At 46.0% G+C, this 72,089-nt stretch overlaps 3 protein-coding genes across 6 annotated transcripts; all 3 read right to left on the bottom strand.

Moving 5' to 3' along the window:
- Positions 1 to 9,450: 9,450 nt before the first annotated feature.
- Positions 9,451 to 13,137, bottom strand: LOC136528630 (transcription factor BHLH089-like). Of its 4 annotated transcripts, none has more exons than XM_066521587.1 (7): positions 12,698 to 13,137; positions 12,505 to 12,570; positions 12,287 to 12,352; positions 11,104 to 11,415; positions 10,924 to 10,993; positions 10,710 to 10,831; positions 9,451 to 9,896 (listed from the first exon to the last, which is right to left on the bottom strand). In XM_066521587.1, exons 1-6 carry the CDS (start codon positions 13,034 to 13,036, stop codon positions 10,749 to 10,751), a joined length of 936 nt encoding a protein of 311 aa, XP_066377684.1. In that variant the 5' UTR covers positions 13,037 to 13,137; the 3' UTR covers positions 9,451 to 9,896; positions 10,710 to 10,748. The 4 variants fall into 4 exon arrangements, with proteins under 4 accessions (XP_066377684.1, XP_066377685.1, XP_066377686.1 ...); XM_066521588.1 differs by having other exon boundaries at positions 9,452 to 9,867; XM_066521589.1 differs by lacking the exon at positions 9,451 to 9,896 and adding an exon at positions 9,913 to 10,415.
- A 23,540-nt stretch (positions 13,138 to 36,677) lies between these two features.
- On the bottom strand, positions 36,678 to 37,394 carry LOC136525625 (uncharacterized). Its single transcript, XM_066518553.1, has one exon. The coding sequence runs from the start codon at positions 37,392 to 37,394 to the stop codon at positions 36,678 to 36,680; it is 717 nt and encodes a 238-aa protein (XP_066374650.1).
- A 1,243-nt stretch (positions 37,395 to 38,637) lies between these two features.
- Positions 38,638 to 39,841, bottom strand: LOC136525624 (uncharacterized). Its single transcript, XM_066518552.1, has 2 exons — positions 39,541 to 39,841; positions 38,638 to 39,107 (listed from the first exon to the last, which is right to left on the bottom strand). Exons 1-2 carry the CDS (start codon positions 39,839 to 39,841, stop codon positions 38,638 to 38,640), a joined length of 771 nt encoding a protein of 256 aa, XP_066374649.1.
- Between the last annotated feature and the right edge of the window lie 32,248 nt (positions 39,842 to 72,089).

Below are 72,089 nucleotides of genomic sequence, written 5' to 3'. Positions count from 1 at the left end.
GGTACATACCTAGATGAAAGGGGCAGGGCCTTGAAGCCCTGACCCGCTGGCAACGAACCCGTAGGGCAAGGGCCGCTCATGGGTCGCGACCCATGCCCCCTCACATAGGCTGGGGGAGGTGCCGACCCGGTCGATTCTTGATCGACCCGCGAGTCACCGCGACCGCCGGCTCATGCCACGACGGCCGGCTCATGGCGCGCCCACCGAAGCAGCTGGTGGGGCATCCCCCCCAATGTGGGTCACGCGCACGCATCAACCCCAAAGACACGGGGGTGCGAGCCCGCTCCTCCGACCACCTGGCCTGCCCAGCCATGCTCGGAGTAGGTGGGGACAAGGCCGACGATGCCTCCGAAGGGCGCGGCGACCGTGTCCGCTTCGCCTCCTACTCGATGGCGGCGTCCGAGCTTACGGCATGCTTCCTCGACGTGGGAACGTCACCACACCTCTGTGTCCCGCCCACCACTAACAGATGCGGCTGTAGGCTTGCGACGCTCCACCAAGGTCGTGATGACCTCCTAGCGTCCCTCATCCTCGGAAGAGCTCGTGTCGTCACCCATCTCCGTGGGTTCCTCTGACTAGAGCTCCGCCTCTACGTCGCTCCTATTTTCACCGGCCTTCACTCATCAGGCGATCTCCTTCTCCTTCTGGTGCCGACACCGAGCCTTCTCAGCTCTCTTCTTCTTCTTGCTGTGCGCCGCCTCCTTCTGGGTAGCTTGCCGAGCCGCGCCCTCCAAACCCTTCGAAAGATGCGGCCGGGATTTATAATCGGTGAGTCCCTATGAAGCGGACGACTTGAAGTCAAATTACAGGAGAGCAAGATCAAAAGGGACATGGAATAATGAGAGGAGAACGTACCAGAGTTGACAACTTCGCGGCATGAAGGGGTCCGGGCATTCCGTCGAGGGTCTCTTGGGCCTTCAGTTGCAACACCTAGTCGAGCCGACTCTAGACCTCGTCCTTCGCCAACTCCTCCGGCGACGCGCGGTCGGGATCAGTTGGACCCAAGTAGTTCCACATCGGCCGCCTCTTCTCCTCCAGCAGGGTGACCCGATGGCGGAAGAAGGTGTGGAACACCCGTAGCCCATCGAGGCCATGCTGCACCTACTTTTGGAGCTCTGCCTTGATGATCCCTAGCTTGTTCTGCTGGCTAGAGGGGCCCCACGACCAACTCTCCTGCATCTCTAGCCTTCTACTGGTGAACGGCGGAAATGGTGCCTCCACTGGGTTCCTAATGTAGAACCACTCCCTATGCCACCCCCGATTGGAGTCACAGGGGGTGTACGCAGGGTAGGAGCCCAACAAACTCGGCTTCTTCTGCAGAGCGAAGCCCCCAACCGGCGTGGTCCTGAGCGGCTTCCCCTCCGACATAGCTCACCTAGTGAAGATCCACCAGAAGAAGTCCACATGCGACTCCATCCTGAGGAAGGCCTTACAGACAGTGACGAAGCCGGTGACGTGCACCACCCCAGTCGGATTGAGGTGTTGTAGCTCTAGGCCCCACTCATTAAGGAGCCCACGTAGGAACCAGCGCACAGGATATCCTAGCCCGCGCTCATGGAAGGTGAGTAAGGAGACAACCTCGCCGGCCCGAGGTCGTGAAAAAGCCTCCCCCGTAGGAGCCCTCCAATGTGCCATCTCCTTCGGCGGAAGCAGCCCCTTCTTGGCGAAGGCGGCCAGCACTGTCTCATCTATGTTGGATGGCCTCCAGCTCGACATTGTGCTCTGGATTCATGAACGGGTCTATGAGTCCTTCTCTTCCTCGCTTTACCCTCTCTCACTTAGGAACCATCATGACACACGAACGCACTTGGCGAGAAGAAAGAAGGAGGAGAGCCAGCAGTTAGAGAATAGGCGAAGGAATGGGACAAAAACCCTCTCCCTTCTATTTAAGGAGGAGACGCAGCAGTTGGAGAAAGGTGAAGGATTGGGGCGAAAAACCCTCTCCCTTCCCCTATTCAATGCAGATGGGAATGCGGTGGGACGCGTCCTGACTGATGGGATGCGCCCTGCCCGATGAGACGATGCCTGGTTAGACGGGACATGGGCTGGGCATGGCCCACCACTACCGCATGCTAGGCATGGGAAACAAGGCACAACCGCACGCAGGCGGCCCTCCTCCTTCCCAGGCAGGACTTGGAAGGGCCCAACAACGGGATCTCCACCAAGGAGAGACCAACGGGCTTCCTAAGTTGATCAAATAGCTCAGGTGAATGCTGAGAGATAGGTAAGGAGCAGAGGGATGCCCCATATGGACCATGCCGACTCCATCACGAACGACGAACACGGATCCCATTCGAACATATCTGATAAAAACTCCTCAAGCCTATCACTGGAGTCATCAAGGTAACTCTACCAATCCCTCTTACTTTATTTTTCTGATGCATGATCATTCATTCATCCATTCTCATACACGCATTCACACATTCATTCATACAGTCATTCATTCATCCCATACATCCGAAGCATCGCATATGCAATTAATGCATCACAACGCTGCGTGTTGCGTCACGAAGCGGTAGTTGCCTCATTCAACATGAGCAACGACTGACCGGGGTTCAAAGATAGGCCCACAAAGGGCTCGAGGCCGCCTCACGTCAAACAGGGCTAGGGGAGAAAACGTAGATGAGCCCGAGCGGCCCTCGCCCAATCTACTCCAAAGCAGACAGGGTCATCTCAACCTTCTTGTTCGATCCTAACCTCGAGCCATGCCCATAGAATCTCTATCGAGGGGAGGCCAGCGGGCCACCTGAGTCGGTCTCCAGAATGACCCAGGCATCTGCCAGGACGCATGTTAAGGAGCAGTGGAATGTCACATGAGGGCTATGCCGACCCCATCATGAATGATGGACCCGAATTCTGCTCGAACATGCCCATTAGCGAGCTCACCGAGCGTGTCACTCGAGCCATCGAGGCAAGCGATGTTAGCTCAGCCCCTCTGGTTACAGAAATCGCGGATGGGGTAATGCACAGAACTAAACCAACCCCTACCAAGCCCAACAGGGCTCAGGTCGCCCGACACCGACTTAGGAAATCAACCGACCGCGCAGGTCGCGGGCGGGACAAACACGGGCGAACACCCCGAACAGCCGTCTGCGGCCCTAGGAAAGAGTACCAAGGTGCTCAGCCTCCAACCGACTCACTAGTCGAACGCAGGCTCGGGGGCTACACCCACCGGGTGCGCTCGCGCGCACCCGTTGTCCAAACGAAAAATTCCCCACTGGCAAAACGAAAACCCCCCAGACGATTCTACCTGAATCGCCCGGGGGCTACACCCATGGGTGCGCTCGCGCGCACCAGCTGTCAAAACGAAAAACTCTCTAGGCGATTCTACCCAAATCACCCGGGGCTCGGGGGCTACACCCGCGGGTGCGCTCGCGCGCACCCGCTGTTAAAATGAAAATTCCCCCAGACAATTCAACTCGAATCACCTAGGGGCTCGGATGCTCCTGTCGGGTTCATAAACCAGGTTCCCTAATAGACCTGCTTTCCAGCAAAAGCTCGGCCCAGCAGACGATGTTGCGAATGACGCGCAAATCCTAGGCCGGCCCAGATACCTAACGACAGGCCGGAAGAGCGATCCAGTCTCCGACTGGAAGACCTGGCCAAGGAGGGCCGACGCTCGCTTTCGACTCTAGCCCGCCTGTCCGACTGGAAGGCCTGGCTAAGGAGGGATGACACTCGCCTCTAACTCTGGCCCGCCTCTCCGACCGGAAGGCCTGGCCAAGGAGGGTCGACGCTCGCTTCCGACTCTGGCCTGCCTCTCCGACCGGAAGGCCTGGCCAAGAAAGGACGACTCTCGCCTTCGACTCTGGCCTGCCTCTCCAACCGGAAGGCCTGGCCAAGGAGGGACGACGCTCGCTTCCGACTCCAGCCCGCCTCTCCGACCGGAAGGCCTGGCCAAGGAGGGACGACGCCCGCTTCCGACTCTAACTCGCTTCTCCGACTAGGAGTACACCGAACCTCTGCTTACAACTCTTCTTCGACCGGCGCGGTCAGAGCCGACTGGGAAACGACCAAACGGGGACGCCCGCTCGGTAAGGACCCAAAGAATCAGGCAGAGCAAGTAATATAGGGAGTTGAAGTCAATCCATAATACCGAGGACGTACCCTGCACACCTGCAAGACAGTACTGACGGGTCATGTTAGAAGGGTACTTTATAACCTTCCAGACATGTCAGAACACAAACAGTGTTGTGGGCGTCGACATTTGACCTACAGTATGGTAGGCGCCGACATTTGCCATACCAGAAGAACACGGTGGAACCAACCACATGCATCCAACAATCAACAGTATTGTGGGTGCCGACAAACCACCTTGTACCCGACGGCGTGGGTAACAAGACTAGGTAGCACACACACTCTCTTTCTCTCACACTCTTTCTTGTAAAGCCATCCCCTTCATCTATAAAAGGGGATGCGCTCTTTCCAAAAGAAGGACGATTGAGACAGTTGATTCCGATTCTCTCTGCTTGGCTCTAGAACTCTAAAGCCAGACAGAGCATACGTTTGAACACTTAGTGCACGTTGGAGCTCCCGTCACTCTTGACCCTTCGGTCCGGAGTCCGACCGGACCTCTGATACCCCCCATCTTACTTCCTCTCGTTTGTAACCCCACAATAAACTTCGAGCACTTGGGCTCAGGAATAAAGTTACTGACCGACTCAAACCGGACGTAGGGCACGTTGCATGAACCAGTATAAATCATGTGTCATTGAGTGCTAGGCCACATCCGATCACAACGTACGGCAAAATGACAAATATTTACTAGTTGGTCACTTTTCGCACCGACACAAAGCCATGTAGAAATTTTGATGATATAGAGAGATAGCAAGGTGAGAGAAAGAGATCGTTGTTTCACAAAGCAATCACCTAATAAGCTAAAATTTAGGATTATGTGATAAGTGACACCATAGTATGAGTTATGATTGTCGCCTACTACGTGATAACTCACAATGCTCCTTATATTCTATGAACAAATTAAGGAATGTGAGCTATTACGAGACAACTCACTATGATAAGTTGTCTATTAACTCGACTCGTGATTATGTGGGATTAACAGTGGTGTCGGGCTCCTAGCGGATGGCTCCACATCTTGAAAAGTATTGTGATGCATAAAATTGTACTATAGAAAAAAGAAACTATAGATCAAGAGAGCTAAGGAACTAGATAAAAACTTCGAAAGTGGCTTTATCACGGATAGAGCTCACCAAGATGAGACTGAAGGTTAATTGATTTGGCCTCAGCTAAAATTGTGCAGTCACAAGATAATAATAATAAAAAGAAGAGACTTTTCCCTGTGTGCCCTTATAAAAGATCGTAATCCCCTATGTGCCCCTGAAAAAATTCAGCGGTCTTCAGCGCCACTACTCCAACTTTTTCGTGTCATCCATGCCACTTTCGTCAGTTTGGACTCTAACGCCGTTAAACTGCAGGTGTGAAAAGACGAAAATGCCCTTAAGTTCAAATATGTTATTAATTTTTTTTGAGCATCTTAACGACTTCAAATGAAAAAACTCAAAACTAGAAAGTTGTAGATCTCGTCGAGATCTATAATTTTCATATAATTTTTTTTTTCATTTAATTTCGCAAAAAAAATAATATGATTTTTCTAAGATATATTAATCATATCAAATCATATTTTTTTTGCGAAATTAAATGAAAAAAAAAATTATATGAAAATTATAGATCTCGACGAGATCTACAACTTTCTAGTTTTGAGTTTTTTCATTTGAAGTCGTTAAGATGCTCAAAAAAAATTAATAACATATTTGAACTTAAGGGCATTTTCGTCTTTTCACACCTGCAGTTTAACGGCGTTAGAGTCCAAACTGACGGAAGTGGCATGGATGACACGAAAAAGTTGGAGTAGTGGCGCTGAAGACCGCTGAATTTTTTCAGGGACACACAGGGGATTACGATCTTTTATAAGGGCACACAGGGAAAAGTCTCTAAAAAGAAAGAAAAAGAGTAGAAAGATATCAATAGGTCTTAGTCAAAGTTAAAATTCATGCCAATAAATATAGTAAAGGTACATCAGAGAAAACAATTGTAATCAAATAAATAAAACTATTTGCAAAAAATGACATTAAAATAAATAAAAACTAAATATTATAATAAGCAAACTAGCTCTCCACTTTATTTGCGCGGACTAACTTCTAGTTACTAATATTTGTGGTGTATAATAAGTATCATTAAACTAATTATTGATTATATTTTTATAATATGTTTATTTGAGATACAAATATTACTAATACTGTTTATAAATGTTGTCAGTTTTTTTGTTAAAAATGACTACCATAAAAACTTAGATCACACATGAAAGGGACGGAGGGAGAGGAGTAGTTCTTGTTGAGTTCGCAGCAGTAGGAGCAGCAGGCGCATTCGCCAGCTGGACTGGATTGGTCTGGCGGTCGTATCTGGGCCCAGCAGTTGTCCTACATGTCAGTGGAAGGAGGCCGAGTGCAACCGACCCGAGTCCAGGGCTCCAGAAGACCAGAAGCCTGAAGTTGAAATACCCCGCCTCCGCCCTTGGCTTGGAACGCCCAAAAACGTAACCGTCCCGTTCCAAGTTCCAACGAACACCTGCTCTGCTCTCGCCTCTCCCTCCCCTTCCCCTCCACGAAACAGCCCGCCGATCATCTGCTCGCCGCACCGCCGCCACCACCACCACAACCCCACCACCCGGTGCCATGCCGCCGCCGCGATGGACCTCTTTCCCGACGGGGGCTTCGTGCGGATGTGGAACCGCGCGCGTGATAAGTAGGCCCACGCCGACGAGGACGTGAGCGGGGTCTCCCTGCGCCCACTCGGCGCCGTACCCTTCGGAAACGTGGTGTGGAAGGCGATGGTATGGCCCGTCGAAGGGGTCAACTACCTCCTCCTCGAGGGTGCCGCCTACTGTCGGTGCCTCGCGGCCCCGAACGAGGATGAGCATGCGCCGTCCGGCCACCGCGCCGTCCAGCTCGACTTCAACTCAAGCTCAACCTGAAGGATTCCTTCATGTGGTTGGACATCAGGGCGGAAGCCGGCTAGAACTACGTCCGCTTGCGCAACAACGACCAGCGCTACCTCCGCGCCCAGGGGACTGTCCGCGCCAACGGCAGGCACCGCTACTAGAACAACCTCGTCACCGTCGATGTCAGGAACGGCAACGAGACCACGATGATGCAATGGAGGGTCGAGGCCATCCCGTCGACCCCGGAGCTGCTGCCCCTTCCGCTTCCACCTCAACCTCCCGTGAGTTCCCCATCCTTTCTCCTTTCAACTCCTCTGCTCCTTGCGTCCATCCCGTGAACGGGTTACTCAGAACACCTTCCAAGCGTGGATGTTTCTTCTTCGCGTCGATTTTCGCAATAACTGCCTAATCTGGTTATTGCATTCTCCTGGCCATAATCCTGGTGTTTGTTCTTGCTAAAGCCTGAACTCACTGAAACGTGAAACTCTTCGCTTCTTCTGAAAGAAGACTGAACCTGTTAATTCTTGCTATGACAAGTTTACTGTGATCAGTCTCTCAAAAGTTATTCATCCTAGTTAGCAATAGTTACGGTTTCTTGCATTCATGCGCCTCTGCATTTGGTGTTCTTTAGGATGCAGTTCTTGATCACAATAATGTTTAGCTTCCACATACAGAAATTGTTGTCTGTTCTGGATTGTGGTGACTTGATGAACATAAACTCCTCGCGTCCATCCTGTGAGCGGAATACTTTGAACACCTTCCAAGTGCATGTTTATTCTTTGCGTCAATTTTCGCAACAACTGTGCAATCCTTGCGTTTATTCTTGCTAACGTCTGAACTTAACGGAACTCTTCAGTCTTCACTTCTTCCGAAAGAAGGCTGAACCTGTTAATTCTTCCCGAAGACATTTGGTTTCACGGTGATCAGACCCTCAAAAGTTATTGATACTAGTTAGCACTAGTTACAGTTTCTTGTATTCTTGCGCCTCTGCATTTGGTGTTCTTTAGGATGCACATATTGATCACATTATTACCTTCCCATTTCATACCATATACAGAAATTGTGGTCTGTTCTAGATTATGGTGACTTTAAAGAACAGATCCCTTCGTTGCTGTTCTTTATGAATTGTGGTCTGTTCTTTATGTATCACATTAATCATGTCGATTTTTGTTTGAATTGTGGTCTGTTCTTTATGAATTGCTCTGTCATAAACTCATGATGTGTAAAGCCTTAGTTGAAGTTCTTTGTCATGATGTGTACTTGAGGGATTTGGTCTTGGTCATTTCTTATCGGATCACAATGGTATTTTTTCTGACATTTCTGAGAAATCCGTAAAGAATTTTATCTCTAAACATTTCTTTCTCAGTGCAAGGAGGCCTACTGCTGTGCTTGCGGATGTGAGGGTTCCACACCCCTCTGTCGTCGTTGCGCTAGGCGCCTCAAGACCAAACTTCGAGATGTTGCGAAGACAAGACTGGATGTTGAGTGCACTCAGAGGCACTGTTACTGTCTGGAATGCAAAGAGATTTTCACAGGAACCCACTCAGAGCATGGGGATAAGACCATACCACTTGTTGCTACAAGAAACAACACGTAGCTTGGGTTACCGGCGAGGAGACGTGGAGAGGTATCTTTGAAAGAATTGAGAGCCAGGACCGCGCCATCAAGCCGTATCTGCTGTACAAGTCTGAAGACCCTCGATGCAAAGCGTGTGACGACATTGTCTCAGAGAAAAATCTCAATGGAATACTAGTCACTTTCTGTAGCTTGAGTTGTTTTGTACGTCTCGGTCTTGTTTCATCACTTCTACAACACTCTTATCATATAAGCTACTGAGTAAGTTAACTATTCATAACGTTGGCAGGTGGCCGGGGGCGGGGCCCAGGATACGACCGTGGAGAAGGCAATCGTCGGCATGGACGACTCCAGTGGCCCGATTGGATTCTGCCTCACATGCGCGACTGTCGTCATCCGCTATGGAGGAGGGAAGGAACACAGTCGCCATGATTGGCTTCATATCCACACAAACTCGGCAGGGCTCAGCCCCCGAGTGATCATACCCGTTGGACACCCAAAGGAGCAAACTTGGGCTGAGCAAGCAGTAGACTATGTCGTTCGTTAAACATGTTGTTGTTGTTGTGGGTTCCACAACAACAACAACATGTTTAACGAACGACAGAGTCTACTGCTTGCTCATATTACCTCCTTCTTGATGCAAGCCCAAGTTTGCTCCTTTGGGTGTCCAGCGGGTATGATCACCCGGGGGCTGAGCCCTGCCGAGTTTGTGTGGATATGAAGCCAATCATGGCGACCGTGTTCCTTCCCTCCTCCATAGCGGATGACGACAGTCGCGCATGTGAGGCAAAATCCAATCGGGCCACTAGAGTCGTCCATGCCGACGATTGCCTTCTCCACGGCCGTATCCTGGGCCCCGCCCCTAGCCACCTGACAACGTTACGAATAGTTAACTTACTCAATAGCTTATATGATAAGAGTGTTGTAGAAGTGATGAAACAAGACCGAGACGTACAGAACAACTCAAGCTACAGAAAGTGACCAGTATTCCATAGAGATTTTCGTCTGAGACAATGTCATCACATGCTTTGCATCGAGGGTCTTCATACTTGTACAGCAGATACGGCTTGATGGCGCGGTCCTGGCTCTCAATTCTTTCAAAGATTCTCCACGTCTCCTCACCGGTAACCCAAGCTACGTGCTGTTTCTTGTAGCAACCAAGTGGTATGGTCTTGTCCCCATGCTCTGGGTGGGTTCCTGTGAAAATCTCTTTGCATTCTAGACAGTAACAGTGCCTCTGAGCGCACTCAATATCCAGTCTCGTCTTCGCAACATCTAGAAGTTTGGTCTTGAGGCGCCTAGCGCAACGACAGTAGAGGGGTGTGGAACCCTCACATCTGCAAGCACAGCAGTAGGCCTCCTTGCACTGAGAAAGAAATGTTCAGAAAATTCTTTACGGATTTCTCAGAAATGTTAGAAAAAAATACCATTGTGATCCGATAAGAAATGACAAAGACCAAATCCCTCAAGTACACATCATGACAAAGAACTCCAACGGTTACTTCAACTAAGGCTTTACACATCATGAGTTTATGACAGAGCAATTCATAAAGAACAGACCACAATTCAAACAAAAATCGACATGATTAATGTGATACATAAAGAACAGACCACAATTCATAAAGAACAGCAACGAAGGGATCTGTTCTTTAAAGTCACCACAATCTAAAACATACCACAATTTCTGTATATGGTATGAAATGGGAAGGTAATAATGTGATCAATATGTGCATCCTAAAGAACACCAAATGCAGAGGCGCAAGAATACAAGAAACTGTAACTAGTGCTAACTAGTATCAATAACTTTTGAGGGACTGATCACCGTGAAACCAAATGTCTTCGGGAAGAATTAACAGGTTCAGCCTTCTTTCGGAAGAAGTGAAGACTGAAGAGTTCCATTAAGTTCAGACGTTAGCAAGAATAAACGCAAGGATTGCACAGTTGTTGCGAAAATCGACGCAAAGAATAAACATGCACTTGGAAGGTGTTCAAAGTATTCCGCTCACAGGCTTGAAATATCACCATTTTTCATATTTTTAACAAAACAAGACCAATAGTCTAACTTCTTAGTTCAGAAAGGTCAAGTTATCAGAGTAATATTATACTACGACCACCAATTTTAAACCTGACCATGGTAGGGTTCACACGTCGCTTCCCGCGCATGAAATGAGAAGTTTACCTAAACTTGTCCTGCATTTTTTGGCACCATATCTTGTAGTCACTCTTTGCTATGTGAGCAACCATCGAAATGATCAGCGTTTACAATGGATGATTCTTGCCTAATGGGGTTCATATCAATTCCTATAAGGGGTCAAAGGGAAATGTCAGCAAAATGTCAAGGATGAGAAGAGAAAAGTGTGGTGTGCGATGAATAAAAGTAAATTGTCACAAACCTGGCAGACTAACTCTTTCTTGAGTTGAAGTTACCTGATGCTTTGCCACTACCTCGCCCAGAAGCATCATCTTGCAAAGAAAAATCTAAGTTAGGAAAGCTCCTGTGAAACAGCAAAGCGATACTTAAGATGGTAAGGCTTTGGCTCAATATTTTTACCTACTCCCAATAAAATGATTACCTCAGAAGATTCCGGCATTCGAAATGTTCGAAGGTGAGACTGCGATGATTCCAAGTGAAATGGAGCTTCTTGAATGGTTTTGTCTACATTTGGTAATACAAATGACAGTGGTTGGTTTCGTGGAGGATTTAATGGGTCAAATGCCTGATGAACTCCTGAACTTTGGTTTACAGGTGGCATCACTGCCCCAGAGCTTGACGCTGTGATGTTGCCCCCGCCAAATGCAGCAAACATTTGTGATGCTTGTGCAGGCTCAATTGCACCAGACAAATATGGAGGGTTCAAGTAAACACCATTTCTCATAGACAGCATCTATAACAAAACAATAGGTAAAAGTTACACTCTATAGTTGCAGTTCAGCAATTAACGCTACCCATTAAAATATAACTTAGCATAGTATGTAACTGACGTGTGCTATGAAAATGCATTCACTGAACAAAGCAATATTTGGTTCCTAACTAGGCCCTCACTGTCACAAACAGCCTAGCATTTCTGTGAAGTAAGGAAATGGGCAGTATTTTTGGGTTAACACTAACCACATACACAGTCAGCCTATCACTAGACACTACATTGCGATTCCAGAACTTCTTGTGTGTCTCCATTATTTAGCACCTTAGGCTACTGCAAACCATCTTTGCCACCACCTTTCCTGTACATGTATCGCAGCATATAAGGGTTTGCACATAACGTTGCAGTTCTACCAGTTCACTAGCCATATCGTTTATCTTGAGGTCACACAGCTTGATGAGATTATGTTTTAATATACATCTTGATAAGTACTTAGTGCCCAAATTGCCATCCAACATATAAACAGGAAAACAGGGACGTGCTTTTACTTAACAAAACAACATGCAAGCTTGGCATTGATCAATAGTTTAGCCACAGTGGGGTAACAGTCCAAACCTAAATTGTAAACAAATGAAAATGGAAGGTATCGGCAAATTAATGAAGCTCTCTCTATCTCTTCATCAAAAATAATAAAATGAAGCACCCATCACACATAATGCAAACGGCCCCTGCTGGTTATAATAAGGCGACTGGTGTCAAGAGTCATGCAAGTCTGCCGTCACGGATTTGATGAAGAATCAATGAGGCCGGGTACTCTCTATTGTACCAATTCTATGTCAATGTTTTGTACCAGAAAGATGCATCGACACCATGTGGACGTGTCCTATTTGCTCACCTGCACTTGGAGCTGCAGTTGCTTCAGATACTCAATGGTCTCGTCAAGCATGGATGCCTTGTCGGTCTGCACTCCCAAAAAACATCACAACAGAAACACACATTACGGTCAAGTCCAGAACTAACAACTGAATAACCTTTGCAAGCGAGCGAGAGAGTCAGACAGAGAGAGAGAGAGAGAGAGAGAGAGAGAGAGAGCTCTTGTCAGTTTCCACTGACCTTGTTGGAATTGGGTATCAGGCTCTGCAGCGCCTTCATCTTCTCGTTGATCTTGCTCCTCCTCCTCTGCGCCCAAAAGCCAACAAAACCAAGCAACGATCTTTACTCTTTAGCACTCGCGCTGAGAAGAAAGCAGACCACGGAGAGAGAGAAAAAAACTCTCTGAGATTTCAAGAAATGGCAGCGGCACCACCTTCTCGGAGAGATTGTGCACCTCGGCAGCGCGGCTCCGCTTGCTGCCGGACCCCCCGCCACCGCGCGTCCGCTCCGGCGGCGGCTCGGGCTCCGACCCGCCCGCGTCGCTGTCCCCGAGCCCGCCGGCGTCCTCCCCGTAGTCCACCTGCTGGCCGTGGCCCAGCGTCGCCGGGAACGCCGCCACCCCGGCGAACATCTGGCGCCGCACCTCCTCCTCCTCCTCCTCCAGCTGCCGCCGCCGCTGGTGGTGCTGCAGGAGCGCCATCGCCTCCCGCCCGTGGCCCAGCTGCACGGCCCCGCGGCCCCCGCCGAAGCCACCGAGCCCCTGCTCGTTCATCTCGTCCGCGCCTCACCACGCAGCCTCGCGGGAGGCGAGAGAGCTCCCGGCCGGCTCCGTTGGGGCTTGGGAGAGGAGGCGAAGGGGGGGGGGGGGGGGGGGGGGGGAGAGAAGGCGAGGTGGGTTTGGGCTGGAGGCGCGGCCGCTTCTAGGGGCCGTTTGGTTAGCCGGCTGACCTCTAGCCAGGTTCCGGTAGGCCAGCTAAGCGATTTTTGTTGTCTGGTTTGGGCAGATACAGGTTTAGCTAGGGCCTCCTTTAGATGCCATCCAAATTTCAAAAGTTTTTTCATTCTCTCTATCACATCAATTTTTAGTCGCTTGCATGGAGTATTAAATATAGGTAAAAAAATAACTAATTATACAGTTTAGTTGAAAATCACGAGATGAATCTTTTGAGCCTAGTTGGTCCACGATTGTACAATATTTGCCAAATAAGACGAAAGTGGTACTATTCATCGGGTTCAAAAAAATTTTTTTGCAAAGTGAATAAGGCCTAAGTTAAGGAGGACACTTAACCAGGCTATCTGAAAACAGATCACCAAGTCATTTCTCACTAGCCACTTTGGCTAGCGCATTCCGTCCTCTGCTCACCTCCCTCCTCGCTCTCGCGCCTCCCCACGCCTCCGTCGAATTCGGCTGGGCCCGCGCCTTCGCTACATCCCGTCGGCCCCGCCTCTGTTGGATCCCGCGGGCCCTGCCTTCGCCGCACTTGTGTGCGAGCTTCTCCCGTAGGCCCTAGAGCCGGTCGATGAGCGCCGCCGGGTCGGCGAGGACGCGCACCTCGCACTCTCGCTCGGCACGTGCCATGGAGGCGGCGACGTAAACAACCCGGACCAACGATGAGGGCAAAGGCGGGGTGCGCAGCGGAGGCGCTCGAGGGGGCGGTCCGCGGGTGCTTCGCGAGGGCATAGGGACGGCGGCCGGCGCGGCCCCCGGTGCCCGGGCGAGGAGGGGTGGGTTGGAATCGTGAAGCTTGATGATGTGAGGCCCGCGCCGGACGGCCATCGGAGGCGACTGGCGTGGCCGCGGTGGGGATTGTGTGGATTCGTCGCTCGCCGGACATGGTGCTGCTACTAGTGGATGGTGGTAAGTCCACCTCCATTCTTATGCAAGGTGATTCTATTATCATAGCCAAGACCAACCAAATAATCTAAGGTTGCATCGTGAAAGCCTGTCTTAGACTTGCTCTGGCTCAAAATGTAAATCAGCTAGCTTTAGAAGACCAAACAGACCTTAGTGCTTGCGCCCATGCCGTGCTGCTGCCGCTGAGCGGAGCCGAGCTCGGTGGGTGGCCGGTTGCTTGCCCGAGCCCGCGCACCCCGCCCGTTTTGGGCTTGTTTTTTCCTGGACTTTTTACGGGGTTTTGGCCGCTTTTCCCCGGGCGCGGCCGTGCGGCAGCGGACGGATTCCGTCCCGGCTCCGCGGTGTCAGCTAGCCAGCCAGCGCCTTGCTCCTCTGAGTCCGTGTGCAAAGCGGGTGTGCATTTATGTTGCCTTTCAGTTGTGTGTCGGTTTAGGTTTCTCGGTTCAGCGATCAGCGATTCAGCGCTGTGGGTTTCTGCGTCTGGGTCTCTGTGGTGTAGCGTGTTGTTGCTTTCGTTAGTGATGTTTCTTCTTTGTTTTTATATATACAAGGAAATATTTACCCCGTGTATTTTCTTTTTTTTTGAGAATTATACAGTACAACGTAGATGCTCACAACACGCACACACACTTACTCCCTATGAACACACATACGCAAATCCTACCCCTATGAGCAAATTACGTCGACAGATCTTGAGATTCACGAAGTCATTGTATCTTAAAAATCTTACTTATATCATCCTAGTAAATATACACATGTGACACCCATATATCTATAAAAACTATTTTAAATACAATGAAAATATTAACTGATACGTCATCAATAATTTCTTGAAATACAAAAATAGGATACTGAATTATTTATTGGATCTATAAAATGTTAAAGAAATTTATAAAATTTAGCTTATGCTGATACTTATGCTGAAATATTGTGAAAAAAAAACACTATTATATAGTTGAAAAGTAGTCTAAATAAACTCAAACCGAACAGGGCGAATTATATGAATGAGAGGCATCAGCCTAGTGGAGCTGTTGTCGCTTGTTCACGGATGCAAAAGAAAAAAAAATCTGAATTAGGGATCGCGGACCAAGCTGTGCTTTATATGATGATTTCATATATATTTTTCCTAGCCCTAAAAGAATCCATGAGTAGACGGTGTTGTAAACATTACATAACATGACTTCAATGATATAAGATTATACACGTACAAGCAACATAGTGGATTAGGACTTTATTAATGATGTATAAGATTATACGGTAAATCGGCATATGTAAAATAACGTGACTTAAATAAATAATAATTCAAAGAGGGATGTTTTCCGGGGATTGGCCTGGTCATCGCCACCCCTGTCCGGTGACCAGCAACTATTTTTTTAGCCTGTTGGAAGTGACCGTTGGGGCACTGTCCGAGGCTTGTCCGGTGCCCTCGCAAAAAACGCTCCAAGGGGTATAACGGCTAGTTTTGAGTGTGGGCTTATAAATAGAGGTGGTGGCCAGTCATGGCCACTCTCTTGGCACTTCCTACACCTGCATACACCCTTTGCGAGCTGAACAAACACAATCCACTCACTTGCATACTTGATTTCATTATTTGAGTGAGATTGGAGAGTCTTTAGTGCATTGCATAGTGGTCTTGCATCTTGTGGCACTAGTTGGGCGATTTGGGCTAGTGGAGATCTTGTTACTCTTGGTGTTTGCCGACACCTAGACGCCCTGGTGATTGGAGGATTGTGGAGCGGTTATTGGTGATTGTTGCCGGCTTCGATCGAAGTGATTAGTGAGGGGTTCTTGAGCCTTTCCCATGGGAGATCATGAAAGGCATCTTTAGTGGATTACTCGTGGCTTGTGGATCCCCAACTTATGTTGGTTGTGCGGACACTCGGTTGCGGGTTAGGCGTGTGAGGCTTATTAGTGTGTGAACCTCCAGGTGGGTGAATCACCACAACAAGGACGTAGCTTGCCGGCAAGCAAGTGAACCTCGGTAAAAATCTTGGTGTCATCTCTTGGTATTCATTGTGATTGATCATTGTCTCTTGCCACTGACAGTATAACCATCTTGCCTATCTTTTGTCTTTACATTCTAGTGTAGCTAAGCTCTATAGTGTAACTAGTTTGAGAGCTAGCTTGTTTGTTGAGTAGTTTGGTTAGTGATGCTCTTTAGTCTAGTCTTTGAGAGCTCACTAACTTAGCTTTTAGTGACATAGCCATTGCTTGATATTTAGAGATCATAGATAACTAGAATTGTGGTTAGGTAGCTTGGAACACTAGTAGAGCTAGCGCAACATTTGCTTCGCCATTTAGTTATCTAATCACTTGGCTTAAGTGTTGTTGTAGAATTTTTTTATAGGCTATTCATCCCCTCTTTAGCCATTTAGGTGTGGCAGAACCACCTAATCTAATGCCTTCCCAGGAGTACTTGTCTCCCATTAGATACTAAGTTCCCAAGAGAGGACACTAAACTACACAGTTCCGTCGAGCACACCCAAGGGAGAACTCGAAAATCCACATTTTTGCAACAGGGGAATAAAACCTCTGAATACTCGATTGTATTCAGCAAGACTTATCCGATAGGAGAAAAATAAAAGACTTTAAGGATATGCAAGGCTATCTGGCTTGTGGGTTATTGCATCTACAGAAGCATTACTAAACGTGCGTCCTTATATTCACTTTTATTAGTAGTCATCACTAGTTTATTAACTAACCATTCTTTGTAAGCACCTATGCTACTTTCAAGTAGGTGGTAAGCAATCAGAACTATTTTATCACCTTTCAAGTTTTAGTTCTTACTATGGTGCTAGACCATAGCCAAGTCGTACCGTATCACACGGTGATTCGTGAACCAATGTATCCCAGCTGGGTACCCCAAAATACACGCCCCGCTTGTACCCCAGGCACAAGCAAGACCAACCCACCACTCTTCTATCAAGGGGTCCAGGTTCCCATCCAAACTTGGACTCCAAGCCCCCACTCCTAAGTCCCAAACTCAGTGTGGTGCTTAGACCTCCACCATCCCTGCCTCCAATCAGTCGATCTAGAAAGAGCCGGAACCCACGACAAGAGAGCAATGAGCCTTCCCGCTCCCATAAGCAAGTATGTGCTTAGGATAATAAGTCTATGACCTGACTACCATCCACAGCAACGGACGGTCCTTAACCGATATAGGAGGAACAAGTGCAATTCGAGCCTTGCTCAAATGCCTAACCAAGTCCAGATCCAAGTACCAATCCGTCCGGTCTCCAATTATCCTCCATATATATTCCATGTGATAGTAATATAATAACAACAATAATATCTTTTCTATCTCTCGCGAGTGACAGGTAATCACTCGACTTCTACCAGATCCTATAGCATAGCAATCTACACGATCCTGACATACTAGTAGGACTCATAGGAAAAAGATATATATATGCAAATGGGTTTTCATTCAACTCTTTAAAACTTAATGCACAAGCTTAAAATAAAGTGCAGAATAATAGGGGTTATGCATCGGGGCTTACCTGGGTAAGATATAACAAAAAGTTCGTATTCCATCGTAGTGACATGATCATCAAGGCATCATCTTTTCTGCTACTTTAGTCGACTCCATGGTCCATCACTGTTCCTATTATGATATATGTGGATATAACACAGAGACGCAATTAATCAACGGTAACCGCAACTCTTAAAATACAATTACGCCTCTCAAGCTGTGAGCTAGCCCTAACGACTAACGTACTAGGCTGCGTTCCATGTTGTCAAGTAAGGCTTTGTTTCCCAACAAGTGTTTTAGTCCTAAACTCTTAAGGTGTTTCGACATTTTATTGATTAAATATATATTTTTGAACGGGCTCATTTAGCTACCTTAGCAAACTAATTATTATGGAGCTAAAAAATTATAGTGAGCACCTAATAATATTAGAGATTTACTATAAAAGTTTCAGAGCCAACAGTATCAACAAAAGTTCCTGCAAGTTTATATCTTATAATATTAAGCATCTTAAATTAATTATATAACTCCTGGAAATATTACAAAACTATGTGAACAAAATATACTAGCAGATATATCACAATTTTAGGAACCTAACAAAATTTGTTGGGAAAATGGTGTTCTTGCCCCTTACACAGATGTGTAATTGTGATTTTGCCCTCATTTTTTTAACTTTGTGATTTTGCCCTTAACTGTAGCAAAGTCAACGCGAATTTGCCCCTGGTCAACGCGAATTTGCCCCTGTTTTTACCGTTGACCAGGGGCAAAATCGCGTTGACTTTGCTACAGTTAAGGGCAAAATCACAAAGTTAGAAAAATAAGGGCAAAATCACAATTGCACATCAAAGTAGGGACAAGAACACAAGAGCCCCAAATTTGTTTCATAATTTTTGGACACCTATATCATTTTATATTAATTATCAAAGTTCAGCTCAGAAATAAAAATGAAAAGTTATTTCTATTTTCCACAAAAAAGATAACCGAATCCGGCCCAACGCGGCCCACAGCGAGGAGCCGCGTGCACCGGCGTTTTAGCGTAAACGTCCCCGAGCTTCCTACTATTCTCGCAGCCACTATTTGTCCTATTTACTCGGTCAATACTTATGCACAAAAGACCCCGAGAGAAGCTATCGTCGCATCGGGGAGGTCCCCGTGACCCCCGCGCTTGTCGGCGCGGTGTGGACCGATATGGCCCTGTTACGTTGGCCAACCAGGACCCTTGTAGACCTAGCTATGGGACCGATGCTCACCTATGGGCCGACGCGTGACGATGGGCGCTGGTTGGACGAACGGAGGTGAAGCAGAGCGGGCTCTCCCCGACGGCGGGCGACCTACGGTGGCGGCAACCGCGTTTTGGTGAGCCACTACATGCAACAAATAATAGAAGTGACGGGTAAGCATCAGTTACGCACCACGATCCTACCCATGGCAGTGGCCTGGCCAGAGACGCCCTAAGCAAGTCTGGCCACGTGCGCGCGGCGAGCTCGACGGCGAACCGCAGCGACACGACCGTGTCGGCGGTGTGGAGGCGGCTATAGGGTTGTGACTTGGGTGCGCACGATGAAGAGGGGTTCTAGGTGGGGCTAGTGGTGTGGTCAATTTGACGTGAGATGGCGAGGTTGGAGCTGGCTACGGTGAGGCGGGCTGGGCCTTAATGGCGTGGTGGCGGGAGCAAAGCTCCAAAATTGGAGCTCGGCCTGGCCGTAATCAAGGCAGGATGGGGGCGGTTGATGAGAGGCTGTGAGGACGGAGCTGTGGGTGCATGGAATTGATGGGAGAGGACCCCTCGCAGGTAGGCGCGTTGGCGCGGCTCGGCGACAGAGAGAAGGAAAGAGAGAGAGAGAGAGACGGGGTGCGGCTGGTGACTCGACGAGGCGAGCCTTGGTGGGACGCGGTTGACGCGACCAGCGCGGCCCATGGCCAAACGCTAACCGACAGGCGCGCATGCTCACGACCTACGTGGCCCGCACGCCGCAGTGGCATAAATGGCATGGCGATGGTGGTCCAGCCTCGTGTGCACGGCATCAAAGCAGGCCAGTGATGCAGCGCTGTGCAGCGGCAGGCGACGCAGTGCGTTGCAGCGGGCAGGCGCGAGCGTGATGTGACGCGATAGCAGTAGCAGCGGCTACGTCACGGCGTAAGGTGGGTCGGCAGCGCGGCAGTGTGTGGGGTAGGGGCAGCGCCGCCCAGCCGGGCAAGCCACAGCAACGGCGGCTCCTCGTGGTCGGGTCAGGGCGACCAGGCCGGCCAACTACGGCAGCGCGTGTCCGCACGCAGAGCGCGCCAACACCGCGACTACCACTAAACCATTGCTGCTAAACCGAAACCGACTTCACCATGATCAAACTGATACATGAGGCTGCTCAGCCGAGCTAAAACACCGCATCACCCTCTAACGCAATCTCTCTATATAAATTGCTAAATTTAGCAATGTCTAGCTATACACAAGCTTAAAATTTTCTAAGTTTTTTGAGTTGAACTATATTTCAAATTGCATTTCTAAGCTATTAAAAATATTACTAAGGAATATTATTTTTCAATAGCAAGTATTTCATTGTCATCTACAAAGTTTGCACTTCCAACTTTATTTAAGTATCACACACATGTTCTATAGTATTTTTGCTTAATAAAAATTGGTTTTAAACCCTACTTGATATACACGAGCTATTGCATCAACATTGATTTAACATTTTTATTGATTATTTAAGGCTACAAGAAATTTATCAACACCTTTTATCACATGCATTATTACACAAACACGATGCTCGTGACATGATTTAGTAGTTGGTTTAGGGCGTAACACCGAGGGTGTTACAGCTCTACCCCCTTAAACAAAATCTCGTCTCGAGATTTGAAACATGAATCAGAAGGGAAAAAATATGATTACACCTCACAGATCTGAAATTACACGAAAGATCACACTACGTCGAACACTAAACCATATAGGGATTTAGAGATACATAGTTAAGAGCAACCTAATACAACCAAGGCTTAATCCAGAAGTCGAGATAGACGAGGACAATGGAGGACCAATAAGAAAATGATTATCCAAAACATGGCCTATGTATTATAGAGGTAAAAATTGGGTTCTCATTTTTATTCTAACCTACACTTTGCCCTCTTAGCATTATTGCTTAGTTAGCTTCTCTTCCCAGTAGTGAAATATATATCTTCACGCCCTCCTGTAGTGCTATGCAAGTATGCATCTCAGGGTTACATCTGTGTTATCCATTGCTATCTGCACCAAGAGCACAATGTTGTATGTGTATGAAGTGCAACCCATCAAGTATGTGCCATCAGTCTGAAAAATCAATCTGAACTTTGAAGAGCAACCAGGAAAAAAGGGGGAAATGACATGGAGACAATTTACTTTCATGGCCCTTTTCATATTGTTCTGCATGGAACCGCATAGCAATTCTAACACTTCTCCTAATGTCTGCTTTCAAATCAGACACCTCGTATAACACCATGCATGGCAGCAAGAAAACAGGACCGTCCAATAATATTGCAGCCAGGAAACAATCACTATTGGATTTAGGTTCTTTGCCGAGTGCTTGAGACACTCGCAAAGACCAAATTGCACTAGGCAAAGAACACACGGCAAAAAATTGATCGGCAAAGCCCTCTTTGCCGAGTGTCTTTTATCGGGCACTCGACAAAGAAAAGCGACCGTCACGGCGTCGGCCCCGTTGACGGTCGCTTTGCCGAGTGCCAATCCTGCAGGCACTCGGCAAAGATTTTTTATTTTTTTAAAAAAAATTTCTTTGCCGAGTGCCCTCTATCCGGCCCTTGACAAAGATGTTTTATTTTTTTCTAAAAATTCTTTGCCGAGTGCCTCCTGGCCGACGCTCGGCAAAGTTTGAATTTTTTTTTAAAAAAAATCTTTGCCGAGTGCCCTCTGGCCGGCACTCGGCTAAGTTTGAATTTTTTTTAAAAAAAAATCTTTGCCCATGGTCATGGCACTCGGCAAAGCTGGAAAAATGGTTTTTCGAGCGCCCATTTTTCTAGCTTCGCCGAGTGCTGTGACCATGGCACTCGGCAACGGGGTCCTTTGCCGAGTGCAACACTCGGCAAAGTGACCCAAAATGGTAATTTTTAATTTTTTTTACATTCCATCATGACAAATAAATTCATACAAACATATATCACATATATATCTCATCCATCACATATATATCTCATTCATCACATATATATCTCATCCATCACATATATATCTCATCCATCCACACATCCATCCGCACATATCACATCCATCACAATATATATCACATATATAATAATAAGTGCTCAAGTCCATCTAAATAAATCCACAAGTCCATCATAAGTCCATCAAAGTCCACAAGTGCATCACAAGTATATCACAAGTCCATCACCAAGTGAACAACAAATGAAAAAAATACAACGTGTACTCATCTCGACCACTGCGACTGTGGTGAAGGCACAGCTCCATCATTCGGAGGTGCATGAGGTGGATTATTCGAACCACCATCAGATGGAGACTGCACAAAGAAGAAAAAATTGCATGTAAGACCAGATTATTTGGATAGCTAATCTAGGAAGGTAGAGGCCATACAAGCAAAGCACAACCGAAAGTAAAAAAACTTTCATACTCACAGGAGTAGCTACAGCTGCAGGACGCGGAGGCGGAGGTGGAACCAACAGCCCAGCTAGCAGAGAGAAGCCCACATGTTGCCCAAGCCCTTGTAGGAAGTCCGTAATGTCCGTCAGCCTCTGCGCCTGGGCCTGCCGCTCGGCCTCTAGCTCCTGACGTTGCCTCATTTCTTGTTCCTGCCAGGCCTGCAATATTTTACTCCAATGTTTCAGTAATACAAAGCCATGTAGTTTGGATATCAATCCACGCAGAAGAATATATCCAAGTAGTACCACCACTTCTACTACTACTTCCACTATTGCTACTACTACTACCACTAGTTCTACTACTACTATCACTATTGCTACTACTACTACCACTAGTTCTACTACTACTACTACCACTACTTCTACTACTACTACCACTAGTTCTACTACTACTACTACTATCACTAGTTCTACTACTACTACTACCACTACTTCTAATACTACTACTACCACTAGCACTACTACTACAGCTAATACTACTACAACTATCACTACCACGACAACAACAAGAGAGAGGGCATACCTGACGGGCGCCGGGGGTAGGGGCGGGCGGCGTCGGGGTCAGGGTCGGGGTCGTCGGAGTCGGGAACAGGGTCGAGCATGGGCGGTGTCGGGGCGGGCGGTCCACGGGGCACGGCCGGGGGCAGGGCTGGCTCCTACTCCTCCTCCTCCTCCCCTCCTCCACCCGCCGATGTTGGCAGGCCAGCGTGGGCGAGCTGGCCATGCTCGGCCACACGTGGGTGCGGGCACGGGGGCTGGCGGGGGCGAGGGCAGGCGCCGACGCGCGGCGTGGGGAGGGGCTACGGTGGGTGGCGCGCTGCGCGGGGAAGGGTGGCAGCGCGCGGCGTCGGCGGTGACCCGGTGGCTGTCGGGCGTGGGGGCGGCCGCGGGCGTGGCGCACGGGGAGGGGAGGGCGGCGCGCGGCGTGGGGGCAGGGCAGTGTTGGCGGGCGGCGCGGCGTTGGCCAGGAGCAGTGGCGCGGGGCGGCGTTGGCCGAGAGCAGCGCGCGGGGGCTGTCTGTCTGTGTGGCTTGGACTACTCGGCCGAATTCGCCAAAGTGCCCCCACCCGCCCCTTTGCCGAGCGCCGAATCAGGGAGGCACTTGGCAAAGGAGTCAACTTTGCCGAGTGCCCCGATCCGGCCGTCAGCATAGATTTTTTTTTTGAAATACCTTTACCGAGTGCCCCTGTGAACAAAGCAGTTTGCACTCGGCAAAGGCCCTATTTCTAGTAGTGAATTAGGAAGGGGAGAGGCACACACTACTACAAAAATGATTTTTAGCAACATGGGCTTTTTTTAAGGGCGGCTCCACTACCAACCGCCCCTATAGTGGGTTAGCTCGGGTCCCATAATTCCAGTCGCCCCTACAAATCGAACAGTAGGGGCGGCTGATGATACGAGCCGCCCCTACAAATGGGGTAGATTTGTAGGGGCAGCTCACTCACCAGCCGCCCCTACAAATGTGCACTGTATAAGTGGCTGCAACCCCCTTCTTCCTTCTCGGGTCACTCACTCCAACCCGTGAAAAAAAGGTGGGGAGGCCTTGGACACCTCCCAAAAATTGCTCTACTAAGGGGGGGAAGGTTTTGGTCATAAATCCTTTGGTGGAGAGGTTGTAGAATGTAAGAAAATGCTATTCCACACTTTTTTTGAAGTTTTAATGGTTGGTTAGTAAGTAATTAGAGTTTTATTTTTCTCTCTCTTCTATGGTGCTTGAGCTATTTATGAAGCAAATTAGACCCAAGTTTTGAATGTACTAGGATAAATTAGGTAGGGGAACAAGATCATACCTTTATTTGGTTTATGTTTCTTGATTTTAGAGAACAATTAGTTAGTTTTATGGATGTTTCATGTGCATGTAGGTCTAGATCTAGGGTTTGGATTTTTTATTAATTTCATTTTTGTAAATTTATGTTTGATGAAATTGGACTAGGGTTTGCATGAAAGATATTGGGTAAAATATAATTGTTGCTAATTGTTGTCTTTGAAATTGTTTATTCTAATCAATAAATATGTATTTTAGTTATTTATGGATAAATGGGCCATTAATTAATTTTCCTCTACCATGGTGTGTTTTTATGCTTCATGTAATTATATTTGATTTATATTCATATATATCTGAAGTATATACAAATATTCTCAAGTAATTATTAATTTGATTCATTTTTATATATATCTGAATAAGTAGTCATTTAATGTTTGTTTTGTTGTTGTTTTAAAAGAGGGAGTACATGAACTCTTGGATGTATGGTTCGTTAAGGTTCAAGGCAGGTTTCCATGAAGAGGTGGATAAATTTATTGAAGCCGCAAAGAAGCATGCAACGACGTTGATAGAGAATAAGGATACAATTATTTGTCCCTATAAAGATTACAAGAACCGTATGGCATGGACAGATGTGACTATCATCATATCACATTTGATTATGTGAGGATTTGTTGAGGACTACACAGTGTGGATTCATTATGGTGAAACGGTTACTGTTAACGATGAGGATGAGGAGGAATACGACGACAAAACCCTAGAATCCCTGTCCCAATATTCAGCAGAGCTTGATGAACGAATGGATCCTGAGTTTGGCAATGAACAAGGTGGTGATGCTAGTGGTTGGGATGGTAACAACGAAGGTGGTGCCAATAATGATGGTGGAGCACGTGTCGGGAATGAAGATGATTTGGAGGACATGATTCGAGCCCTTGGACCAGAGATTTTACTAAAGAGCCCAAAAGGTCTAGAAAATTTGGAAAGGGTGAAAAAAGCATCGAACAAGACTGTGTATGGTGTTGAAAAGAGTTGCCCGACACATTGGACATTGCTATGTTTTGTGCTTGAGCTACTCATCCTGAAGGCTAAGTACGACTGGTCAGACTGTAGTTTCAATGATCTATTGCGTCTCCTATCATGGGTGCTACCACAACCAAACTTAGTTCCCGCCAACACATACCAAGCGAAGAAGGTCATAAGTCCATTAACAATGGGGGTTGAAAAAATCCATGCATGCCCCAACCATTGTATCCTTTTTTGTGACGAAACGTTCAAGTCACTGGATAAATGTCCCTGGTGTGGGGCCAGCCAGTACAAGAACAATGACCTTTACGGTGGGGACGAAGCCTCCACGATGAAAAAGAGGAATAAGAAGGGTACAAAAAAGGTGGTACAAGAATCTCAGCCCCCAGAGGTTATTCCATTAGGCAACGATGCAAAGCAGAGAAGAATTCCTACCTTGGTAATGTGGTACCTGCCAGTGACCGACCGCTTGAGACGTATCTTGCTAAACCCTAAAGAAGCCGCACTGATGCCATGGTGGGATGATGAGCACATGGTGGATGATGATAAGATTGCACACCCGACTGATTGTAGTCAGTGGCAAAGGATCGATGAGAAGCACAAAGAATTCAGCGATGACCCAAGAAATGTACGGTTTGGCTTGAGCACCGATGGAATGAATCCCTTCAATGAGAGGATGAGCGACCACAGCACTTGGCCAGTGATCTTGACTATGTACAACATCCCAACGTGGTTGTGTCAGAAGAGAAAGTTTCTTCTCCTCACTATTCTTATTTCTGGCCCTAAATAACCAGGCATTGATATAGACTTGTTCCTCGAGCCTTTGATGCAAGAAATGGAGATGCTATGGAGGCAAGGGGAGCCGATGTACGATGCATTCCGAAAGGAGGACGTCATATGTAGAACAATAATATTTATTACTACCAATGATTACCCTGCGTTATTTGCTTTGTCTGGATAGATCATAGGGAAGACAGGATGCTTGGTTTGCTTGGATGGTACTACATGGGTGTTCCTAGATGCATCCAAGAAGATAGTTTACCTAAGGAACCGGCACTTCTTAAAGACAAGTCATAAGTACCGCAGCAAATTATTCTTTAGATTTTATGACAACACCCCAGAGATTGAACCCCCTCTGGAGAGACGTCATAACGGAGAACACGTGTATAGAATGGTGAAAAACATACGCGTTGTCTATGGAAAGAAGAATCCGAATGGGACGAACAGAGATAGAAGCACACCTCCTGTCGAAGGCATACCTTTCAAGAATCAATCGATCTTCTTTCAGTATCTACCTTTTTGGCTAGACTTGGAGGTCCCCCATGCCATTGATGCTATGCACGTGCAGAAGAATGTCTTTGAGAGTCTCATTGCTACCATGATGGACATAGGCAAGTCTAAGGATGGTCTAAAATCATAGAAAGACATGGTGTAGCTAAACGTGATGCCACAACTTCACCCGGTACCTGAGGTTAATGGAAAATACACTCTGCCCGCGGCGTGCTTCAACCTAACACCAGAAGAGAAGAGAGCTATATGCACTTTCCTGAGGGGGGTCAAAGTCCCAACTGGGTTTTCAGTGAATGTGAAGAAGCTAGTGTCGATGAAGGACTTGTCAATAACATACTACAAGGCTCACGATTGTCATGTGATGCTGATAGTGTTTCTACCTATTGCAATCAGGGCTATAAAGCCAGAGTTCTTGAAAATGGCCATCACCCGTATGTGCTATTTCTTTTCGAAGATCTCACAGAAGACGGTTGGCAAGCAAGAGCTGAGTGACTTACATGAATTTATGGTGGAGACACAAAACCAACTAGAGATGTGTTTACCTTCTGCTTTTTTTATATAATGCCACATCTCATGATTCACATGGTTCATCAGAAACAGGCATTGGGCCCTTGCTACTTGCATGAAATGTGGTCCTACGAGCGGTTCATGTCGGTTCTAACTCGATACGTGCATAATCGAGCATACCCAGAGGGCTCCATGATAGAGGGTTACAGTACTAAAGAAGTCGTCGAGTGCTGTCAAGAGTACCTAAAAGTACAGAAAGGAATTGGTAAACCTGATTCTCATCACAAGGGTAGGCTGGCTGGGAAGGGCACCAGTGGTAGAAAAGTGTTCATCGACCATGATTACAAAGAGGTGAGTCGGGCGCATTACAGTGTCTTGTAGAGTACACAACTGATGCAACCGTATATTGATGAACACTTGGCTATCATTATGGCAGAGAGAAATGGTTGTTCAGATGATTGGGTCATGAAACAGCACAAGCAACGATTAACTACATGGTTGAAGGACCAAAACATACCACCTGGAAAAACCATAGACTCTATTACCATCAGTAGGTTGGCGGAGGGGCCATCGAGACAAGTGACATCTTGGAAAGCTTATGACATCAATGGATATACGTACTATACCCACGCAAAGGATAGTAAATATGTGAACCAAAACAGCGGCGTTCGAATAGAAGCTCTCGATGGAGTGGGGCGAAAGATCCAATACTTTTGCATCATTGAAGAGATATGGGAACTTGATAATGGAAGGGATATAACGGTGGCCCTGTTTCGATGCCGCTGGATCAAACAACACCAACTGAATGAGATTGGATTGAGAGTCCTAGACCTCGAGAATCTAGGCTACTAAGATGACCCTTGGGTGCTCGCTTCACGTGTCGCACAAATTTTCTATATGCCTGACCCACAAAATAACCTCCCTCCGAAGAAGAAGACAAAGCACGTGGTTGCCTCCGGGAAACAGCACATTATCAGAGTTGATGGCATGGATGATGTTGAAGCTTACAATAACTACGATGAGATGCCGCTATTTATAGACTTTTCTAAGAAGATCAGTGTTGTGGAAAAGAACCTGCCCAAAGACATATTGCCATGAGAACAAAAATGTGTCAAGAGAAAAGTCGTTACAGCGGGCTAGCTAGTTGTTGAATGTGGAGTGTTTGTGTAAGTGTGTGTTTGTAAGACTTTATTTATGCATGCGTGTGAGACTATATATTTATATATGAGTGTGAGACTATATATTTATGTATGTGTGTGAGACTATATTTATGCATGTGTGTGAGGCTACCCTTTGCAACATCCAGATGAATCTATTTCAATATCCACCCTATTACTTAATGAAATCACTTAACACTTTATGAAATGAAGAAATGACCAAAATAAAAGTTAGAGATCTTGATAAGTTATACAACTTTTATATTCATCACCTTTACAGTTGAAATCATTTAGTGGTTGAAAATAAGGTTTGAAGTTGTCATTTTCTGAAATTTAAAATTTGAATTGTACAAAATTAGTGACAAAGATAGATGACCAGACTAAAATGATAGAGCATGATTTTAGAAAATTTTAGAAAAAAAAACATCACATTTAGAGTTAGTATGAGGGAGAAAAACCAGTTACAAGTTTCAGCCACATATTAAAAAGAGAAATCACACTTGTTCATCATTCATCATCATGAACAGTTGTGATTTTTCTTTTTAATCTCTAGATAAAATTTATAACTAGTCTTTCTCCGATGTACTAACTCCAAATGTGATGATTTTTTCCTAAAATTTTCTAAAATCATGCCCTATCAAGTTACTGTGTTGATTTGGTCATTCTTTTCATTTGATAAAGTTTGAGCAATTCAAATTTTCAAATTTAAAAAAATAACAAGTTCTAACAAGATTTTAAAACACTAAATGATTTCAGCTAAAAAGTGATGAATACCAAAGTTGTATAACTCATCACGATCTAAAACTTTTATTTTGGTCATTTATTTATCTGACAAAGTGATAGTAAATATTATTCACAAATCAACATATCTCTCGTATAGTTTATGAAACTATGAGTGACATGTGAATTTGTGAACAATGTTTACTAACACTTTGTTATATGAAGGAATTGCCAAAATAAAAGTTGTAGATAGTGATGAGTTCAACAACTTTTATGTTTATGACTTTTCTAGTTGAAATCATTTAAGGTTTTAAAATCTTGTTTGAAGTTGTCATTTATTAAAATTCAAAATTTGAACTGTTCAAATTTAGTCAAATGAAAAGATGATCAAAATAAAAGTTGTAGATAGTAATGTGTTCAACAACTTTTATGTTCATGACTTTCTTATTTAAAATCATTTAAGGTTTCAAAATCTTGTTTGAAGTTGCTATTTATTGAAATTCAAAATTTGAACTTTTAAAATATTATTTTTGTAAAGAAGAAAATATAAAATTATATCTATGTATATAATAAAATTGTTTATATATACATATATTTATATATAGAGGGTAATAAAAAAACTAATATATAAATTTACATTATGTTCTTTATATATGAATGGATTACAGAATTATTAATTAAAATAAATTAAAAAATATTTGTAGGGGCGGTTAACTCAAGAACCGCCCCTAAAAGTCGATTTGTAGGGGTGGCTAACTCAGGAGCCGCCCCTACAAATGCCCTCCGGTATATAAGCCAGAGCCCGCGGGCGGCTGACTCAGGGGCGCGATTCTTGCTTTCAGACGCCGTCAGGCTGCCGAACCCGCTGCCGCCTCCACCGTGGGCGCTTCCTCTCACCTCCGCCGGCCTGTGCACACCCGGCCATGTGCTTCCTCTCATGTCCGCTCCATTCATCGCTGGGACCCACTACGGAACCCTAGCTGTGGGCGACGCCGTTCCCCCGGCGGCTAGGGTTTTCGCGCCCTTATCGCCCCTCCGTTTGCCACTGCGACACGCACGACGAGCCTCGCCCCTACTCGTCGGCTGTCGGCAACGAGCCTCCTCCCCTGCTCGACGGCCTCCAGTGACGAGCCCCTGCCCCCGCTCGTCGTCCACCAGGGACGATCCTGCACCCCGCGACGTCGATCCGGCGACCACCCGTGAGTTCATCCCGTTCCCCATTCTCGATCTACTCTATTTGTGCAGTTCTTGACTTCTCGTTGCTTGATTTCGTTATCCACCACTTCCCCTTCCCATTCTCGGTCTACTCTATTTCTGCAGTTATTGACTTCTCGTTGCTTGATTTTCTCACCTCCGTCGGCCCGTGCGCACCCGGCCGCGCGCTTCCTCTCACCTCCGCTCCGTTCACCGCTGGGACCCGCTGCAGAACCCTAGCCATGGGTGATGCCGTTCCCCCAGTGGCTAGGGTTTCTACGCCCTTATCACCCCTTCATTCGCCGCTGGGACACGCGCGACGAGCCTCGCCCCCGCTCACCGGCTGTCGGCAACGAGCCTCGTCCCCTACTCGGCGGCCTCCGGTGACGAGCCCCCGCCCCCGCTCGCCGTCCACTAGGGATGATCCTACACCCCGTGGCATCGATCTAGCGACCACCCATGAGTTCATCCTGTTCCCCATTCTTGATCTACTCTGCTTATGCTAGTGCAAGCTGCATCTTTTGGTTTGTATGATCTGCGGCTTGATGTGTGACGAGAATGAGACAAACGACGAAGAACAAACTTGATGCGAGCCTGAATGTGTTTTGTTAATTTCCTAAATTTGAGACTGCTATATTTGAGAATTGAACTATGGAGATTAGAATTCCTTCTCGCCATTTTAGACAAGAGGTGTTCTACATGAAAATGATTGAATTGCAAACATGAGCAACTCATTGGCTGTGTTTCTTTTTACTAAGAATGCCAGTGTTGATAGACTGATGCAAGTTAGACTTATTTAGCTACTAGCCTAGTGTTATATTCAGTGATGCCTATTCTGGTCACCTTAGGTGCTAGCCTAGCCTACTACCACTATAATTGTACATCATGCTTTGCTCCTATAATTTGCTAGTGATTTTTTTCTAGCAAGCTTTTGTTCTGGAATTGTAGATTAGCTTTTGGCTATTGTCTATGACTTGTAACTTGCTTGGTGGTCTTAAGAAGAATATCTGAATTGAATATGTATGTATGTCAAAACCACAATTTGAAATCAGTCTTCCATTCAAAACTCGATGATAATTGAGGTTTTTTGGAATTGTTGCAAAATAAACATTATAAGATATGCTCGTGGGGCTCTGATATGGTTTTCTTCCAATATTATGACATTAGATTCACTGAGATTGTATTGCTAAATGTTGCTTGATGGATTTGGAAACTCAAATCCTTTGTGTCGACCTTGTTACATTCATTTGCATGTCAGGATGTATTTGGATAAGATGTGGATGGATTTTTTCTAAGTTTTATACATGATAGGAATTGCATTTCAAAGGATTTAATTTGTGCTTGGATTTCTTTTGTACATGATAGAAATAGTGCTGCAGCTATAGCATGATTTTTTACAGGATTGAAACATCATTTTACATGATAGAAATAGTGCTGGACATTTATTCATGGTTTAAGTCACTTCTGGCCTGTTTCGATGAAGTAAATCCTAATTAGTATGCCAGTCACTTCTTTTTGGGTCTTTTATGTTTTGATTGTACAATTGTATTGACTGCATAGCTTGCTGAACGTTGCAGCATTGCCTGCAAATATGCCCCTGTGAATTGGAAACTCTTGGTAGCTAAGAATACAGTTTACGTTAAAATGTGACATTTGCTTGCATCATGACTGGAAATAGGTGGGAAAGCATTACAGATTGCTAGACTTTCTGTGACTCCTTTTTCTGTCTTCTTTTGCTTGCCTCTGGCAAATAAGTTACACATGCTTCTTTTTTGGGTTTCTAGCGCCATCATGTTTCTGGTGGCATTCTTGCTTTTTTAAGTTTTAGTTTCTTTTAATTGAATGATTTATGTGAAGTTATTTGAATAATTTTTTTTCTGAGCCTGAGATCTTAGTTAATGATATTTATGATCTCATGTGGTCCTTATTCATTAAGGAAATGACGGGCTGTGGATATCTGTGTGGAACTGCTTATTATCTGTTGATATATCTGTATTTCTAGATGTGTCAGTTGATTACAATCTTGCTTTTGATCCCTCATGAATTTGTGTAATCTTGAAAAATTGTCTATGTTGTGTGTTTGGTGATTTTGAACCCTTATTCTTGGACAGTAGACCAGAATGATCACACCATTTTAATTTCATAAGTGTAATTTATTAGATTGCATGCGTTCTGTTACACTTGTCTGCCATTTTGTTCACTCCTGTCAAACGATAAATGTGATTGTCAGTTTTTACCAACATCCCATAAGTTAAACTTGAACGATTATCAGAAACTGTCAAATGTCACGGTTACTTGATTTCTTCTATTCCTGAACATATACCTTTTCCTAGTACGGAAAATACAATTTGATTACGTCAACCTGCTCCGGTCAGTGTAGTTGTAGCTAGTATTCAACTAGCCTTGTTTTACCCGACTGATGTTTGAAGTTGATACTGTCTTCTAGTGGTAGGACTTATGTACTTGTCAAATAAGATTGATCCTCTTTCAGCTGTTGAATTTGGCTCCTGTGTATCATGACATGTTCATATGTCAGTTGTTCTTAGCATGGTTGATAGTTTGTTTGTATAACTCCAGTATTTTCCTGTGCCCCTAGCACATATTTGAAGTCTCTTTGAAACATGAAGAAAGGTTGTTAGCATGTTTTTTGTTTGTTTTTTACCAAAGCTTATACCTTTTATTTTAATTTCATGTGCTCCACTTTCTAAGTTATTTATGACTGTATGGATTTACTTATTTCTATTAGCGGTATATAAGTACCCTCCTAATCATTTTGTCTACATTTCAGTATATATTTGTTAATAGTGAGCATATATATGTTGCACCTGTAGTTTCTAGATTCTCTGTACTCTAATTAGAGTAAAGGCTGAAACGCCTTCGACTGAGGTGCAAATAGACTCCTGAGAATAGAGGCCATTTATGGGGTTCATGAATGGCTGTGGCTGCCTTCGACGTTTTGAAACAACTGTAAACCCCTCTGTATCCTTCAGACCCTTAGGAACCTCCATGGCTTTCTCTTGTTTATCTAAATCTTTGTGACCAGAAGCATTCTTGCCTAAGTTGCTGCTCTGTTCATTACTAGCTTCATCTTATCCACTTGGCTTCCTCTTTGGTTCAGCTTGGGCGGAACCTAAACTGTTGTGCACTGACTTCACAATAAAACTGAGTAAAATTTGCCTTGCATGTTCTGTTTTGTATGAGTTTCTCACGATGTCTTTCCCTCTGTTTTCCTTTCCTTTACCTAAAACGACTTTCTCAACTTGACCTGCCTTTTCTGCGGCAGGCGTTTCAGCCTATACTCTAATTTCTCAACTTGACCCTCCTGATCTAATTTCAGTATATATTTTGCACCTATAGTTTCTAGATTCTCTGTACTCTACTATTCTTCTCTCTATGTTTGTTAACAGTGAGCATATATATGTTTGTTAAGCCATTGTTGTTTGGTGGATCTACATGGGTCTTCCAACTATTCTACTATTCTTCTCTCTATGTTTTTGTTGCCAAATCTTTCATCTCCTCTCCTCTCCTTTGTTTTGTCGATGATGAAATTGTCCAAGTCCATACATTATATGGAATATGAGCTGATGATCAAGAACTTGTGAGGAACGTGGCATCATTACCAGCCACCCCTATATTACCTTCTCCTCTCTTCTCTATTATGATGCCACTATGCTCCAAGTTCATGATCAAATGATGATTGAAATGTTTCTGAGGCCTTTTTTCTGTTGTCTTCCTCTCCTTCTATGAATTTGGAAGATCCTGCTCTTTAACCCTCTTACTCTATCTAACATGTTGTCATACCATCACAGCCCCTTGATAGTTGTGCACGACATCTTTCTTTCTTTCTTTACTAAGGCCTTGTAGAATCTGTTTATGGAATCTGACCTTCATGCTAGTGCCAGAAAGTTCCTTAGTTCATGCTACTTTTTCTTGGTCGATCATCTTCTTGGTCGGTCGGTATCTCTAGTCCTACTACTTCTACTCTTCTCCTCTCCTATCCTCTGCTTCTACTTCTTCTACTCCTATCCTCTCCCGTTCCTCTACTATAACTGTTTTTCTTGACATAAATTTAGGAGAAGATATGGCCGGACTCCCTTCGCCGGATCTACCAAATAATTATGTGTATGATCTGGGCTTCCAACCAGCATTGGGGAGGGCAAACCACCCATATCCAAGCATAGTAAGTAACATGTTTAAAGATACATCTATAGATATTTTGTTATGATATATATAATTCTTAAATGTAGACAATTCATCATATACCATGATTCAGAGAGACTCTCAATTTTCGGGGTTGATTTCCTCAATGTTGATACATTCCCTATAGATGGTCGAATCAAGCAATGTCGAATTGGCTTTTCTATTCTCACTAGGGCGGGTAACCAACAAGGTATGGTTTTATACATCGATAGGACGAGCAGCGGTCAACTTCATGACATTACTGCGCAAAAATATGCTGTGCAAGCATGTTTAAGGGCGCTTTAAAATATTGGGTACAATATTCCTACATACTCCTCCATGAGGATTGCTGCTTTGAACGTGGGCCTCCACCACGATATTGGACTGTTTTGTGCAAAGCTTGCTGAGGACAACATGAATGATGTGGTCAGTCTTATAACTTATATCCAGATTAATTGTTATGTCTATATATATGCATGGTTCTGATAACCACATTTTTTCCAACACTTACAGATTCAGGAGAACGACGTAACATACGCAAGTTGTAGCTTTGAAGCCATTTAAAACCAGGCCATGTATCACTTGGGTCATTATAAATGGGAATATGGTGACCCTGTTCTCACTTTAGAGGGAATCCAGGTAAAATTTTTTTTGACCAGGAGTGAAGGTTGTCGACCAATGCTGATCGTCATCAGTAGACCTTGTGAACGATCTTGTAAAGCAATGGAGAGTACACTAGTAAATACATTGCGCTACATCAGTGACATTTTGGCATATGAAATGAATGATCTGCACTTCTCCAAGTACGTGGTACAATGTTAGAAAATCCTAGGAATCATGGTGTCTATTTAACAATGGATTGTATATATTCTTGTGAATTGGACTTGTAATTGTAGTTTATATAATATTCTTGTGCTTGTGGTCAGATTTGAATTCGGTAGCCAGCTACAAAATAAGTTATTCTGTAGCCACCTCCATTTACGATAATTTTATATACTAATTTACGATAATATCAATACATATTTACGATAGTTGGATTACTATAACACATGAGGATATTTACCATAATGTTATAATAAACCACTTAGTAAGAAGTTACTATAATCTCGTAAATTAACATATTAATTATCGCAACTCAAAGTGGCTACAGAATAAGTTATAGGGGTGGTTCTAGACTGAACCGCCCCTACAAACAGGTATTATAGGGGCGGCTGGTACTACAGGCGCCCCTACAAATCGATTTTGTAGCCGCCTCTACAAATTGATTTGTAGGGGTGGTCTGGGAACCGCCCCTACAAATGCAAGATTTGTAGTGACGCTTTGGTAGGGGCGGCTGGCCAAACCATCCCTATAAATCATCTGGAGCCACCCCCTACAAAAGGTTTATGTAGTAGTGACAGATCGCAGAGGCGTGCGGTGAAGTGACAGTGTGGATGGAACCCTTAGCGAGTTAGCGTTGTAGATGGAGATGTTTGAGACTTTGTTTGATGACCTCTACTGGACTACCAAATTCTGCTCAAAGGTTAAGGTACCTGTGTTCTGGGTTGGCCTTCTATATCCCTGTTTCGGCAACGTTCGTGCAAGCTCATGCACATAATACCAGATTCATATTCACTTTATCAAAGTAGTGTTTATATTGCTTAATTAGGGTTGGCCTTCCATATGCCTGTAAGCCTATTTGGATTTTGTAATGTCTTTCTGTTTGGCTGCAATATGGTTTTTGGAATATAAGAAGAAAGAAAAGAGGGACACCTAAGTTTTGCAACTTGATAAATAAAAGAGTGAGCCGTCACGGCTGCACCTGGGATTTAGTGTATGCGACAAAAACAATATTATCTTTAGATATTTAGGTTTTAGGTCTGAGGTTACACATTTCAGGGTTCATCACTAGGAAGCAGAAATGTAAGCATATGGATGCATCTCTCACGTTTCAATCATGTTTCAGGATTCAGCTAGGTAGCCTATTTTTTGCAGAACAGTAGGTGTAATGGATGATGCTTATGAAATTCAGCTAGGTACATGTTTTTTTTATAACAACAGTTGGTTTAATGGATGATGCTTATGAAATTTCTGCCTTCAGGAGAGCTTCGTGAACTATATTCTGACTAAAATTAGACACTGATGATCATGTGAAGTCAGCGTCACAAAACTGATCATGTAAAGTCAGCATCACAAAAACAATAATATTAGGTCACGCATGTTTAGTTATTGGTGTCAACAGTCTACAAGGAGGAATTAAAGTCTTTACTTTCATTCAATATCTGAACCATAAAAATTATTACTAGAGCGCAATCGAGCAGCCAATTAAATTAAATTACTTTTTTTCGCGACCAGGTGTGTACCCGTTTTTCATTTAGAGGAATAGAGTTCGAGCCGTACACGAGGTTGCTGATCTAGGCGAGCAGCCTAAATCAAATGCCCAAGAAGGAAACCTACTTTGCTACTGGATCTAGTGTTTGTTTGTTACATAACGGCTGAGTTTTACGACCAAACATGATGAAGGGATGCCAACGGCGCGAACCCGGCGTGCGCCCAGTCCTCTCCTTCCTCTACCGCCACTCGTACGACATCTTGAACCGACGAAGGTGTCCTTCCGAAGACTCTGCAATTCCTTTCCTTTCAGACCGTCCACGCGATCAAGAGCAGCAGGGAGTCGAACAGTGGTTTGGACGCCTGATCGATGCGGCCCCTCTGCTGGATCCACCACTCGCCGAGGTCGTCATCACCAACCGGCATCAGAGGCAGCAGCTGCAGCGGCCCAAGCAACGCCAGCCATACCAGCCCGGAGAACACGCATCTGAGGAAGAGGTGGCTTCCCGTCTCGGCAGCCTGATCGCACAGAGCGCACGCATCTTCGTCCTTAAGCCCATGCCGTTTGCGACGCTCGGAGGTCCAGAGACGCTGATGAAGGGCCAGCCAGAAGAAGAGCTTCACCCGTGGCGGAGCCTTGGCACGCCATAGCTCTTTGGCCCCCAGCAGCCTGGTTGAACCTGCAAAGAATGCACGGTACGTCGAGGAAACCGAGTACCTGCCGCTTGAGGACCATCTCCACACGAATCGGTCTGGCTGCAACGGCTGTAGGGTGATCGATCGCAGCAGCTCCCAGACGCGCAGGTAGTCGCAGAGCACTTGAGTTGTTGGTGCCCCGGTGATGTCCCGCGCCCAGTGATTGTTATGCAGTGCGTCCCGCAGCAGCCGTTTCCGTCCGGCTCGCGACACCGCAGCGAAAAGTGTAGTGGCGAATTGGTGGAGTGGGCCGACTGATGCCCAGTTGTCGGTCCAGAGCCTCGTGGACGCGCCACCACCGACGGTGACAGTCATGCTCGCGGCGCACATTGCGGCCACGCACTTCTCAGAGCGAGACGGTAGACTTGCCCAGCAGCGTTGAGGCTCAAAACGCGATAACCATTCCCACCGCAACCATAGTGCAAACCCAAAGAAGCGTAGGTCGATGACGCCCAAGCCCCCGAGCCCGGTCGGCCGGCAGACTATCAGCCAGGCGACTTTGCACTTGCCCCCAGTGCAGGAGGCGGCCCTGGCCCAGTTGAAAGCACGTCGCCGTTTGTCTATCTGCTTGATCGCCCAGCTTGACAGGCAGCAAGCGATGCTTAAGTGCACCGGGATAGCTGACAATGTTACCTTGGTGAGTAGGACCCTGCCTGCAATAGTCAGAAGCCCGGATTTCCATGTGGAGAGTTCTGGCTGCAATGGCGTCGATGAGCGGCTGCTCGTCCGCACGGCCCAACCTTCGAAGCGACAATGGGATCCCCAGGTATTTGCAGGGGAAGGGCGACACGACGCATGAGAACACCTGCTGGACATCGGCTATCACATCATCGTCACAACGGATTAGGGTTATCACGCATTTGTCCATGTTGGTGACTAGGCTGGAGGCTCCCGCGAACAACTGGAGAATCTACGCGAGGCATTGGAGATCATCGGTCCTTGGCGACAACAGGACGACGAGATCATCCGCGTAGAGTGAAGCCCGGTGCACGACTACCTGGCCAAGCAGTGGCGACAGCGCTGCGAGATGGTCAGCTTCTTTGATCAGGGAGTTTAAGACCTCCATGACTAGGACAAAGAGCATCGAGGAGATGGGGTCCCCCTGCCGCAGGCCACGGGCATGCACGATCCGCCGTCTCGGCCTTCGGTTCACAAGGACTCCGGTGCTTACCGTCGACAGAAGGATGGAGATCCAGTTGGTCTAACACCGAGAGAAGCCGATGTGTTGAAGCACCTCGATGAGGAACGACCAAGCGACCGAGTCAAACGCCTTGGCAATGTCCACCTTAAGGAGCACCGAGGGGAAATTCTTCGAATGTAGCCACCGACATGCCAGTTGTATGGTCCTGAAGTTGTCGTGGATCGCCCGCCCCTTGATGAACGTACTTTGATTGAGAGCGACCATGTCCTTTAACCTCGGCACCAGCCTTCTCGCCAAGCATTTGGCGAAAAGCTTGTTAAAGCTATGTATCAAAGCAATCGGGCGGAAATCTTTTAGGCGACTTGGAGCCGGGTTCTTTCTTAGTAAGATCATGAGTGCGTCATTGAGAAGGTGGAAGCTCCTTGCGTCCAACTACCACAGCGCGTTCAATGCATTAACGACATCCTGCTTGATGATCGGCCACGCCACCTTGTAGAATAGACCGTGGAACCCGTCCGGGCCCGGGGCACGGTCAGGTGGCATCTCTTTGATGGTGTCCCATACTTCTTGCTCGGAGAAACACGCATCCATGCTGGACAGGTCCAGCTGCGGCAAGAGGTCACCTAGCTCAATGGAGTGTTGGCGATAAAACGGGGTCCCAAGGATTCCATTGTAGTAGCTGTAGATTAGTTCTGACTTGGCTTCATCAGCCGAGAACCAGGCACTCTCATGCAAGATCGACGGGATGTGGTTCTTCCAGTTTCTGTGGCACGCCTGCAAGTGGAAGAATTTGGTGTTGCGTCCCCCTCTTCCAAGAATCTTAGCCTGGAGCGCTGTCGGGCGATCGTGCGCACCAGGGATGCTAGTCCCAAGCTGATGAGCTTTAATTGCTTGCGCAGCGTCTGTTCGTCGATGGACAGCAGACGATGTTAGTTGATCTCCACCAATAGGCCCAACGGCCTATTGGGCCCTATCTCTACTTCTTGATCGGGGGAGCCTAACCCTAATTCGGTTGGAGGGCCCCTGTCGCACAGCACACATAAAAGGAAGGTGGGAGTGAGGGCTCGGACTACGAGGTTGACCGGAGCCGCCACACCCACCCACAGACAAACCCTAATCCGATCCTAAAGCGTGCTGCCAGCGACGGGATGGCCCACCGACTCCGCCGTCTCCCCTGCAGGACATCGCCGGCGTCATTGGACTTCATCTCGCCGGCGCTGGACGTCTTCTACACCACGGCACCGGCTGCGGTGCATCTACTGAGAAGGGCGAGGAGCCTATCCAGATATACGGGTTACACAGAAAGGTACTCACATCACATCGATCCTAACAGACGATGCTCCTGCGCCGCGTCGAACTGGGCGATGAGCTCGCGCGCCATGAATAGCTGAGAGCGCACACTGCCGATGTTCCTCATGCTCCAGCTCTTCAGCTCCTTGGCAGTCTTCCTGAGCTTATGGTCGAGAACCCTGCATGCATCAGCACCTGGCAGATGGCAGTCCCAAGCCTGCTTAACGACTTCCTCGAATCCATCGAGGCACACCCAAAAAGACTCAAATCTGAATCTGGGTTTAGCCCAAGGCTGGGTGCATAGTTGGAGCAGCAGTGGTTCATGATTAGAGCAGTCGGACGACATGCATCTCAGGTGGTGACTTGGGAAGGCTTCTATCCAATCGACCGAGGCGAACGCACGATCCATGCGCTCAAGAGTTGGCCTCTGTCTTCCGTTAGTCCAAGTGTAGAGCCTGCCATGCAGATACAGCTCGTCTAGCTGGCAGTCATTGATCAAATGGCAAAATCGGTGCATGGAGCGAAGGTTAAGGCGGTTGTTGTTTTTGTTCGCGGCACGGTAGATCTGGTTGAAGTTGCCACAGATGAGTACCAGCCCCGATGCGTCGGCACGCACTGCGCGGAGCTCGTCTAGAAAGGCCGATTTGAGCTCTTCCAAAACTGGGCCGTAGACTGACGACAGCGTCCACGACACCGATGGCGAAGACGTGGGAGCGATGGAAACCGTGACCGAGTGCGAGCGACATGCACGAGTGGTCACCACCCGCACATCACGCGACCAGGCAACAACAATACCGCCAGACGCGCCCACAGATGGCAAACACACATAGTCAAACCCAGCTCCCATTAAATCAGTGGCCAAGGAGGGGGATAGTACATCAAGTTTGGTCTCTACAAGACACAGCACGGAGACACAGTTCTTGTAGCAAGAACTCGCGGACGACAGCTCTACGCGCTCGCATATTGAGACCACGCACATTCCAGATGAAGATGTTCTGGCCTAACATGTCAACCAATGGCGCGACGAAGCGGTAAAGGTCTAGGCGGCGCGAAAGGCACCAAGTGCCCACTGCTTCCTGCCCGAGAAGAGCACGTGCATTGCTTCGCACTTTGATGGCGACAGAGGGAGCTAGAATGCCGTCTGGAACTCGTCAAAGGATGCTTCGTCAGGGAGCACCGTCTCGATCTCGAAGCCAAGCTTTTTCATCATCACCTTCCTGGCTTGCGCTTCAGGTTTTTGTGCCCTAAACCTGCTCTTGGCGGACAAGCGGGCACTCCTCTTCAGGATCCAGTCCTCATCCTCGGTAACGCGCGCGGCCTTGGTAGTGCGCAGGCGCGGTGTGGACGATAGTATTGGCTTCGTGAGGGGCTTCTTGTAGGAGGTGATGAAGTCCTCAACCGAGGAGGCGTCTGGGTCACGGCCATTGTCCGCCGCGCCATGGTCGCGGCGGCCGGAGCGAGGGATCTCGATGTCCGCATCCAACCCAAACGGCCTTTAGGTGGCCCGTCCCAGGAACTCGCCATCCGAGTACGCCTGATAGGCAGAAGTCTATCTCGTGGACGACGGTGGAGAAGCCCACATTGTCTTGGACGCTGGGCTCAAAGAGAAACGACGGCCCAACTTCCGCTCCAGCAGCAGACAAATGGAGCGGCCCGGCACCAGGTTGAAATCGTCATCAAGCAGCTTCCCCACAATGCCCCGGTGTCGGCTCCCGGAGGCATGGCCAGGACTAGGGTCATAGTTGATAGAGTGGACCGAGGCATCAACCATACTGTCTGTAGCTTTCGGTGGGGTGTAGAGGCCCACCTCAATTCACATCGGGTCTGCGGCCATCAACTTGATAGGAGAGTGTGAGCGACCGGCCAGGGGATGAACTCAACTTCCTGGACCATGGGTGTGGCGACACGTGTCACACCCTGCGCGGGAATCCTGCTGCCAAACGAGGGACAGGGGACGGAGCCGTGCGGCGACGTGACTAGGTAGTGAAATCCGCCACCTGACATGGCCGAAATGTGGGCCCAAACCCACGACCGAGTCTAGGGTCCTGCTCGCCGCTGAACCACGTCGTGCACGGCCACGACCCAGCACCGCTGGAGTCAGTGAAGCCCGGCCAGTAGCCGTTGTAATTACTGTCGCTGTCGGAGTCGCGGCGGACGTAGTCGTCATCGTCGGACGGCGGCGGGGTATGCCAGTCCTGAAACTCAATCAGGCGCAGCCGAACCAGGTACCTCAGGCCTAGGACTTCATCGTGGATGATTTCCCATGGGCGGAGGAAGAGCGGGGTCCGCCGTCATGCTCCTCCTCCAGCTCCCGGGACCGCCGTGATCTTCTCGTCGGGCATCAGGTCGGGATGGGCGCACCAGGCCGCCACGAAAAGCTCGCGATGTATTACTGGGTTGTTGATGGCGTTCGGGTTCACGATCTCCACCTTGGCCCCCGATGAGTGAAAGGTCATAATGGCTAGAGGGGGTGAGTATCCTATAAAAATTTCTACAACAACACTTAAGCCAAGTGGTTAGTCAATTAAATGGTGAAGCGGGTGTTGCGTTAGCCTACTAAAAATGCAAGCCTCCTATCCACAATTCTAGTTGCTATGATCTCTAATTCACACACAATAGGCTATGTTACTACCACTAAGTTAGTGAACTCTCAAAGACTAACTAAAGAGCCTCACTAACTACTAGACAAGACACAAGCCAGCTATCAAAACTAATTACACTAAAGAGTTTAGCTACACTAGGAATATAAATACAAGAGAGGTAGTGATGTTTATACCGCCGTGGAAGATATGATCAATCAATCACAATGAATACCAATGAAATCCTGGTGACAAGATGACACAGTAATTTTTCACCGAGGTTCACCTGCTTACCGGCTAGCTAGTCCCCGTTGTAGCGATTCACTCACTTGGAGGTTCATGCGCTAATAGACATCACACGCCTAACCCGCAATCGGATGCCGCACAACCAACACAAGATGAGGATCACACAAGTCACGAGCAATCCACTAAAGTACTTTTTGGCTCTTCGCTAGGGAAATGTTAAGAACCCCTCACAATCACTATGATCGGAGCCGAAGAAAATCACCTTTCTCTGCTCGACGATCCTCGCTGCACCAAGCCATCTAGGTGGCGGCAACCACCAAGAGTAATAAGCAAAATCCGCAGTGAAACACAATTACCAAGTGCCTCTAGATGCAATCACCCAAAGCTATGCACTTGGATGCTCTCAAATCTCACAAAATGATGAATCAATCAAGTAGGATGAGTGAGAGAGAGATGGCTATGCTCACTAGAATGTATTCTCAATAGAAATAGCCAAGAGAGTGAGCAAGAGCCAGCCAAACCACTTATATAGGCACCCCCATGAAATAGAGCCGTTAGGGTCAAGGGGAGTGCCCCTGCACATTGATCGAACGCGTCGATCAGGATCATCGGACGTAGCCCAGGTAGCATCCGATCGCTGGATGGAGGCCACGTGTCCTCCATGTTCAACCATAGTCATGTGATCTCAACGGCTAGTTGCGCCCATGCCATGCGTCAAGTGATGACCGAACGCGTTGGAGATAGGACTAGACGCGCTGGTGCCAGCCCTGCCCGCGCATGCACCTGCGCCACCAAGCACTGACCGAACGCACCGCTAGGTCCACCTGACACCATGTCACCTCACGTCAGATCACTTCCAGTAAGGGAGGGATTTTCATGATCGGACGCGTCCGTTCAGCGATGACCGGACGTAGCCCTGAGTTCGGTCCTCTCTAGCTAGCATAGATGCTCATGTTAGCATACATCACCACCTGATCAGACACAGGCAACACCCTAATTAGAACAGCATGGAGCAACTTAATAGCACAACGATGAGACGTAGCAAGATCTAACCACCAAGTAAGTCCCCAACTTAGCTGGTGACTCTTGCATGAAGAATCTGAACACCGAGGAGTCCCTAGCGTAGCTAGGGAGCCCCTAGCGTAGCTAATGATGAAGCCCTTGCGATGAGCAGTCCAACCAACTGGTCGACGGCGAAGTGAATGCCGAGCCAAAGCGGGCGCCGAGCAGGAGCGAGCACCGAGCAGGAGTGAGCACCGAGCAGGAGGGTACACCAAGCAGGAGCGAGCACCGAGCAGTGGATTGATCTCTCCAAACACCAAGGAGTCCCTAGCTTAGCTGGTAAGCCCCCAGTGTAGCTGACGATGAAGCGCAAGCGATGAACAGTCCGACCAACTGGTCGGCGGCAAAGTGAACGCCGAATAGGAGTGAGCGTCGAGCAGTGGATTGATCTCTCCAAACATCGAGGAGTCCCCATCTTAGTTGACGATGAAGCGCGAGCGATGAGCAGTCCAACCAACTAGTCGGCGGAGAAGTGAACGCCGAGTAGGAGTGAGTGCCAAGCAGTCCGACCAGTTGGTTGGCGGTGAAGTCCGTCTGATAGGTGGTCCGACCACCCAGACGATGATCATCTTGTCCAGTCCCTAAGCGTAAGCTCATTGACCGAGCCATGCCCCTATGAAACAAATATGCAGAATAGGTAGTATATGATGTAAAAATAAAATATATGAACTCTAGAGAAGAATCAGCGATGGTGATGAAATAGCGTATGTAGCTCGGCAATTAGTTGGTGTGAACACTTAGTGTTATTCTGAAGATGTATTTATATTTAATATAAATCGTCCGACTAGTTAGTGTGTAGCTAAGTCTCTAGCCCTAGCTAACCTGTTAACCATAACACGGAGCATGGGGCCTGTGTACATGTAGAAAGAACAAAGCGTCACCAAGGAGCCACTACCGGCCACCCATAACGCAGAGGGCAGACGCTTGTGCACGTGTAGGGAGAAGTCGGAGATAGGGCCATCTCTGGGAACATCCGAGTGTCAACATGACTGTTCGGGGATTTGCCTTAGACTTAGTTGTATGTCATCTTTAAGATGGTATACATGAAAGAAAATTGCTTGGAGAACAAACATGGAGAAAATAGCTCAGAGGAACATCATGGCGATAGATGAAGATTGGAGAATATTTAGAAGAATATTAAAGTGTGACTTAGCTTTAGACAAAACGTTTGGTTGGCGACGTATGGCATTATCTGGTCGGTGTTGACGAAATTGCCCGGCCCTCGAGCTTTCTGAATTATTGTCATGGCGGCGGTCGTGGTTGTCATGACGTCATTCTTTGCGGCGATCATCATTGCGACACGGCAGGTGGTCGAAGTAAGGAGTCTGGACGGCTCGCTTAGTGGCTCTAGCAGGAGAGTGGAGTCATAGTAGAATGGACGTAATCGGTGGCCATGGCCGAGCAGTCAAAACTGGTTCCTGGTAGGTCCTGGGAAGAGGGTGGCAAGAGATGAGCTAGCCTGCAAGAAGACAAAATTGGTGGGTGCAGCTCCCCGCAAGCGGGGTGTCATCTCACTTGGTGGTGATTAGACCACTCGGACACATAGTGCGGCGATGTTCGAGTGGTCGGATGATGATGGGGCTCCAGTAGCTCCTCCTCTAAGCACTGAGGCGCCATTGCGCAACACGCGCATGGAAGCGCAGTCGAAGGGAGGGGAGGGAGTCCTCGAGCAGCAGGTGAAGGGAGTCCCCAAGCAACAGGCGGAGGAGGGGCCGACGGTGGGGTTCGCAAGACCTCTAGCCTAGGGCACGCGAGTTGACCCTAGAGCCGTGCTTGGAGGCTCAGGGAGGCAGCACCGGTTCAGAACTATGTATCGGGAGGCCAATGTGTAAGTATCCTTGCCTTGGATTCATTTTGCTATCGGATCCTTATAGTTGCAGTGATTGATGAGCTAATCTGATGCAGAGCAAAGCATCTGGATGATTTAAATCCATTCGTCCACACTAGCGAACAGCCAGGGGCTAGTCTCGGTGTGGAGGCAATGCTGGCAGACCTCGTCCTAGAGTCCCTAGGAACTCGGTGGCCTATGGAGGAGTCGACTACCACTACAGACAGACTTGGCGATGGAGAACAGTTGGTGATGATGGCGGACGAGTCAGCGGCGACACCAAGGACAACGGCGGGAGCCGCCGGGTCTTCGGAGGCGGATGCTAGAGTTGCCGACCGTCGTGCCAGAGTCTGGAGTGAAAATGTTGGTAGTGCTAGAGGAGCAGGTGGCACTCCATGAGACATCGAAGGGCATGGTCGGACATGTTGTGTGACCACCGAGCCCTCAGGTGGTGCCACCAGCTGCAGAGGAAGAGGACGAGGTGGAAGAGATTGAGTGTGAGGAATCACAACCTCAAACCATCTGGATCCTCCACAAGCGGGGCGATGAAGTGGTGGTCGTGGAAGAGGAGGACACCACCAGGGAGGTGAGGAGGCTAGAGTCCACCCTTTCCATAGCCATGAAGCATATCAAGGATAGTATTGTGTCATCAATGTTCATCTTGGTGCTTTTGTAGAGCATAGCACGAATTGTCGAACAACGGTGGTAGCTGATCAAGAGGATGGAGCCCCTCACTGGGGAGAACACAAAGCTAAAGGAAGCGGTGAAGCCTATGGAGAAAAACATCCAAAGGGCCCAGTGCGAGCGGGATCTTGCCGAATCTAACGCGTGGGATCTAGAGTACCAAAAGGGGGCTTTATTCGAGTAGCTGGTGACCGTGTCCGAGCAGTTGCAGGGCAGCTCTGAGTAGTTGGAACATAGCTCCAAGCAGCTAAGAAGCCTCTCCGAGTAGAAAAAATGTACTGTGGATCGGTGGACTTGTTCTGTATTATTGAACAGCTTTAATGTTGTTAACGATCATCACTTTTGTAGAGCAAGATACAGAGCTCGGCCAGCTATGCCAAGCCATCGGGTAGCTCCAAGAGGAGAAGGAGAAGGCGTTAGGGTGAGCGAAGAAGCTAGCTGAGGAGCTAAAAGGTGAGTAGTTCATGGTTGGAGTTGTTGCTAGAGTGATTTCTTTATTTGACGGATCCGCGTGGTGCCTATAGAATACTGCCAGAAGACCAAGGTGTAGTTTGATGTGCTGGAGCAGGAGGCTAGAACCTAGAGGAGTAAGCTCGATGCCATAGTTGCCAAAGTCAAGCCTGTGCTCGACTATGTCAACATAGAGGTGGCTCCTTAGCCCAATAGGTGTAAGGCAGCATGGGAGAACTTCAAGAGTTTCAACCAAGACACCACTGTCTCCACTGTGACACATGCCCTAGGGGTGGTCCGGTCCCACTACCCTGCCATCGTTCTTCAAGCAATAGGGGCCAGATTCACTAGAGGGATGGGTGAGACAAAGCAGCAGGAGCTGGGCAATGAGGTGGAGGACGTGGTGAAGAAGCTAGCCGGTGACATCGACCTGTTCGACGAGGTGGATGGTGATGGCCAAGCCCAATGACTGCTCAGAGAGTAATTTGTAATAGCTAGAGAGGATAGTTAAAATGCACGAGGGCGCAGATAAACATTTATGTATGTGTATGAATGTTGTAAAGTAACATGTGCATGTTTATGCAGTTTGCCAGTATTTCGGTGAAAAAACAGATGTAGTGTTAACCCTAAAGCAATTATACGTGGTATAAGTAGCGTCCGAGCAGTTAGTTCTTTACTAGGCTTTTGGCCTTGGCTAGCCCGTATTCCATAACGTCGAGTGCAGAGCCCATGCACATGTAGGAGGAATAGGCGTGACCAAAGAACCATAGTCAACCACCCATAACATAGAGCGCAGAGCCCATAGCACGTGTAGGGAGAGATCAGAGACTGGGTCTTCTCCAAAGAACACAGAGCAGAACGTGTGCTGCTCGGTAGTTGGTGAAATATCGTAGAGATATTTTAGTATAGAGAAATGTGGTGGAGCATTTATGGAGATCACGTATTGGAGTTTGTTAAGGACTAGCTTAGAGCTGGTGGCCGCAAATGGAGATTAAACCGTAGTGGAGAAATAATGGAGACAAATTATGATGACAAAAACTTCATTCATTATGGAGTGGAGAATACATATCTGGAGTATTTCAAGGATAGAAATGTATAAGGTGCTCGATCTGTCATGAATTGAGGATATTGATTCCGTCCAAGTCACATAGCCAGTAAGACCCTGGTCGGGTAACCTCTTTGACCATGTAAGGCCCTTCCCAGGAGGAGGAGAGCTTGTGTATCTCTTTGGTTTTCTATTTTCTGCCAAGAATGAGGTCCCCGATAGCAAATGAATGACCTTTGATGTTATGATTGTAGTATCTTCATAAGCCATCTAGGCATTTGGCTATGCAGATGCAAGTGATTAGACATTCTTCTTTGGCCCTATTGATGTCCTCTATCCAAACAACTACGGCTTGCTCTTCATTATAATGTTCCATCCTAGGTGCTCGGAAGGCAATGTCCACTGGAAGTATGGCTTCAGAGCCGTAGACCAAAAAGTATGGAGAGACACCGATGCTGCGACTAGCTTGAGTGCACAGTCCCTAGACCACAACTAGGAGCTCTTTGAGCCATCTGCCCGGATGCTTTTCCTCTTTCTGATATAGCCTCTTTTTGAGGGCATCGAGGATCATGCTGTTTGCCCGTTCGACCTGGCCATTAGCTCTAGGATGGGCAACAGAGACATATTTGACAAAGATGCATCGGTCTTCATAGAAGTCCCAAAAATGATGACCAGTGAATATAGTTCCGAGGTCGGTGATAATGCTGTTCGGTAGACTGAATCTACAGATGATATCTTCAAAGTGCTTAACTGCCTTCTTTGTAGTGGTGAGACAAGTGGCTTGTATTCTATCCACTTGGAGAATTTGTCAATGGTGATGTATACGTAGCAAAAACTGCCTAGCGCAGGCTTGAAAGGCCCAATCATGTCCAGTCCCTAGCATGCAAAAGGCCAAGAAGCTAGGATGGTTTGTAATTCCTGTGCCGGCACGTGTATTTGCTTGGCGAAAAATTAGCATCCTTCACAACGTCGGATGAGGTCTTCTGCGTCGGTGATGGCCGTAGGCCAGTAAAATCTAGCTCGGAAAGCTTTGTCGACCAGGTTTCTCGAGGCCACGTGATTGCCATAGGAACCAGAGTGAACTTCAAGAAGTAGTTTCACTCCCTCTTCTTGGGTGATGCATTTCTACAGTATCCCTTCCTTGGCACTTTTCCTCATCAAGTTCTTGTGTACCAGCACATAATGCTCGCTTCAATAGATTAGGCGTTCAGTTTCGGTCTTGTCGGTGGGTATGTTGGCGCTGGTGAGGTACTTGATGAACTATTCCATCTAGTCGGTGGTCGGCGAAGGTACTGTAAATACCAACTGCTCAGCAGGGGGGATTTCTTGAACTTCCTTCTCTTCCCTAATGGACAGCGTAAACATGTCTTGAATGAAGACCCTAGGTGGAATCACGGCACGAGAAGAGCCTATCTTAGATAGGTGGTCGGCGAGCTGATTTTGATCTCATACCACGTGGTGGTACTTGATATCGTAGAACTTCCCTTCGAGTTTCCTAATTTCGGCGCAGTATGCGTCCATCTTCTCACTGGAACAGGACCAATCTTTATTGAGTTAGTTGATGACCAGCGTGGAGTCTCCGTATACCATGAGGCATTTTGACGCCAAGCTCGACGGCTATACGGAGTCCATGGAGACATGCTTCGTACTCCGCAACATTGTTGGAGGCTGGAAAATGAATTCAGAGAACGTATCAGAGCTTGTCTTTGGTCGACGTAATGAATAGAATGCTAGCACCAGCATCGTTGATGTTGAGGGCACCATCGAAGTACATCACCTAGTGCTCAGCGCAAGTAGCAGGGATGGGCTTTTGAATCTCGGTCCAATCAGCGACAAAGTCAGCGAGCGCCTATGACTTGATGGTAGGCCTACTTCTAAATTCAATGGAGTAAGTGCTGAGCTCAACAACCCACTTGATGATGTGACCGTTGGCCTCTTTGTTGTGAAGGATGTCCCCCAGAGGGAACTTGGTAACCACGGTGACCTTGTAGTACTCTAAGTAGAGGCGGAGCTTGTGCGACGTGATCAGAATGGCATATAATAGCTTCTGAACCTAAGGGTAACGAGTTTTGAACTCATTAAGAACATTGCTGATGAAGTAGACCAGACATTGTACCTTATAGGCATGTCCAACTTCCTCACGCTCGATGACGATAGCCATGCTAATGACACGAGAAGTGGCGGCGATGTAGATCAGTAGGGTTTCATCTGGTTGGGGCGCCATCATGATCGGAGGTTTCATTAGAAACAACTTGAGCTGCTTGAAAGCTATATCTGCCTCCTTCGACTAGGAGAAGCACTCGGAAGCCTTGAGCAGTTTGAAGAACGGTAGACCCTTTTCACCGAGGCATGATATAAAGCGGCTGAGAGCAGCCATGCACCCTGTGAGCTTCTATATATCCTTTACGCAGGTTGGCCATTTCATGTTGATGATGGCAGAGACCTTGTCGGGGTTGGGTTTGATGCCACGGGCGCTGACAATGTAGCGTAGGAGTATGCCAGATGGAACTCCAAAGATGCACTTTGAAGGGTTCAACTTTCATCTATATCTTTTTAGATTGGTGAACGTTTCTTCGAGGTCGGCGATAAGATTGTCGGTGGTCTTGGACTTGACGACCACATCATTGATGTAAGCTTCGACATTGCAGCCTATCTATTAATCAAGGCACATCTAGATGGCCCTTTGGTAGGTCGCCCTGGTGTTCTTGAGTCCAAAGGACATGGTGGTATAGCAATACGCACCAAAAGACATGATAAATGATGTTTTGATCTAGTCGTCCTCTTTGAGGGATATCTGATGATAGCCGGAGTAACAGTTGAGGAAGGAGAGCAGTTCATAGCTAGCAGTGGAGTCTACAACCACGTCTATCTAAGGCAGACCAAAGGGGTCTTTGGGCAGTGTTTGTTGAGATCGGTGTAATCAACGCACATTCTCCATTCTTTATTCTTTTTTTGAACAAGAACATGCTTTGCTAACCACTCAGGATGATACACTTCTTTAATGAATCCAATAGCTAGGAGCCATTTTATTTCTACCCTAATAGCCTCCTTGTCTGGCATGGATTATCGGAGTTTCTGCTTGATCGGTTTGGCGATCGGTGAGACATTCAAGGAGTGCTCGATCTTCTCCCACGGTACCCCCAGCATATCTATAGGTTTCTAAGAAAACACATTGGCATTGGCACGTAGGAAGGAGATGAGTGCACTTTCCCATTTGGGGTCGAGGTGAGCCCCAATCTTCACGATCTTGGTGGGGTCGTCGAGGCCGAGGTTGACCTCCTTGATTTCCTTGGACTTAGCGGAGGCACTCAGAGGCTCCAGCGCTGGGATCTCTAGGTCGTTGGTGAGCACCGTGTTGGCATCGGTGACCACGCTAGCCATCTGGATGAAGAGGTCAGTGGCTTCGGCGAGCGTGAGACTCTTTGTCTCACAGGCATAGGCAATGGAGAGGTTAGCCCATAGGGCCAGGACTCCTGTAGGTGAATGCATCTTCAACACCAGATAGGCATAGTGTAGTATGTCCATGAACTTGGCTAGAGCTGGCCGACCAAGTATGGCGTGGTAGGCGGTGTTGAAGTCAGCGACGTAGAAGTTGATATGCTCGACGCGGTAGCTGTCACAGAACCGACCAATTTATAAGAGCACAAGTACAAAAACAATCACCGAAATGATCAAATTCTCAAACTTGAGCCCATATAAACCCAGTAGTCAACTGAAATCTCGAAGGATTTTAAACCAACTTGCATACAAGCAAGATCATAGTAATTCAACATAACATATCATATGTTACAACATTTCGCAGACGTTCACAAATAGATTACATCATCACAGAGTCATCGTTATTACAAAACAAGTCTTGTAAAACACGTGAAAGCAAATAGTTTAACTCACACACCCGAGTTCAAATACACATACTGGTTTGCTAATCACATCCCACAAAAGCATTCAGATAAGAGAACAGAGATCATGCCCATGATCTAGTCTTCATCACCCGCCGGGTGGAGACAATACTTACAGAATCCCTAATATAGGAGATCATATGCAACAAGAGGGAATAAACCCTGAGTACGGGAATGTACTCAGCTAGACTTACCCATCAAAAACCAATAAAAGACACCAAGGATTATGCATAGCTTATTGTAGTGGATCTGGCTGAAACTTTCTTTTTGTGGAAAAGCATAAGTAATAAGATCAACTCTTAACCTGAACTAGCAGTGACTTTTAGCCATTAACCTGTCAACTATATTAGCACATGTACTAAGCAATCATTTTATTAGGGTGCAAACATTAATAACCATATTAGGTATTCATTGTGGCAACCTTATCATCATCATCCATTTAACCATATCGTTAAATTAATTGAATCTACGTTGCCGCTCCTCAGTCAAGTTCTCACTATCCGGGAGAGACGGTGATTCGAATGGATTCCTATCCAACTGGAGGGGTATTCCTAAACACAAACCCTGCTTCCCCCGTCAATGTCGCAAACGAGTCACCTTTGGTATGATTCAGGAGTTGCGAGTCCGAACAGATCGACATTCTCAGAGAACCACTCTGCCAAGGTTGTTCGGGACTCTAACCCGCCTTGGACTTATGCCAATGGCTCTCCGCACATCCTTACTACCTCCAGAATGCATGCCACTGCTCGCGTCCCTGGCCTGAGTCGAGCTACTAGGCTTCATAGTCGGAACGACTTATCCGACCAGCTAAGTGTTAGGCTGCGTTCAACATGACATAAGGACGTATAGCGTATCGGTCCTTAAACGACTCAGACGGAGTCACTATGTCCAAACCTACACAAGACTCCGCCCGGTCTTAATTCATTATTAACATGGTTCTTTTCCACGATAGCAAATATAGCCAACCATGATCCACCTCATCCTAAAGCTCGCAGGTGACAGGAAATCACCTGACTTCTACCGCACTAAGCATGGCTAAGCATTTAACCTGTTCCTAAACTTAAATAGGATTCCAGTGCGATATCTGGACAATGAGGGATATATAATGCAGCAATTGGTTCCAACCAATTCCTATACTTAATGCATCATCAATGAATAAAAGATACTCAATGTACTTGTAAAAACATGGGAGGCTTAATATGCTCCGAGGCTTGCCATTCAGGAACGAGGAAGGCTGGTGGTCAGGGCACTCGGGCAACTCCTCCACGGCGGCTGCTTCATCGGCTTCCTGCACCTCAGGCTCCTCCTCCTGGTTGGCTCCCTCGAACTCCAGCAACGTCACTCCCTTCGGCACACCTATTGCATGAATGTGGAAGATAAATATCATGGATGCATATAAATGAATGCCAGGGATGCTCGGGGAATGCACATGTTCGCTGTAGTTTGCATATTCCAACTTAAGCCCTATTCAAATCACTTTCACTTACCAAGTTTATACAACCTAATGTATAATTGCTCATCTTCAGTTAATGACCTAGCACCTGCACCTAAGCATATTCTCAAGTTAGGCTAACCCCTAAACAATCAATGGGAACATTGCATCAAGCATACACTCAAGCATTTGTATTTCAGCAAAATGAAGACTATGTAGCGGTACAGTAAACTAGCCATAACTGGAGATTTATAAATCCAAATGACATGCAACAAGACAATATAGAAAGCTTATGAAATTGTCCACAATTAATGTTCAGACCTCAAAGCATGATTCAACACATTACCAAGTCGAATTCTTTGATCAACAGAACTCTGTCCTCACAAGACAGAGAGTAAGCAAAACTGGAATCTAACTTTAAACAGCTGTAGTTTCTAAACTACTTGGCCAAATGCCCTCAAATTTTCACAGGAGCTAGATACATAAATTATCTACAACTCTTGTATTCATCACATTCATAGAAAACTAAAATATCATGGGAAACTTTCTAAAGTCCCCAGATCTATCCAGAGGGACATAATGCAAACGAAATAATTAATAACTTATGATGTAAACACATAATTGGACAGAACTAACTCTACTCACATATCACTCATATCACAAGAACACCATAAAGTAGGGTGTTCATCACCAAAATATTTCTTTTAATACATTTCTTAATTTATTTAATTAATTAGAGGAAATGGTAAACATATATGAAAACTACACCATTAAATCTACAACAATTACAGTAGATGCTACATGCTTTAAGTAGACTACCATAAAAGTTTCACACCATTTGAGTAAGTATAACAGCCTACACAAAAATGGTAAGGCATAATAGCTTAAAATGGCATAATTAGGAAACCTTAGTGAAAAGTGTCAAGCAACAGATTTCATATTTTTCCTTTCATCTTTAAGGTACTAAGATACTACCCACCAAGTTTCATGGTCATAGGATTCCTAAATAATTTACAAAAATTCATACAAGCATCCATCAATGATAAAAGGAAAATCTATAACTCAAAAACTATACATGCAATGACTCAAATTTTAACTAGAGCTTCTACTAAGCAAGACTAGCTTACCCACAAAATTTCATAATTTTTGGATCACAGAAACTCAAGATATGATTTAAACAAGTTTGCATGCATTCAAAAACACCTTTCAAGTTCCTATTTAATTCATCCAAAATTTCTACATAATGTGCTCAAGACATATTTTTCTTAAATACTAGACCTCACTCTGAGTCTAACAAAATTTGAATCACACCATTTTGATCTACACATTTGGAGTTACAAAATTTACAAAACAACATTCAAAACTAAAAATTTGAACTATCCTTATGAACACACAGTCACTGACATGTGGGACCTGGTTGCCAGCTGGACCCACTTGTCAGTGAGATAGAACAGGGGAGGCGGCTTCAACGGCGCAGAACACAGCAAAGCTCGCCAGCGGTGGCTCCTCCAGCGAAACCACGGCTACCTACTTGCTCTGCGTGAGGAGAGGAACTGATTGGTGCAAGTGGCACGACCTAAGACCTAGTGGAGGGGGCTCGTCGCCGGTGATGGCGGCACGGCAAAGCTCCAGCGTGAGCTACCGGCGACGGCAAGCCATGGCTGGCTCAACTGAGCTTGGTATGAGCTTCAGGAGGTCACTACCGTGCTACCCACGCAAAGAAAAGGGGACGGGAAAGCCTCGGTGGTAGTTGGCCATGTGGAGCTCCAACTTCGTCGAGACCCCATCATGGTGGCGGTGGTGGAAACGGCAAATACGCCCTTACCAAGACCCAATCGGCATGACTAAGAGGTGGAGGGGGTAGAGGAGAACACGGTGGAGCTATGGTGAAGACATAGTTCACGTTTTTGTGGCGGCACGCAAGCTCTGCGACGGCACAGTTTGCTCGTCAATGGCGGAGCGGCTGAGCTCGCTTGCTGCACGCGGTGGAAGGTGATTGGAATGGAGAAAATGAAATGGCGAGTGCGTCAGGCAGGCGAGCATGAGTTCAAGTCATGGCCAGTAGCGCCAGGATGTCCACGGCATGTGGTAGCACGGTCAGATGGCCGGTGACGAGTGTCACCCACACAGCGCTCGTTTTCTAAATTCTGCCAGGTACTGTAGCTCGCATTCAGTTAACTCGATCAGCCTGACAGCCATGTTTGACAGTGTTTGATCTCTTAAACCATGACGAATTAGTGGAAGCAAAGTACATGAAAGTTGTAGAGTTAAGCTAGGTCTACAACTTTGCTTTAGAAATCAATAGCTAAATCACAGAGGATCAAGAGTTGTATCAAGCCAAAGTTGGCCCAATCAAACTGAAATGGCATTTAGGACTTAGAAATATTTTCAAGTGTTGAATTAGCTTTCACTTCTAACTTGTGGGTCTTTTTTGAACATGTTGTGCACATTTTCATGACTTGGCTTCTAAACAAAGTTTGTCCCTTATCAAATTTGCTACAACTTTGTTTTAGGTTGCTCAGACATGCAAACATCCTAAGCTCCACTTTTTAAATAGTCAAACAAAAGGGGTTTAGGGGTCAAAACAAGTCAAACCACTTTTTGGAAATCCTATTTAGGCAACATGATCAATATGAACAATGTTCCAAATGGCATTCTAGGTGTCACTAAGTTGTTAAGAGAATTATTAGCCACACCACACCTTGGTCACACAAGAATCAAGCATCGTATGTACTGAAACAATAAAAAACACATGAAATGTTACAAATGTTTCATAGTCATCTTTCACATGTTTCATGATCTTGTTGCATAGTATTAACTAACTTTGTTTCACTAAAGTGAGTTGCACATGTTGCACTTAAGTGTTGCACACTTTTCATTTCATAAAAGAAACAACACACATGAAATATAACGATACGTTGCAATGTTTCAAAAACATGTTTCATGCAACACAAGCTTATGAATGGATGAATGATCCTCATGTTCATGAAATGCAAGTGCAAATGTGGAAGGCAAACACCTGGGGTGCTACAGCCCTCCCCCTTTATAAAAATCTTGTCCCGAGATTTGTAAAGCGTACCATTGTTGATAGAATTCCTTATAACCATCCCTCAAATAATCTTCCCTTTCCCACGTTGCATCACGTTCACTACCCTGATTACTCCACATGACTTTGTAAAACTTGACCACCCGGCTCCGAGTCACTCGCTCATGAGTGTCAATCACTTGGACCGGCTTTTCTTCAAAGGTCAAATCTGATTTTAACTCGATATCCCCCAATGGAACTCTCTCTTTAGGGACGCAAAGATATTTCTTCAATTGGGATACATGAAAGACATTGAAGATAGCACTCATCTCAGGAGGTAATTGAATCTTGTACGCCACCTTACCACTTTGTCCAATGATTTCAAACGGACCAACATATCTCGGCACAAGCTTTCACTTCACACCAAAGCGTTGGACACTCTTCATGGGTGAGACTTTCAGATAAATGAAGTCTCCAACTTCGAACTCAATAGGTTTTCTACGTCGATTAGCATAACTTTTCTGCCTAGCTTGAGCTACGGCCATGTGGGTTTGGATAGTACGGACTTGTTCTTTGGCTTCTTGAACAAAATCAATTCCATAATATCTCCTTTCACTGGCATCTACCCAATTTAACGGGGTTCTACACTTCCAGCAATACAAAGCTTCAAACGGTGCCATCTTGATACTCTCTTGATAACTGTTATTGTATGAGAATTCAGCTAGGGGCAACCATTTTTCCCATGAGCCCTTCGCCAAGATGACACATGCTCTCAACATATCTTCTAAGATTTGATTCACCCGTTTAGTTTGCCCATTAGTTTGAGGATGATAGGCAGAACTTCTTACTAACTTAGTTCCTAATAATTCGTGTAAGTGCTCCCAAAAGCCAGCAGTGAACTATGGTCCTCTATCTGAGACAATAGTATGAGGGATCCCATGAAGTCGGACTATTTGATTGAAGTACAACTCCGCATAGTCAGTTGGATGAAAGTCTATGCGGACAGGAATGAAGTGTGCAGACTTGGTCAGTCGGTCTACAATCACCCAAATGGAGTTAAAATTCCTCTGAGTAGTAGGGAGTCCAACAATAAAATCCATACTTATCTCCTCCCATTTCCAACCTAGAATAGACAGTGGCTGAAGTAATCCAGCTTTCATGTGCATAGCCTTGACCCGACAACAAGTGTCACACCTAGCCACGTAAGCGGCTATCTCTTTCTTCATTTTGGTCCACCAAAATTGAGGCTTCAAATCATGATACATTTTGCTACTACCAGGATGAATAGATAATTTAGAAGAATGGGCTTCGGATATGATTTGATTTCTAAGTTCTCTATCCTTTGGAACCACCAACCTATCCTTGAACCATAACACACCTTCCTCATCTACTCGAAAATGTTTGGTTTCTTGCTCTTTCATCTTGCACTTGATGTGAAACACACCGGCATCTGTCTTCTATAGCTTGATAATTCGACTCTATAGAGTACAAGTGACAGTGATGTTGTGAAGGACTATAGGATGAAGGAGCTTTGACAAATGGACATCACTCTCAATCAATGAGTGGCAATGAGACTTCCTGCTTAAGGCATCTGCCATGATGTTTGCCTTGCCAGGGTGATAGTGCACTTGGAGGTTATAATCCTTGATCAACTCGAGCCATCTTCTCTGACACATATTCAACTCTGGTTGAGTGAAGATGTACTTCAGACTTTTATGATCAGTGTAGATGTTGCACACATTGCCAAGCAAATAATGTCTCCAGGCCTTCAAAGCATGAACAACAACAGCGAGTTCCAAGTCATGCATTGGATAGTTCACCTCATGCTTCCGAAGTTGGCGAGAGGTATAAGCAATGACTCTACCCTCTTGCATAAGAACACCTCCTAACCCAATTCCTGATGCATCACAAAACACATCAAAAGGTTTCTCGATATCTAGTTGTGCCAAAACCGGAGCCGACGTTAGAAGAGTTCGTAGGGTATGGAAAGCCGCATCACACTCAGAAGTCTAGACAAACTTCATGTCTTTTTGCAGCAACCGAGTCATAGGCTTGGCTATTTTAGAGAAATCCAGGATGAAGCAATGATAATAGCCAGCCAACCCTAGAAAACTCCAAACCTCGTGCACCGAGATGGGAGCCTTCTAGTTCAACACTTCTTGCACCTTGGTGGGATCAACCATAATTCCACCATCGAACAACACATGTCTAAGAAAAGGTACCTCACAAAGCCAGAATTCACATTTGCTAAACTTTGCATACAGCTGGTGTTCCCGCAATCTAGTGAGAACCACCCACAAATGTTCAACATGATCTTCTTCATTCTCAGAATAGACAAGGATATCATCGATAAATACCACCACAAATTTGTCCAACTCGGGCATAAACACTAAATTCATCAGATACATAAAATGTGCGGGGGCATTGGTCAATCCAAAAGACATAACAAGGTACTCATATAGACCATATCTTGTAGAGAATGCAGTTTTTAGGACATCCTCAGGCCGAATTTTGATTTGATGATACCCAGATCTCAAATCAATATTGGAAAAGACTTTTACTTTAGACAACTGATCAAATAAGATATCTATGCGTGGCAGAGGGTACTTATTCTTGATTGTAACTGCATTCAAGGGTCTATAGTCTACACACATGCATAGGGATTGATCCTTCTTCTTCACAAAGATAGCTAGGCATCCCCACGGAGATGAACTAGGATGGATAAGGCCTTTCTTTAGAAGTTCATTCAACTGGGTCTTAAGTTCGGCTAGTTTATTGGGAGGCATTCTATATGGCCTTCTAGAGATAGGTGCTGTACCAGGAAGTAACTCTATGTTGAACTCCACTTCTTGATCCAGGGGCAATCCAGATAAATCATCAGGAAAAACATCCGGAAAGTCACACACGATAGGAATATCTACCAGAGAGACTTTGCTTGCACCGCATTGGTCGTGCAAGAAAGATTGATGTCCCTGGGTAACTGTACTAGAAAACCCTCCTGATTACTAGGATCTCTGAGCATGACTACCCTAGTTGATGTATCAATAAGCACTCCATGATAACTCATCCAGTTCATTCCCAATATCATATCGATACCTAGCCTCGGTAAAACTATCAGATCAATCTGATAACTTTGCCCCTCTATCTCAAATTGTACGTCCCCAACTACTAGCTTGGTTGGGATAATACCACTGGCAGCCCTAATACAATAACCCTCACCCTCAATAGTATATGGTTTTAGCATAAACTTGGATGCAAATGCTGGACTAATAAAGGAATGCGAAGCACCTAAATCAAATAGTACAACTGCGGGGTGTTGATTTATCAGAAACTTACCAGCAGTCACTACCTCTCCTAAAGGAATCTCAGTAATATTAGTGTGGTTCACCTACCCCTAACGGCCACCTTAGTAGTTATTCTTCTTAGGGTAAGGGCACTCCCTTGCCCAATGGCCTGTCTTGTTGCAGTTCCAGCATGACATGTTGCTTGGAGGAGCCCTGGAACTGCCCTAACTGGTAGTACCCTTGGGAAGAGCAACTGTAAATGCCTTGCGAAACCCAGTCTTGGCGGGATTCTTCTTCAGCGGTAGGCAAAACTTAGCAGCTGACGCTGGAGGACAGAATGGAGCCCTCTGTGCGACTAGAGCCTTGGATTGTGAGGCGCCCGCCTCATAGGCCCTCTTATGACTTTTCGAAGCCGCATACACAGCATTGTTGTTCTCTTGTGATAAGGCATCACTCATAAACTCATTAAAAAGAGCACACTTGCAATTTCCCATGGTATTCATCAATTTGGGGCTAAGTCCCCACTTGAAGCTAGCAATCTTCTTGGCATCGGTGTCCACAAACTCGGTAGCATACCTTGCAAGGTTGTTGAAAGCCTGCAGGTATTCATTCAAGCTCTTGTTCCCCTGGGTCAGCTTCGGTGTCCACAAACTCGGTAGCATACCTTGCAAGGTTGTTGAAAGCCTGCAGGTATTCATTCAAGCTCTTGTTCCCCTGGGTCAGCTTCATGAACTTTGTATGCTTGATCGCCATGAGACCAGGAGGAATGTATTTTCCCCTGAAAGCAGACTTGAACTAATCCCAAGTGATTTGGGCATTAGCGGGCATAGTGGACCGATGATGACTCCACCAAATGCCAGCTGGCCCATGTAGTTGGTGAGATGCATACTCAGTCTTCAGTACCTCAATTAAGCGGAGCAGATGGAACTTCTGCTTGAGAGTATTCAACCACTCATCAGCTTGTAGAGGCTCCTCAGCCTCCTTGAAGATCGGGGGTTTCGTGTCAAGGAAATCCTTGAAATCACTGTATTGATTTGGTTCCGGTCCTTGGTGTGGACCACGACCATCCTAATTCGCAATCATACGGAGGGCCTTGGCCATAGTGCGCTGTACTTTTCGCAAGCATTGCTATTAATTCCGTTGGTGTGGGTGGTGGTGGTGGAAGATCATCATCATCACCCGCACCGGTGGAACGAGTACAAGGCATCTGCATAATGCGCAACCAGTAATTATTGATGATGTCAGCACATTGGAGAGGAACAATATAATCATGCCAAAGTAAATTTACTGACGAGAATGAAAACTTCATACAATAAATAGAGGCAATAATTCATTCTCCAATCACCACATCATCAAGTAGATCACTAGCGCCATACGCAGTGCATTCCAACATGACAAGTTTTAAACTTAACCATTACGATACGCATCCCAAAGAGAGCGAATTAAAGTACATTACATGCCGAGTTCAAATTTAAAAAGGTACATCCAACATCAGTCTTCGTACTTAAGTTCATTACATCAATGATTGCAAAAGCTTAACTAGTGAGACTTGCTAACGAACTACTTGTCAAAGTGATCGCTGTCCACATCGGAGACACCTTGGACTTCTTCTGGGTCTTCCTCTTCTTCTTCATCTGCAGGCTTAGCTGCATTGTCATCCATCTGCACGTCCTCTTCTTCCTCATCGGCCTCAATCACTTGCGGTCCACCCACATTTGGATACCTTGGTATGGGGTGAGGAATAGGAAATAGATGGTTGTGCAGCTGATGGTGCTCAACCTGAAGCTCTTCGAGCTGTTCTTGTAGTGCTTGCTCCCTTTGAAAGGCATTGTGATTAGCCAAAATCCAACCCCGATGTCTTTCTTTAGCTAACTCTAAAGCTGCATCTCTATGATGAGTCACACGATCCAACTCTTGTGCAGCCTCATCTCTCTCAATAGTGAGGTTCATCAGTTGGTTATGAAGCTCGTCTCTCTCGCGTGCGGTTTGACCCCACTGTTGCAGATGATAATTTGCAATACCGCGAATCTCCTCAACTTCTTGCTGAGCTCTCCCACATGCATCCGCCCTATGGCGATACTTGCGGGCACGCAACCTAAACTTGTGCTGGTCTACCATTGCCTTGCCAGCTTCGTCTAGCGCACTAGAGAGGGTGTTTTGCCTAACTCGACAAAGCTTTAGGACTGCCATCATAGCGCTCATTCTAGCGTTGTCACTCTGCACACGTTCGCCATGGCCTCGAACTAAGGCCTGACCAACGTCCTGAGTCCACTTAGCCTCAGTAGGAGACACTCGGGGAATGGAGGAAGCTGGTCCACCCACTAACTCATCCCCAAAGCTCTATGCTATATCCATTAGCACATCAAGGGCAGCAACCTGAGTGGTTTCCCATGGACTACGTCCATCAGTCTTAATGCTCCACCCATGCCACAACGGTCTTGTGGGGTTTTGTGGCACGATAAAGGTCACGACATACCATGATACATCTCCTAATGGTATCGCCTGCCTCCACGTGTAGCTGGGTGCCTCCGGGTACCCAACTGAACTGAGCACCCTCCAGAGCAAGGTGGGAGTACCGAACTGGTCCAAAAAGGTGCTGCTACTAGTAGGAAACACGGGCGCAGCCATCTGTATCAAAAAGGGATGCAATTCACGTGAGAGAATTATTTTGCTGAGAGATTGCACTTTACACTTGGGATAAGCAATTATAAGGGAGGGAGTAATGCAATATGAATGACATGAGTGAATCTGATGCATGCGCATTCTGTACGTCCTCACAAACCTATGAAAATTTAAGCTTTAGCAGAATATACGGTGGCATACATACATTCTCTCAATTAGCGGTAACTAGTCGATCTACATGGTGCATTGTTAGCGTACCTATAGAAACTTCATTGCAGCCCAACCCAACAAGATATAATGCTAATAATCACAAGTAGTAACTAAGATACTCTCCATATATACATCCCCCGATATATATACTTCGGTATCCAAACTACCCGACAAATGTACCCACAATTAAGTACCTTCATATATACATGTATGCAACATGTAAATACTCCAGTAACCACAACTAGCTCTCCCCTAGATCGCCGGTTGGACGGTCATGCTCTCGCAACTCACACATACCTTAGCGTAGAGGCAATTGATCCATACATTACCATTCAAACGAATGGCACCCATGCAATATCACGCCGCATGGACGACAAAATAGAAACAATCAATTCCCCCAAGTTAGTCATTATATATAAGCCACCTAGAAGCCCTTAAGTGGGCTATAAGGGATGTGATCACCAGTATACCATAAAAATTTTGATTTTTGAACACACTTATATATAACTATAAGTTGGAAAACTATTTTTACAACAAAAGCTTTTGTTTTAAATAGCCGTAAGACATGTTTAATGTTGAATCTAGCTCTGATGCCAGCTGTCACAGAACCGACCAATTTATAAGAGCACAAGTAGAAAAATAATCGCCAAAACGATCAAATTCTCGAACTTGAGCCCATATAAACCCGATAGTCAACTGAAATCTCGAAGGATTTCAAATCAACTTGCATACAACCAAGATCACAGTAATTCAACATAACATATCGTACGTTACAACATTTTACAGACGTTCGCAAATAGATTACATCATCACAGAGTCATTGTTATTACAAAACAAGTCTTGTAAAACATGCGGAAGCAAATAGTTTAACTCACACACCCGAGTTCGAATACACATACTGGTTTGCTGATCATAGCCCACAAAAGCATTCAGATAAGAGAATAGAGATCATGCCCATGATCTAGTCTTCATCACCCGCCGGGTGGAGACAATACTTACAGAATCCCTGATATAGGTCATCTGCAACAAGAGGGAATAAACCCTGAGTACGGGAATGTACTCAGCTAGACTTACCCGTCGAAAACCAACAAAAGACACCAAGGATTATGCATAGCTTATTGTAGTGGATCTGGCTGACACTTTCTTTTTGCGGAAAAGCATAAGTAATAAGATCAACTCTTAACCTAAACTAGCAGTGACTTTTAGCCATTAACCTGTCAACTATATTAGCACATGTACTAAGCAATCATTTTATTAGGGTGCAAACATTAATAACCATATCAGGTATTCATTGTGGCAACCTTATCATCATCATCCATTTAACCATATCGTTAAATTAATTGAATATACATTGCCGCTGCTCAGTCAAGTTCTCACTATCTGGGAGAGATGGTGATTCAAATCGATTCCTATCTAGCTGGAGGGTATTCCTAAACACAAACCCTGCTTCCCCCATCAGGGTCGCAAACGAGTCACCTTTGGTACGATTCAGGAGTTGCGAGTCCGAACAGATCGATATTTTTAGAGAACCACTCTGCCAAGGTTGTTCGGGACTCTAACCCGCCTTGGACTTATGCCAATGGCTCTCCGCACATCCTTACTACCTCTAGAATGCACGCCACTGCTCGCGTCCTCGGCCTGTGTTGAGCTGCTAGGCTTCACGGTCGGAACGACTTATCCGGCCAGCTAAGTGTTAGGCTACGTTCAACGTGATATAAGGACGTACAACGTATTGGTCCTTAAATGACTCAGACGGAGTCACTATGTCCAAACCTACACAAGACTCCACCCGGTCTTAATTCATTATTAACATGGTTCTTTTCCACGATAGCAAATATAGCCAACCGTGATCCACCTCATCCTAAAGCTCGAAGGTGACAGGAAATCACCTGACTTCTACCGCACTAAGCATGGCTAAGCATTTAACCCGTTCCTGAACTTAAATAGGATTCCAATGCGATATCTGGACAAGGAGGGATATATAATGCAGCAATTGGTTCCAACCAATTCATATACTTAATGCATCATCAATGAATAAAAGATACTCAATGTACTTGTAAAAACATGGGAGACTTAATATGCTCCGGGGCTTGCCTTTTAGGAACGAGGAAGGCTAGTGGTCAGGGCACTCGAGCAACTCCTCCGCGGTGGCTGCTTCGTTGGCTTCCTGCACCTTGGGCTCCTCCTCCTAGTTGGCTCCCTCGAACTCCAGCAACGTCACTCCCTTTGGCACACCTATTGCATGAATGCGCAAGATAAATATCATGGATGCATATAAACGAATGCCAGGGATGCTCGGGGAATGCACATGTTCGCTATAGTTTGCATATTCCAACTTAAGCCCTATTCAAATCACTTTCACTTACCAAGTTTATACAACCTAATGTATAATTGCTCATCTTCAATTAATGACCTAGCACCTACACCTAAGCATATTCTCAAGTTAGGCTAACCCCTAAACAATCAACGGGAACATTGCATCAAGCATACACTCAAGCATTTGTATTTCAGCAGAATGAAGACTATGTAGCGGTACAGTAAACTAGCCATAACTGGAGATTTATAAATCCAAATGACATGCAACAAGACAATATGGAAAGCTTATGAAATTGTCTATAATTAATTTTCAGACCTCAAAGCATGATTCAACACTTTACCAAGTCAAATTCTTTGATCAACAGAACTCTGTCCTCACAAGACAGAGAGTAAGCAAAACTAAAACCTAACTTTAAATAGCTGTAGTTTCTAAACTACTGGGCCAAATGCCCTCAAATTTTGACAGGATCTAGATACATAAATTATCTATAACTCTTGTATTCATCACATTCACAAAAAACCAAAATATCATGGGAAACTTTCTAAAGTCCCCAGATCTATCCAGAGGGACATAATGCAAACGAAATAATTAATAACTTATGATGTAAACACATAATTGGACAGAACTAACTCTACTCACATATCACTCATATCACAAGAACACCAGAAAGTAGGGTGTTCATCACCAAAACATTTCTTTTAATACCTTTCTTAATTTATTTAATTAATTAGAGGAAATGGTAAACATATATGAAAACTACACCATTAAATCTACAAAAATTACAGTAGATGCTACATGCTCTAAGTAGACTACCATAAAAATTTCACACCATTTGAGTAAGTATAACAGCCTACACAAAAATGGTAAGGCATAATAGCTTAAAATGGCATAATTAGGAAACCTTAGTGAAAAGTGACAAGCAACATATTTCATATTTTTCCTTGCATCTTTAAGGTACTAAGATACTACCCACCAAATTTCATGGTCATAGGATTCCTAATAATTTACAAAAATTCATACAAGTATCCATCAATGATAAAAGGAAAATCTATAACTCAAAAACTATACATGCAATGACTCTCAAATTTTAACTAGAGCTTCTACTAAGCAAGACTAGCTTACCCACAAAATTTAATAATTTTTGGATCACAGAAACTCAAGATATGATTTAAACAAGTTTGCATGCATTCAAAAACACCTTTCAAGTTCCTATTTAATTCATCCAAAATTTCTACATCATGTGCTCAAGACATATTTTTCTTAAATACTAGACCTCACTGTGAGTCTAACAAAATTTGACACCATTTGGATCTACACATTTGGAGTTACAAAATTTACAAAACAGCATTCAAAACTGAAAATTTGAACTATCCTTATGAACACACAGTCACTAACGTGTGGGATCCGGTTGTCAGCCGGACCCGCTTGTCAGTGAGACATAATAGGGGAGGCGGCTTCGATGGCGCGAAACACGGTGAAGCTTGCTGGCGGCGGCTCCTCTGGCGAAACCACGGCTACCTACTTGCTCTACGTGAGGAGAGGAACTGATTGGTGCAAGTGGCACGACCTAAGACCTAGTGGAGGGGGCTCGTCACTGGTGATGGCGGCACGGCAAAGCTCCGGTGCGAGCTACCAGTGATGGCAAGCCATGGCTGGCTCAATCGAGCTCGGTATGAGCTTCAGGAGGTCACTACCGTGCTACCCATGCAAAGAAAAGGGGATGGGAAAGCCTCGGTGGTAGTTGGCCGCATGGAGCTCCAACTTCGGCGAGACCCCGTCATGGCGACGGTGGTGGAAACGGCAAATACGCCCTTACCAAGACCCAATCGGCATGGCTGAGAGGTGGAGGAGGTAGAGGAGAACACGGCGGAGCTATGGTGAAGACGTAGTTCATGTTTTTGCGGCGGCGAGCAAGCTCTGTGATGGCGTAGTTTGCTCGGCAATGGCGGAGCGGCTGAGCTCGCTTGCTGCACGCGGTGGAAGGCGACTGGAATGGAGAAAATGAAATGGCGAGTGCGTTAGGCAGGCGGGCACGAGTTCAAGTCATGGCCAGCAGTGCCAGGACATCCACAGCGCGTGGTAGCGCGGTCAGATGGCCAACGACGAGTGTCACCCACGCGGCGCTCGTTTTCTAAATTCTGTCAGGTACTGTAGCTCGCATTCAGTTAACTCGATCAGCCTAATAGCCATGTTTGATAGTGTTTGATCTCTTAAACCATGATGAATTAGTGGAAGCAAAGTACATGAAAGTTGTAGAGTTAAGCTAGGTCTACAACTTTGCTTTAGAAATCAATAGCTAAATCACAGAGGATCAAGAGTTGTATCGAGCCAAAGTTGGCCCAATCAAACTAAAATGGCATTTAGGACTTAGAAATATTTTCAAGTGTTGAATCAGCTTTCACTTTTGACTTGTGGGTCCTTTTTGAACATGTTGTGCACATTTTTATGACTTGGCTTCTAAACAAAGTTAGTTCCTTATCAAATTTGCTACAACTTTGTTTTAGGTTACTCAAACATGCAAACATCCTAAGCTCCATGTTTTAAACAGTCAAACAAAAGGGGTTTAGGGGTCAAAACAAGTCAAACCACTTTTTGGAAATCCTATTTAGGCAACATGATCAATATGAACAATGTTCCAAATGGCATTCTAGGTGTCACTAAGTTGTTTAAGAGAATTATTAGCCACACCACACCTTGGTCACATAAGAATCAAGCATCGTATGTACTGAAATAATGAAAAACACATGAAATGTTACAAATGTTTCATAGTCATGTTTCACATGTTTCATGATCTTGTTGCATAGTATTAACTAACTTTGTTTCACTAAAGTGAGTTGCACATGTTTCACACTTTTCATTTCATAAAAGAAACAACACACATGAAATATAACAATATGTTGCAATGTTTCAAAAACATGTTTCATGCAACACAAGCTTATGAATGGATGAATGATGCTCATGTTCATGAAATGCAAGTGCAAATGTGGAAGGCAAACACCTAGGGTGTTACAGTAGTTGCTAGACGTGCCGAACTGTACTAGGAGGGTGATCTCTCCAAGCAGTTTGGATGCCCTACCAGGTACCACACCCTAGAAAGAGGAGTCACAGAGTGTGAGGTCTCCTATTCCAAGGCCCAGCTCCTTTAGGGCTCCGACAAAGAGGAGGTTCAGAGTGCTTTCGCCATCGATTAGTACTTTCCTGAAAAGCGCTTTCCTGATGGTTGCATCAAGAACGAGGGGAAACACCCTATGTAAGGGATGTCCACCGACTGGTCGGCCCTACTGAAGGAAATGGAGACCTTGGACCAGGGGCAATAGCTAGGGTTACCGATGGCATCTTCCGCGTTGATGATGAGCACCCGGCGGGCGATGAGCTTCTGATCTCTTCTACTCTCGGTGGTGGCGAGGCCCCCGAAGATGGTGGCGACCACTTTGTCATGATCTTGGAAGGTGTTGTTATTGTCCCAGGTGGTCACCGGCCCTGGCTCCATCATTGTTGTTGTTGTTCGGCTTTTTAGCCTAGAACTCCTTAGCCAAGCCGAGGCAGTCCTTCATCTTGTGCTTGCTATTCTTGTGGAGAGGGCATGGGCCTTTGAGGATCTTCTTGTACTGCTTGTCATAGTTGTGCTTGGTGTGAGGTTCATCAACGATGATGATGATGTGGTCTAGTTGGCGATGGCGATATTGACCAGATTTGGATCCTTCTGGCCAATCACGGCCGTTATCCCAATGGTGACTATGGTCGTCGTAGCAGTGGTCGCTGTGGCGTTGGTCATCAGGTCGCTCGTCGTTGTGGTGAGTTGGGCGATGAGTGCTCGCATCCTTGTTGAAGCGTACTTTGGCCTCTTCGGTGTCGGTGTACTAATCAGTGGTCATAATCATATCGTCAATCCCTTTTGGTGGCTCACGATTGAACTTGGAGTGGAGGTCATGGTGATGGAGTCCTCGAACGAAGGCGGTGATGTCCTTAGCTTCCGTGATGTTAGGAATAGAATTCCTCATCTTGGAAAAGTGTCTGATATAGCTACAGAGGAGCTCGGATGGCTTCTAGTAGAGGCGGTTCAGATCGTGCTTGGTGCCCGGCTGTACACGTTGCCATGTAGTTGTCGGTGAAGACCTTCTTTAGCTCTTCCCAAGATCCGATGGAGTCCGGGACAAGACTTGTGAACCAGTTCATCGTAGTTGGCATGAGCATGACGGGAAGATAGTTCACCATGATGCTTGTATCTCCTCCAACGGTGCCCATAGCAGTGACATAAGCTTGTAGCCACTATGTGGGGTTCATCCATCCCTCATAGGGTTCAACCCTGGTAATTTTGAAACCACGAGGCACTAGAGTGTTTGGAGTCCCTTCTGAAAGCTCAGGGCCCTTCGAGATTGTCACCATCATGATCTGCAGCATTATTGGCGCTAAGTGGCTAGAGGGTAGCATCTAGATTTCTGAATTCTTGCTTGTACTCTTGACACCGGCGTACTTCTTCTTCATGGCGAGAGAAACGACACCCATCGATATGACATCGCGTGTCTCAGAGATTGTTGATGTGCGCTCGGACATCTTGTTCGACCTCTTGGTCATGTTGATAATGGTAGCCGATGCAGTCCCCCTGGCTCCCCCCTAGAGGGGTTGTCCATCATCATGATTCTGGTCAGCAAAATGGCTTCTGATGTGGCGGCGATTAGATCTTGGGGTGGCAGATCGGTGAATCAAACTTGTCAAGTAGGAAGGTCTCTAATCTTGGTGGATCTTGTTGACCTGGCAGTGCACCACTTTAAGCATGGTGGCGACCTTGGTGACTTCTGGTGTTTGCTCAAGCTAGGCGAGCTCATTGGCAGCCACGGCCAAGTTGGCGCTTAGGGTCTTATAGACATCGTGGCCATCAACACGGATAAATTCGTCATCAAGGTTGCGTTGGAGTGGGCATGGCCTTCCTTGTGAGTCGAGCTGATCATTACGAGCGGCCTCGGCTAGCACAAGGGCAGCCTCATTTGCTCGCTGCTATGCATGGTTGTCGTTCCTGTTGACATGAGCGGCATGGTCCTCCTCGGTTTCCCCATCCCATGGGGGCTATCAATGTTGACATTGAAAATTCTGCCTCCACGGAAGGGCGGGAAAGGAGGTTGTATGGCGGTAGTTTCGGCGATGGTCTCCATAGAGCCCTAGGACTCAGAGTCTAGATTTTTCTCTAGGATGGTTTGGAGGGATGCTTCGGGGCATCGGTCGATCTGTAGCATGTTAATAGTCGACGAGAGCTGGTCGGTGAGAGGATAGATATCTCTAGCCTAGTCGACGAATTTGCCCCTTAGGGCATGTTGATAGGTGGCGGTGGTGCCAGTGAGCCTGAAGGGTAGGGCTATAACCCCTAGAGTTTCCTGGTCGACCTCTAATGGATCTAAATCGAAGGGTGGTTGGCGCTGAACCAGAGTGGTCAGAGCTGATTCTACGATGGAGAGGCAATCGGCGAGCTTCTGGCTAACCTAATCGATGGATGCGATCAGATCATTGTTGTTGATCTGCTTCCTCGGGTAACGGGGAAGCAGGCGGCGAGTTGTTGATGGAGGTGATCTCGGAGGTGGTTCTAAGATTGGATCTACAGTCACAGGTGTTGGGGTGGTCAGCGTAGAATCGATCTACACTGGCTCAATGATCTCTCCATCTCTATTAGCATTGATGATCCAAGAGATCGACCCGATCATGAAGATCTGGTCGGGCTACAAGAGGGACGAAGAGCCTACAAAACATACCATCTTGTTTGACATGGAAATAGCATACACACCCCTACGTGGCACACCAACTATCGACAAAAGATGCTTGGCCATCCACCAAGGGGTATCCTACGATGGTATATTTGTCGGTGGAGGTGCACGTAATCAGGAATTGGATGGTGACACAAGGCGCAGAGACAGCGATTTAGATAGGTTTAGGCCGTCTGATCGATGTAATACCCTACGTCATGTGTCTTTGGTGTATTGTATTGAATATGAGATGTATATAGATGTTGATTAGGGGACCACTGCCCCTCCTTATATGCTCTAGAGGGGTAGGGTTACAAGGAAAGTATCCTATTTAGTACTATACAATATCTTGCAGTGCACGCTGACCAATGCCATGCATGCCTTGATCTTATGGGCTGGGCCACCTCTGATAGTGCGGCTAAAAGCTCTAGTTTGGTTTTGGTGAATTGATAAAACCCTAAGTGCTAACCTAGTTTATCAAGTGATCATCATTTGATTCCAAGGTGATTGGTCTTCATTAATATTGATTCTTGTGATTGATTGGTTCACTCCTCGACATGGCGGTATAACTATCTTGCTCTCTCTTTTTACATTACCGCAAATTAGTTATCAAGCTCTTTAGTGTAGCTAGTTGTGAGAGCTTGTTAGTTTGGTTGGTGTGGCTCTTTAGTTAGTCTTTGAGAACACACTAACTTAGTGTAGTGACATAACTATTGTGTGGATAGAAACTATATACACTAGAATTGTGGTAGGTGGCTTGCAATAAAAGTAGGCTAGCGCAACACTTGCTTCGTCTCATATTTATCTAACCGGTTTGTTAAGTGTTGTTGTAGAAATTTTTTTAGGCTATTCACCCCCCTCTAGCTATTAGGACCTTTCAAGTGGTATCGGAGCCAAGGTCACCGTGATTTGAGGCTTAACAACCTTCGATGTAAAAATGGCTCAAATCAACAACACCAAGAAGTCACCCCAATTTGATGGCACAAATTATCCTTATTAGAAGTCAAAGATGACCACACATATCAAGTCAATCAATAGAAATGTGTGGAAGGTGGTAGAAACCAAAATTGAGATTGGTGATCCGAAGAATCCCACCACGGCCAAAAAAGCACTTCTCCAAAATAATGACATTGCTCTAAGTGCTATTCATGATGCAATTGATGAGAGAACATTTGAGCAAATCAAGAATATTGAGATGGCTCATGAGGCTTAGAAGAAGTTGGAAGAATCATTTGAAGGCACTCAAGCCGTGAAGGGTGCAAAGGCATACATTCTCAAAGAGAAATTTGCAAGCTTCATGATGAAGGAGGATGAGAGTGTGCCGGAGATGTTCCATAGGCTTCAAGTGCTTGTCAATGATCTCAAAGCACTTGGAGAAGAGGTGAAGGACAAGGACTTCTCCCATAAGTTCTTAAGATGCTTACCTTTAAGATTTGGTACATTGGTCACTATTCTAGTGAGAAGTGGTTTAGACACCATGACACCAAACCAAGTGTTGGGAGACATAATGACCGATGATACATATAGAGATGATGATGAGAAGGAAGAAAAGAAGGAGAAGAAAGATGAGAAGAAGAAGAGTGTGGCATTCAAAGTCACATCATCCAAGGGCAAGGCAAGGCAAGAAACATCAAGTGAAGATGATGGCTCATGGGATGATGATGAGAAGATGGCTCTCTTTGTCAAGAAATTTGGCAAGTTCATGATGAAGAAAGGGTACCATGCTAGAAGAAAGAAATCTTCATACAAGAACAAGGAAGAGTCAAGAAGGTGCTTCAAATGTGGAAGCAAAGATCATCTTATTGCTCAATGTCCATACAATAGCGACAATGATAATGACAACAAGAAGAACAAGAAGAAAGACAAGAAGGAAAAGAAATAGAAGAAGGACAAGATGACCTTCAAGAAGAAGAAGGGTGGTTCATATGTGGTCACTTGGGATAGTGATGCTTCCTCAAGTGATGATGATGATAGTGATGATGACAAGACCACCAAGAAGAAGGCACTTGCAAACATTGCTATCAATGAGAAGCCTTCTCTCTTTGACACTCCATCATGCTTCATGGCTAAGGCCACTAAGGTACAAACTTGTGATGATGGAAGTGATGATGAACATGATAATGAAAATGATAGTGATAGTGATGATGATGAACCTACTAAAGATGAATTATATAACATG

This window comes from Miscanthus floridulus, chromosome 19 (genome assembly GCF_019320115.1).
Source record: "Miscanthus floridulus cultivar M001 chromosome 19, ASM1932011v1, whole genome shotgun sequence".
NCBI classification, from domain to species: domain Eukaryota; kingdom Viridiplantae; phylum Streptophyta; class Magnoliopsida; order Poales; family Poaceae; genus Miscanthus; species Miscanthus floridulus.
This window is presented reverse-complemented; position numbering and strand designations above follow the sequence as displayed.

Excerpts from the sequence above, each read along its gene's own strand:
- LOC136528630 (XM_066521587.1), bottom strand. The coding sequence starts at position 13,036 with ATGAACGAGCAGGGGCTCGGTGGCTTCGGCGGGGGCCGCGGGGCCGTG. Across the intron at positions 12,353-12,504 it reads TGATACCCAATTCCAACAAG|ACCGACAAGGCATCCATGCT; the intron begins GTCAGTGGAAAC and ends TTGGGAGTGCAG. Across the intron at positions 10,832-10,923 it reads AGAAAGAGTTAGTCTGCCAG|GAATTGATATGAACCCCATT; the intron begins GTTTGTGACAAT and ends GACCCCTTATAG.
- LOC136525625 (XM_066518553.1), bottom strand. The coding sequence starts at position 37,394 with ATGTGCGCCGCGAGCATGACTGTCACCGTCGGTGGTGGCGCGTCCACG.
- LOC136525624 (XM_066518552.1), bottom strand. The coding sequence starts at position 39,841 with ATGTCGTCCGACTGCTCTAATCATGAACCACTGCTGCTCCAACTATGC. Across the intron at positions 39,108-39,540 it reads CGACGCGGCGCAGGAGCATC|ACGCTGCGCAAGCAATTAAA; the intron begins GTCTGTTAGGAT and ends ATCGACGAACAG.